This window comes from Bos indicus, chromosome 4 (assembly GCF_029378745.1).
Source record: "Bos indicus isolate NIAB-ARS_2022 breed Sahiwal x Tharparkar chromosome 4, NIAB-ARS_B.indTharparkar_mat_pri_1.0, whole genome shotgun sequence".
In the NCBI taxonomy this organism is placed as follows: Eukaryota; Metazoa; Chordata; class Mammalia; order Artiodactyla; family Bovidae; genus Bos; species Bos indicus.
This window is the reverse complement of record NC_091763.1, coordinates 107814969-107882115: the sequence shown is the minus strand read 5'-3', so window position 1 is coordinate 107882115 and position 67147 is coordinate 107814969. Positions and strand designations below refer to the sequence as shown.

The 67147-nt window shown below is 37.9% G+C and overlaps 3 protein-coding genes across 3 annotated transcripts; all 3 read right to left on the bottom strand.

Moving 5' to 3' along the window:
- Positions 1-8715: 8715 nt before the first annotated feature.
- On the bottom strand, positions 8716-9648 carry LOC109558156 (olfactory receptor 2A2-like). The gene has a single exon (XM_019959611.2). The coding sequence runs from the start codon at positions 9646-9648 to the stop codon at positions 8716-8718; it is 933 nt and encodes a 310-aa protein (XP_019815170.2).
- A 20509-nt stretch (positions 9649-30157) lies between these two features.
- Positions 30158-31090, bottom strand: LOC109558155 (olfactory receptor 2A2-like). Its single transcript, XM_019959610.2, has one exon. The coding sequence runs from the start codon at positions 31088-31090 to the stop codon at positions 30158-30160; it is 933 nt and encodes a 310-aa protein (XP_019815169.2).
- Positions 31091-60476: 29386 nt separating this feature from the next.
- Positions 60477-61409, bottom strand: LOC109558153 (olfactory receptor 2A2-like). The gene has a single exon (XM_019959609.2). It carries the CDS (start codon positions 61407-61409, stop codon positions 60477-60479), a length of 933 nt encoding a protein of 310 aa, XP_019815168.2.
- Between the last annotated feature and the right edge of the window lie 5738 nt (positions 61410-67147).

Genomic DNA, 67147 nt, shown 5'->3' with positions numbered 1-67147 from the left:
TCCCTGTGATGTGAAGTATCTTTTTATATGTCTGCTGGTCATCAGTATGTTTTCTTTGGGAAAAAACTAGAATTAAGGTTCTCTGCTCATATTTTAATCATATTGTTTATTTTTTATGTTGAGTTATATGAGTTCTTTATATGTTTTGGATATTAACCTTTTATCTGAAATATTGTTTGCCAAATATTTCCTCCCATTCAATAATTTGCTCTTCAGTTGGTGATGCTTTACTTTGTAAAAGTTCTTTATTGTGAATGGGTATTTATCTATTTTTACTTTTGCTTTACTTGCCTGAGGAGACAGATTCAAAAAATAATATTAAGACTTATTTCAAAATGCTTACTGCCTACAGTTTCTTCTATGACTTTGATGGTTTCTGGTTTCACATTTAAGTCTTTAAAACATGTTGAATTTATTTTTGCATATGGTATGAGGAAGTAGTCCAGCTTAATTCTTTTGCATGCAGTTGGACAGTTTCTCCAATACTGCTTATTGAAGAGATCGATATTCTTTATTTTATATTATTGCTTCCTTGGTCATAACTTGGCCATGTGTGTGCAGGTTTATATTTGGGTTCTCTATTCTGTTCCATTGATCTGTGTGCCTGTTTTTGTGCCAGTACCATAGTGCTTTGATTATCATAACTTTGTAGTATAATCTGAAGACAGAAATGTGATTATCTCCAGTTTAGCTTTTCTTTCTCAAGGCTGGCTTGACTCTTTGGGGATCTTTTGTGGTTCCATACTAATTTTGAATTATTTGTTCTAGTTCCATGAAAAATACCATGTTGTTTGAAGAATTGCATTGCATCTGTAGACCACTTTGGGTAATATGAACATTTTAATAGTATTAATTCTTCTAATCCATGAACATGGAATATCTTTCACTTTATTTCTATCATCTTGAGTTTCTTTCATTAATGTTCATAGTTTTTGGAGTACACATCTTTCCCCTTCTTGGTTAAATTTATTCCTAGGTATTTTATTCTTTTTGATGCAGTTATAAATGGGATTTTTTCTTGATTTCTATTTCTGATAGCTCATTATTAGTGTACAGAAATTTAACAGACTAGTGCATATTAATTTTTCATCCTGAAATTTTATTAAATTCATTTATTCGTTCTAATAGTTGTTTGCTGGAGTCTTTAGAGTTGTATATATTATCACATCATCTCAAACAGCAACAGTTTTACTTCTTTCCAATATAGATGCATTTTATAACTTTTTCGATTGTGGAGTGTAAGCCTTCCAGTACTATGTTAAACAGACATGGTGAGAGTCTTGTCTTCTTCCTGATCTTAGAGAAGATTTCAGCTTTTCACCATTGAGTGTGATGTTCACCAGGCATTTGTTATAAATGGCCTCTATTTTGTTGATGTATATTCCCTTTATATCAGTCTTGCTTAGAGTTTTTGTCATGAAAGGATGTTGAATTTTGTTATGTGCTTTGCTTGCATCTATTGAGATGACCATGTCATCTCATGTCATTAACAAAATGACATCTGATTTGTTAATGTGGTGTCTCATGTTGATATATTTGTAGATACTGTATCTTTCTTACATCCCTGAAATAAATCTTACTTGATAATGATGTATGATTTTTTATGTATTACTGAATTCATTAGTTGAGGATTTCTCATCTATATCAATCATGGATAATGGTTTGTAATTTTTATTTTATTTTGTTGAAGTATTTTTATATGGAGTTGGTATCAGGGTATTGCTGACCTGGTAGAATGAATTAGAAAGTGTTTCTTCCTTTTCAATTTTTGGGAATAGCTGGAGAAGGATGGGTATTAAGTGAAAGTGAAAGTCGCTCAGTCGTGTCTGACTTGTGACTCCATGGAATTCTCCAGGCCAGAATACTGGAGTGGGAAGCTTTTCCCTTCTCTGGGGGATCTTCCCAACCCAGGGATTAGACCCAGGCCTCCTGCATTGCAGGCGGATTCTTTACCAGCTGAGCCACAAGGGAAGCCCAAGAAACCTGGACTGGGTTGCCTATCCCCTCTCCAGGGGACCTTCCTGACCCAGGAATCAAACTCAGGTTTCCTGCACTGCAGGTGGATTCTTTACCAACTGAGCTATTGCGGAAACCCTTTTCAATTTTTTGAAATTTGAAAAGTTTCCTGCTTTTCAATTTTTTGGAATAGGTGGAGAAGTATCGATATTAACCCTTCTTTAAATATTTGGTAGAATTTGTGTGTAAAGCCCTTTGGTCCCAGACTTCTGTTTTGGGGGAGCTTTTATTACTCATAAAACATCATTAGTAGTAATTGACCTGTGAAACTGTCCTATTTCTTCCAGATTTAGGCTTGGAAAGCTATTTCTAGCAATTTTCAATTCTTCTAGGTTACCCACTTTGTTGGTGTATAACGGTTTGTAGTATCCCCTTATAGTTACTTGCTTTTCAGTGATATCAGTTGAAACTTCTCTTTAATTTCTGATTTTATTCATTTAAGCCCTCTTTCTTTTTTTCATGATGAATCTGGCTAAAGGTCTATTGAGTTTATGTTTTCAAAGAACCAGCTTTAGTTTCATTGATCTCTTTTATTTACTAATTTATTAGGTAACCATGTCATTAATTTCCACTCTGGTCTTTATTATTTCCTTCCACTAACTTTGAGGTTTTTTGCTGTTTAGTTGTGAAGTCGTATCCAACACCTTTGTGACTTCATGGACAGTCATGCTCCTCTGACCATGGAATTCTCCCGGCAAGAATACTGGAGTGGGTTGCCATTTCCTTCTCCAGGGGATCTTCTCAACCTAGGGATAGAATCAGCGACTCCTGCATTCAGTTCAGTTGTTCAGTCATGTCTGACTCTTTGCAACCCCATGGACTGCAGCTCTCCAGGCTTCCCTGTCAATCATGAACTCCTGGAGCTTACTCAAACTCATGTCCATCGAGTCAGCGATACCATCCAACCATCTCATCCTCTGTTGTCCTCCTCTCCTCCCACCTTCAATCTTTCTCAGCTTCAGGGTCTTTTCCAATGACTCAGTTCCTCGCATGAGGTGGCCAAAGTATTGGAGCTTCAGCTTCAACATCAGTCCTTCCAAAGAATATTCAGGACTGATTTCCTTTAGGATGAACTGGTCAGATCTCCTTGCAGTCCAAGGGACTCTCAAGAGTCTTCTCCAACACCACAGTTCAAAAGCATCAATTCTTTGGTGCTCAGCTTTCTTCACAGTCCAACTCTCGCATCCATACATGACCACTGGAAAAACCATAGCTTTGACTAGACGGACCTCTGTTGGCAAAGGAATGTCTCTGCTTTTTAATATGCTGTCTAGGTTGGTAATGGCTTTTCTTCCAAGGAGTAAGTGTCTTTTAATTTCATGGCTACAGTCACCATCTGCAGTGATTTTGAAGCCCCCAAAATTAAGTCTCTTACTGTTTCCATTGTTTCCTCATCTTTTTGTCATGAAGTGATGGGACCAGATACCATTATCTTAGTTTTCTGAATGTTGAGTTTTAAGCCAAGCTTTTCACTCTCCTCTTTCACTTTCATCCAGAGGCTCTTTAGTTCTTCTTCACTTTCTGTCATGCGGGTGGTGTCATCTGCATATCTGAGATTATGGATATTTCTCCCAGCAATCTTGATTCCAGCTTGTGCTGCATCCTTGCAGTTTATTGTGATCTACCCAGTCAAAGGCTTTGGTGTAGAAGCCAAAGCAGAAGCTCAAGGCTTCCCTTGTGGCTCAGCTGGTAAAGAATCCACCTGCAATGGGGGAGACCTGGGTTCAATCCCTGGTTTTTGAAGATCCCCTGGAGAAGGGAAAGACTACCCACTCCAGTATTCTGTCCTGGAGAATTCCATGGACTGTACAGTCCAGGGGTCGCAACAAGTCAGACACAATTGAGCAACTTTCACTTTCTTCACTGCTGCATTACAGGTGGATTCTTTACGACTGAGCCACCAGGGACATCTATCATTCTTTTTCTAAGTCCTTTAGCTGTAAAGTTAAGATTGCTTGAGATTTTTGTTTCTTGACATTGCCCTGTATTCTTTTTTTAACTGCTTTTGCTGTGTTCCATAGATTTTGAAAAGCCGTGTTTCTCTTTTCATTCATCTTTTCATATTTTATAAATTTCTTTTTTTTTTAAGTTGATCCTTTGGTAGCATCCTTTTTAGTATCATGTTGTCTAGTCTCCTTACATTTGTATTTTTTCCAGTGTTCTAGTTTAATTCTAGTTCTAGTTCTAATTTATTTCTAGTTTAATACTGTGTAGTCAGAAAACATGTTTGAAATGATTTCTGTCTTCTTAATTTAATGTCTTTTGTTATAGATTAGATGTTTTAAAAAGTCTATTTTGTTTGATATGAGTATTGCTACCCAGGTTTTCTTTTCATTTCCATTTGCATGGGATATCTCCTTGTTTTCATTCCTTGTGTGTGTTTAGTTCTGTTCCGGATGTCTTATAAGTAGCATATAGATTGGTGTGGTTTTTTTTGCTGTTTGTGGTTTTCTTTTCTCTCTCTCTCTTTTTTTTTTTTTTGCTTGTTTTCTGCTTTTCAATCCATTGAGCCATCCTATGTCCTTTCACTGGAGCATTTAGTCCATTTACAGTTAAAGTGATTATTGATAAGTACATGCTACTGAAAGCCACACAGTCGTGTCTGACTCTTGTGACCCCATAGACTATACAGTCCATGGAATTCTCCAGGCCAGGATACTGGAGTGGGTAACCATTCCCTTCTCTAGGGTATCTTCCCAACCCAGATATTGAACCCAGGTCTTCCACATTGCAGGCAGATTCTTTACCAGCTGAGCCCCCAGGGAAGCCCGTTGACGTATATAACTACTGCCATTTTGTTACTCATTTTCTGTTATTTTTTTAAAAGATATTTTCATTTCTCTATATATATGTGTAAAATTTTATATAATATAAATGTTTCAATATGTATATTTATAGCTGTTCAAGTTTAAACTTTTTAAAGGTTCTACATATTTACTCCATTTCTCACAAGTTTTGTCTTTTGGTATCATATTTTACATGTTTCTTTTTTCACATCCCTTAACTGATTATTTTAATTACAGTTGATTTTATAGCTTCTGTCTCTCGAGTTTAACACTACCTTGTTTGAGTGGTTGATACACTGTCTTTACTGTGTATTTACCTCCATCAGGGAGATTTTTCATACATGTATTTTCTTATTTCTTGTTATGGTCTTTAGTTTTCACTTGAGGGCCATTGAACATTTCTTATAAGGTTGGTTCAGTAGTGATGAACTCAGTTTTTGTGTGCCTAGGAAACTCTTTTCTTCAAATCAATGATAACCTTGCTGGGTAGAGTATCCTTGGTCATAGGGGTTTTTATTCAGCACATTATATAATGCCACTCCCTTCTGGCCTGCAAAGTCTCTGCTGAAAAATCATGTCTTGGTGTATATTGCTCTGTGTTACCTGGACCTGTATATATAGTTCCTTTAGGTTAGGGAATGTTTCAGCCATTATTTCATCAAGTACATTTTCTACCCCTTTCTCTCTTCACCTTCTGAGACTCCTATAATGCAAATGTTAGTATAGATATTGTTGTTTCACAGGTCCCTTAAACTATCCTGATTTAATTATCTTTGTTTTTGTTCTGCTGAGTGATTTCTCAATCAACCTTGCAGATCACTTATGCATCTATATTACCTAATCTATTTGCTAATGTGCTGATGATTCCTTCTAGTGTATTTTTGATTTCAGGCATTGTGTTCTCCAGCTCTGATTTGTATTTCTTATATTATTCTTTTTTTTTTTTTTAAAGTTTTCACAGTGTTCCTCTATTCTATTCCTGAGCTCAATGACCATTTTTATGATGAGTGTTTGAATTCTTTTTTGGGGTAAGTATTTATCTCCGTGTCTTTAATGTTTCCTTTGGTTTTTCATCTTGTTCTCTCATTTGGAACATATTTCTTTGTCTTCTCATTTTGTTTGACTTTGTCTTTCAAATTAGGCAGAATCATTTCCTATCTCAGTCTTAAAGGCCTGTCTTGTGTGGGAGACTCCTTACGTAGTCTGGGCTGAGGCTTTTTTCAGGGCCTGCTGGGGCCTCCACTTGTAGGGGTCAGAACTGGAGCCAGGGCTGGGTGGGGCTGGAGCTAGAGTCTGACATAGGCTGAGGCCCTTTTGAGGGACACTGGGAGCCCCTGGTTCAGTGAGGGGTGAGCTGCTAGGGGGACTAGACTTAGGATTCGTCGTGGGCTGAGGCTTCTCCTGGGTCACAGTGAAATAACCATTTTGGTGGCTGTAGAGCTGGAGCCAGAGAGATTGGAGCCTTTTTCTGATGAGAGCCACCAGTGTGTGCTCATCGCCACTACCTTGACTGGGAGTGTGACCAAAGATGGAGTGGCTGGGGCTGGAGCCTGAGGAGAGCTGCTGCTTCTCCTGGGGGCAGAGGTGTTGGTGGCCACTGCCTTAGTGGGATATATGGCCAGAGCCAGAGGGGCTAGAGCTACAGTCCATGTGGGCTGGGGGGTGGGGCCCACCGGGGTGGTCTTGGCCAGCTGGCCATAGCAGCAGGCACTTTTCATCTTGCTGTTTCTGCACAGGACCTGGGAGGAAGCAAGTCCATGCATACACCCTTTAACAGGGAAACTTAGATTTCCAACAGCCCTTGGGCTCTCTCAGTTATAAGCCTCACTGGTTTCAAAACAAGCAAAAGCATTTTGTCTTGCTAGTGCTGGGCCCCAGGGCTGGGGTACCCAACATGGTGCTTGAACTCCTTGGTCCTTGGGAAGGACGCCCGTCTTGGGATAACCTCCTCCCCTTCCAGGATGCTCAATGGGTGTGTGGGTCCCAACTAGACTGCTTCTCTTCCTCTCCTACATGTTTGATGTGGATTTTTTTTTTCTTTTGTATTCATGGTTGTACAAAAGTTGTTCTTTTACTTTAGTTTGTTCTCAAAGAGAGCTCTTTTATATGTAGTTTTAGCTTTGATAATGTTCATGGGAGATAAGCTCAGGGTCTTACCAGTCTTCCTTCTTGAACTTGTCTTCTAACAATTTAAAATATACACTTCAGTGATATTGTCAGTAACACTGCATGGAGCCATCATCAGTATCCATCTCCAGAACTTTCCCACCTCAAACTGTGACTCTGTACCAATTAAATAACTTCTCATTCTTGTCTCCTAGTCACTTGTAACCACAATTCTACTTCATGTTTCTAAGCATCTGAATATCCTACATATATCTCCTTTTCTTTCAGTTTAGATAAAATTAAATTAATTAATTGATTAATATTTTAATTTTAATTAATATTAAATTAATTAATACTTAATAAATTAATATTAATATTTTAATTTCTAATTAATTAATATTTTTAATTTCTCAGGATACCATTTCTTAGTTTCATTGACTTCTTTTTCTACCAGTTGGCTGTTTTCTATTCTCTACTTTGCTTATATATGCTCCAATATTTATTACTTTCTTATTTCTGCCATATTGGGGTTGATTTTTCTTCTGTTTCTAGTTCAGATGTAAAATAAGGATGTTGATTTTCAATCTTTTCTTTTTTCAAAGGCATGAGGATATGTTACTGAAAACTAACCTCTTAGTACCGCTTTTGCAGCCACACATTTTTGGCATGTTGTGTCTTGTTTTCATCAGTCTCCAACCAGTTCCTAATTTCTCTCTTGAACCCCTTTAATCAATTTTTCAACCCAGTCCCAGAATTTATGTTTTGTTCTTCTTACAGTTTTTAATCTCTCTGTGATATTTTCATTTCATTCATGTATCATTTTCTTCATTAGGTTGTCTATATGTTTTATAGATTATTCAATATTGTTAGGATGATGATTCTGGATTTTCGCCAGGTGACTCATATCTACATTTCGTTAGGGATAGTTTCTTGAGATTTAGTTTGCTCCTTTAATTGGTCCCTGTTTCCCCTGTTTCACTTTATATCTTGTGAAATTTAGCTGAGATGTGGGCGTTTGGAAACACAGCTACTTCTCCCAGTCTATTGACTAACTTTGAGAAGTGAAAGATCTTCAGCAATAAGCTCTCCTAGAGACTCTGGGGACCCCCTAGCCTTGTCTGTGGATGCAACTTCTCTGAATTGGTTTATGTATATTCTCAGTTAAAGAGGTTTGTCCAATTTTTTTTTTCTGAAGCCTGTACCGACTTGCTCTACCTGGTGTTTGCCTGACATGCTACAATCTCTTTATAGCTATAAAAAGTTGGAATGTTTGCGATGTTTCTCAGTGGCCCCTACAAGGAATCCAAATTGCCATTCCCATCAGTGCTCTGAAACAAGTGAGACAACAAACAAACCGAACTTCAGGCCACTCTCCGAAAAGCTACAAAATAGTCTCCATTGTCCATTTTTCTTTTTCTCTCTTGAAGAAGAGATGGGAGTTGGGAATTTTCTCCTGATCCGCACACATGGTGGTAGAAAGAGGAGGTAGCTATGGGAGGTAAAGTGTCATCCATTTGCGTAAACACTTCACTTACTGTATCTCTTCTTGGCGTTGTGCTTGTCTGGAGTGCTGACACCTATTATCTGACTTCTGTTATTTTCACAAAGGAAATTTGGCCTGTATATTCCCATCTCCATGGAGGAACAATGGCTTAGGGATTCGTATTTTGACATCATATCAATGTTCCTCTTGAGTAATTGTCATCATGAAATCATGCATCTTCTTGGGAAATTTTCTTGAGTTTTTTATACCAGCAATCACATCTCACTGGGGGAAAAATGCACTGAACCAAAACTATACTCTCCCTCACACTGTCCTCTTCTTCTGCAATACTCTGTGGAAGGCAGCCTTCACTTGAGCATTCCTTACACTGTAGACAAGAGGGTTCAGCAATGGGTTGAAAAGACTGTAAAACAGGAAAAGGATTTTCTTCTGTTCCTCTCGGTGGCTACTGTCAGGGGCCAAGTACACCATCATGGCTATGCCAAAGTAGAACCCAACCACACAGAGGTGGGAGGAGCAGGTGGAGAAGGCTTTCTTGCGGCCCTCCTTTGACTGGATCTTTAGGATTGCCCAGAGGATGTGCACATAGGAGACCAGCATCAGGGAAAGGGGCCCAACTAAAATAAACACACCTTCAGCAAAGAGGAACATTTCATTGATCCAGATGTCACCACAGGTCACTTTGAGAACAGATTGAATCTCACAGAAGAAGTGGTTCACCTTCTGGGGCCCACAGAAGGGCAGCCTTAGAAACAGACTTACTTGTACTATGGCCAGGCACAATCCACACGACCAACAAGCGATGGCCAGGAACATGCACACCCTCCAGTTCATGATGACCATGTACTGCAGGGGGTGGCAGATCGCCACAAACCTGTCATAGGACATCACCACCAAAATTAAACACTCCATAGAAGAAAAAATCAAATTAAAAATCATCTGCAAAGTACATAAGACAAAGGAGATGTCTTTTTTGTGTTTCACTAGATTTGCCAGCAGATTGGGCAAATTGCTAGAAGCATAGGATATGTCAATGATGGCCAGATGAGACAGGAAGTAGTACATGGGGGTGTGCAGTCTAGGATCGAGGCAGATGAGACCCAAGATCATGCCATTCGCCAGCAGGTTGAAGGTATATAACAGGGAGAAGATACCAAACAGGACCAATTCCATGTCTTCACTGAGCTGGAATCCTATCAGGATGAATTCTGCAATCCATGATTGATTGCCCTCCATTCCTAAAGATAGTCTGTCAAGGACAGTGCGATGGGAGTGTCACAGCTGGATAACAATGAAAATAGGAGTTATTTATCTGAAGGGAATGAAGAGGAAGCTGGTATGCTTGTCTATGCATAACTGATTTTTTTCCTTAAGTTTCTTCACCTTTTTGTTTTCTTTTTATTGTGAGGTAATCTCAAATTTCAGTAAGTATCATGGACTATAAACTATACTAGTATATAGATTTTACCAAGTTGCTTGTTCATGTTTGGCTTATCATTTATTTTCGCTGTGTGCACATAGTGCTAATTTTCTGGAGACCACATAAGACTAAAGTGAAACCATAGTCACATATTGGCAATTTACATCTAAACCCTTTGGAATTTTTTCTCTATAACATGGCTACTTGCTAATGTATTCTCAGTATAACTACCAAAAACAGGAGATGTAACATTAAGATAATTCACTACTCTAAATACAACATTTCCTGCCCTTGTAGCCTAAGGTTCAAATTCAACATCACATATACTAATCATTTCCTCTAATTTTAAATAGTTTGCACTTCTTGCCTTGATGGTGATATTTTTGAAGAGTATGAGTTCTTGTTTTGTGCTGTGTTTCTCAATGCATTTTCCCATTTATTGTCCATGTTCTAATTCAGATTAAACATTTTTTAGCACAAAAAAGTGTCCTTCTTAATGCCCTCCATTAATACACAGATAATGATAATTTGTCCCAGTAACGTTGATGTTGATGTGGATCATTGGCTAAGGTGGTGCCTCCACATTATTTCCATTATAAAGTTTTTAATCCATAAAATTTTAAGTACTTTCTTTCTTCTGGCTTAAGAAACTATCCTATACTCATCTTGTACATTTCCCACTTCAGCTTGGAATCCATTATTTCACTCAAAATATGTCTTCTTGTATTGAAGAATCATTAAAAAATATCTGCTTATATTGGGTGTTTAATAATAATTTTTTTATCATCACTTTTGCCACATTTATGATATCCCCATACAATAGGGATAAATACCATTTGGGACAGTATATAGATTGCTAAGTGGATAATGGATTCTTACCTTGACCTGTTTAATATTAATACGTTTACTGACTTCTTTTGGAGAACAAAATCTATTTTACTGAATGAACATTACATCATAAAGAATGATCTCAATCTTATACAGTAGTTTTTTGGGCAATGTAGATTTAGTATTTCAAATCATATTAATTATATTGCTAATCATTTTTGATTTTCTTTGTTTTCAGGGAATTATAGTCTTCTGGACGTTTTAGACTTATAAATTAATGTTTCAATGAACTGGTTTACTTTGTGGGTAAAAAGGCATCTATGTCATATGAGATTCTAACATCAAGTTTTCTAAGTATCTTAGAGAAACATAAAAATTGGTAAAACATTAAAGAGAAAATACATATGTGAAATATATGTCCAAAGCTGATGATTGTTAGTAATTTCTATAAACAGTTTTCCATTTTTCACTGTACCTATATTTTCACAAAATATATTTAAAATTCTATAAACAATACTGTGTATCTGCTTCTTTCATTTAGAATAACATGTACATTTTTTCATATCAATTATTTCTTTGCAATATACTTTAAACATCTGTACACTATTTTGTTGCATATAAACATTTTATTTAGTATATCATCTTCTAACTAGGTTGTTTGGATTATAATGTTACAGTGACTAAATTTTATATGAATTGTTTTATGTATATTTTCTTTTCTTATACTAATTTCCAGGACATGGAAATTCTTGGTCAAATCTATTCCTTCCTTCCTTCCCTTCCATGCTTCCTTTCATTCTTTCTTTCTTCCTACCTAGCTATTTATCTATCTTTCTGTTTACCTATCTAGTTTAAAATAGCCTAAATAAAATTTCTTCTTTCCAATAGAGTCATTAAAATAATAGCAACTCAGTAAATAAAGGATATGCTATTCTTTACTGGGGCAGCTCAGTAACTGAGCTAGGGAGCTTTAAAATATTCCTTTAGCCAGTGGATTGGCACTCATTCTATCCTATTTTGTGGTGGGACAAATTTTCTATCAGATCAGTAATCTTGAGTCTAATAATTATGCATATTAGATGATAGTATAGGAAACAGTAAGAAATAACTATATTGTAAAACACTTATACTGTTTCAGCAAAGAGTTTACTATAACAGTTAACAGAATTCTGTTTTCCAGTATCAGATGTTACTCTATCAATACATTTATCTATTAGGTTATAAGGTCCTTTTGCTTTTTTGGCCAAATCAGAGCCTTATTCAGAAGAAATGCCTACAGCCAGGTTATTCTCAAAACAATAGATTTGGTCTATCTGCTGAGAAGGACCATCACTCAACCACACTGGGAAGCGATGTCAAGAAAGCTGCTGAGCAAAAGAAGCCACCTGCCACAGCCCAGCAGGCAGAAGCTCTAGGAGCTAGGGTGGGGGTAGTCATTACTGTAATACATTTAGTAATACGATTACAATAATAAATAGTTATTAAATAAATATGTATATACACATATATATGTAATGTTTATATACACAGGAATTTGTAAAATATGCCCTATTAGATATTCTGAGAAATTATTTCTCAATTGTAAATTACAGATATGTACATAAACTGTAAGAGCAGGACTATTGTGCAACATTATTCATTTAAATAGAGAAGAAACAGTCAAAATTGTGAGCATGATGGTGGATAAACAGAACATAAATAACACAAATCCTGATGATTCAGACCGTAAAGAATCTGCCTGCGATGCAGGAGACCTGGGTTTGAACCCCGGATTGGAACGAACCCCTGGAGAAGGGAATGGTAACCCACTCCAGTGTTCTTTCCTGGAGAATCCCCATGTACAGAGGAGCCTGGTGGGCTACAGTCCATGGGGTCGCCAAGACTCAGACACAAGTGAGTGACTAGCACTTGCACTTTCTTTCACTTACAATGTAAAAATAGTATTACAAAAACTGAAAAAGTCATCTGTTAGCGGAGAAGTATGAAAAATCATAAAAAAGACACAAAATCTCCCCATTTTTGAAGTGAAAATTTAAAAACCAAAGGTACAAATTTGAAGGATACACACTCTGAGATTTAGACTTGAGTTTCTGGCAAGATGAGAGACTACATGCCCTACACCATACTCGTCTATTAAAAACAACTAACCCTACTCTTGAGCAGAGCCAGCCTGGATTCAACTCTTCTTACTGAAGGAAATTCTAATATTTCATTTTAAGCAAAAAAGAAGTAATCCCAGAAAGAAAGTTCACATTGTAAAAAGAAATAAAGAGCAAAAGAGGTAGTACATATATTTGCAAAATAAACAGATATTGATGGTAAGAATACTGGTGGTGATCTCTGGTACCTAGAATAAGACTGAACTAAACACATAACAATAGCACACATGTGGGGCATAGGCTGATAGAAGTTAAAGGTTCTAATTTCCACGTGTTTTGACAGAAAAGTGTAACTACTGACTTTCATTACCTTTTCTTTCTACTCAGCATTAATTACTTAATTGTACTGATAAATTTAGCCCATGAGCAATCCATATTTCCATTCAAAAATTTAAGGATTCTTCTTTTAAAAAATTGTATGGGATTAAAGCCTTTCACATGTCTTTATAAATCAACAAGTTAAATGTACACCTGAGTAAGAAGATCAAGAAAACATTAACTCTGTGGAGGGACACAGATAAAAGAAAAATGGAATAGAAGAATTAGAAGTAGTTCTCTATAGAAAAGCAACATATAAAATGGAAAAATCTGTCAAAATAATCCTCTTTGGATTTCTGGAATCTAATCAAAAGCTATAGCAACCACACACTTGCTTAATATGGAAAACAAACCTGAAGATCAACCGGAGAGATCTGTAGCATTTTAACTTGCCCTGATACCATCCCCTACTCCCTAGCTCAGGAGCAGATCTAAACAAGATAGTCTGCACTTCTGATGTACACTCACTACCAAAAGGAGCAGAATATACTTCATACTCGATAGGGTTCTGGATATCGGATTTGACCTGTCTGGTGACTCCTTGAAGGATGCAGTCAAAGAACTTCGTTTATTGTAATTAACTCAAAACTCTCCCACCGCTGAGGTGGCTACCCAGAGGCAATTGCTGAAAGCCTTTGAAGGCAAAACTATCAGCTGCTGCCACATGAGGCAAGTAATAAAAGGTGGGATAAACTATAGACTAACATAACACCCTGAGTGGAAGAACTGGAAATAAGATGATTTGGTAAATAGATGATTTGAATAGCTCCCAGATACTGCTGGGAAACTAGAAGGCCACACACACGACGACCAGGGCTTAGAAAATGCTCAGAGGGAATCTGAAAAGGTCCTGATCCCTTGCCTCTGTCTAAAGTCCAGACTCTGCACAGGCAGGAAGCTGTCAGAGTTGTAAGTGACCTGGATGAGGGGTGAAGGCAAGCTCAACACACAAAGAGATCCATTTATAAAAATATGAAGGGAGGTTGAAAATACCGGTAGAGTTGCCGGATTGTAGGCATATATATAGTTTTCAATAGCTTGCTTGCTCATTGGATTACCAGAGCCTGAAATGCCCTTATGAGATCTGACTCTCTATTAGGAGATTATGAAATAGAATGAAGAAAAACAAAAAGTCATCATCACAAACCAGAGAGAAGGTAGGATGAAAAATCAAATTAATTTTGAATAATTTTAATAAAACTCTCCAACTCAAAATGTGATTTAAAAAACAATATTCAAATACAAACCAGTTAGTGCTAAAGGTGTACGAGTTAAACAATGAAACCTTATGTTCACCCAAGTTGTAACTGAATGTGTTGAACAATCTTACAAAGAATCTAATGTAAGCATGATTAAATATTCAAATAGATCAATGAAAGTGTTGCATTTATTAAAATTTCAATAAATTATAAGCAGTAAAGGAAATAGGGGTGAAAAGATAGTCACTGCGCATGAAAAAAGAATCTATGAGGCATTCAGGAAATAAGCAGTGTCATTCATTTTTTTAAACTCAAAAAGAGGATAAAATACTGGACATTAAAAGGGAGAAATAATGCACTGAAAGATTGTATTTAATACCTGTGGCTGATCCATGTTAATGTTTGGGAGAAACCAACACAATACTCTAAAGCAATTATCCTACAATTAAAAATAAATAAATTTATATAAAAACGAATCTACCTAGATCTCAACATATATAGACAAGGGGTAGCTTCTTCATTTGGACATTTCATTTTATTCATTTATTCCCTTCTAATTGTGTTGAATTACAATTGACATGCAACACGTTATAAGTTTAAGGTATACAGCATAACAATTTGACTTACATACCTTGTGATCTGATGACCATGATAAGCAGAGTAAACATCCATCATCTCATATAGACAGAAAGGTATTTTTCTCTTGTGAGAATTTTGGGATTAACTCTCTTATTCACGTTCACATATAGTATACAGCTGTGTTGATTATATTCATCATGTACATTACATTCCTAGAAGACTGACTTATTCTATAACTAAAAGTTTGTACCTTTGGATCACCTTCATTCAAGTCCCCCTCAACTATTCCTCACCTTCAGTCCTACAAATCTGATGTCTTTTTCTACGAGTTTGTTTTTTTGTTATTTGAAGTAAAATTGAACTGTAACACTGCATTAGTGCTGGATGGACAATAGAGGGATACATCCTTGGAAATTTAACTCACAGGCATGATAAAGCTTGGGAGGCGAAACACAAACAAGATAAAATTTCCAGAGAGATAATAAGGGATGTGATAAAAAAAAAAAAAAGCAATATTTGAAGAGATTTTACCAAAAATGTTCCAAATGGAACAAAGACTTAATTTCCAAACTGATAAAAATGCATTCTGAAATAATACAGTAAAGGTAAATGCAGCCATAAGGACTTGAAGACCTTCTAATTATTAAAGATAAAATAAATTTTTAGATCAAAAATTCTTGATTAAGATTGGTTAAAAATAAATTCTCAATAGATATCAATTAACAAATGCTTGCCTATCATTTTCCTCTTTACAAAAAATAGTTGCCTAGGGCTGCCATAACAAATTAAAATCTTAGTTTTCTTTCATATGTTTTGCAATTTTTAATAAAAGCGGGAGTTTCATTTGTCTCTTAAAATATTTTGTTGCACTATTGTCCCAAGATCAAAAGGAAATGTTTAAAACATTAAAGATAAAAGTGTCTATATAGTATCAACAATTTGACTAACAGTAAATTTCTTATCAGCAAGATCTGAAGACAATAAGGTATTATCTTTAATGTCTCAAGAAGCAGAGAAGCTATCAAGAACTTTATAACTGCAAGAACTCTCTTGAATGAATGAGAACAAAATGAAATTTTTTCACATGTAAACTATAAATGTTTAGGGCCTATAGCTATTTAGCATACCAATAAAGAAAATTCCCCATTAAGGTAGAAATTAATTCATAATGAAGCAATACATAGAAATAATATCGAACAAAGTAATAAAATATAATCTTATATTTAATAACTTATGAGCTATGAAATAATTATTTTGATATTTAAAAAGCATAAAAGTAAAATTTGAAAATCATAAATGAAGGATAAGAGACTATTTGAAAATAAAGAGTGCTAAATTCTTGAAGAGGCTCAAAATACTGTAATGATACTAAATTTATTACCATATATCATGCATTTTTATGTTACCACTTCAAGAAACCTTCAAGCACATCAATCAAAAAATGATTGAATCTATGATTTTAAAAATTATACTGCAAAAGCATTAAAGCATTATCAATCAAAAAAGAAGGCAGAATGCAAGAAAAAAACAGAAAAAGAGAAAAAACAGTTAATATTTAGGAAAAGCAAAATAAAGGTAAGTCTATCCATTAGTGCATTAAATGTAAATGAATTAAATTTCCATCAAGATAGAGATGGTCATATCAGATTAAAAACAGAAAATCCACATACAAACCTTTATGACAGTCACATTTAACATAAATGCACAGAGACATACACATACACTCAAAACTAAAAAAGATGATTGAGGGTAAAATGATGAGAAAACATGTTTCATGCCAACAGTGACTGGTAATAGCAATACTGATATCAGACCAAAGGATAGAAGGATATAAATAAGATACTGTGCTGTGCTTAGTCACTCAGTCGTGTCTAACTTTTCACAACCCCATGGACTGTAGCCCGCCAGGCTCCTCTATCCATGGGGATTCTCTAGGCAAGAATATGGGGGTGAATTGCCATACCCTCCTCCAGGGGATCTTCCCAACCCAAGGATCAAACCCAGGTCTCCTGTACTGCAGGAGGATTCTTTACTGTCTGAGCCACCAGGGAGGCCCATATAAGATACTATAAAGTTGTAATAAAATGAAAAATTTTCCAAAAGAAGAAAATTCACTATAAGTTCACTGTAAAATAATTCAGCAAATGTTATATAGAAGACAAGTTTTTTCATCTATTCAAAAACATTACTTTTTTCATTATTAACAGTAAAACTTTAAAATTTTTCCTTTAGAGTTAGGATATGATTTTAATATGCTTCCCTAAAACCACTTCTTTTAATGTTGACCTAAGAACTAGCTGTCAATAAGGCAACAGGAAGAAAAAGAAGGGCTAGATTTAAGATGGAAAATAAAATATAATTACTGATAAAACTTGTGTATGTTAAAAACAGAATCTCTATGGATAATCTATTATTAGAGGTGCATGCTGCTGCTGCTAAGTCACTTCAGTCGTGTCCAACGCTGTGCGACCCCATAGACAGCAGGGATTCTCCAGGCAAGAACACTGAAGTGGGTTGCCATTTCCTTCTCCAATGCATGAAAGTGAAAAGCGAAAGTGAAGTCGCTCAGTCAAGTCTGACTCTTAGCGACCCCATGGACTGCAGCCTACCAGGGTCCTCCATCCACGGGATTTTCCAGGCAAGAGTACTGAAGTGGGGTGCCATCGCCTTCTCTGAGAGGTGCATACACACACACACAAATCTGCATTCAAGGATGATGTACAAATGGGAGGACTTATATACCTTGTTTACAGAACGAGCATTTTGTAAAGATGGCAAAACTCTTCAAGCTGTTCTTCTGGTTCAATCAAGTCAAAATCAGAATCCAAGAAGATTTTTCATGTACAGAAACTGAGAGTCTCATTATAAATTTGATGTGAAATCACAAAAGTTCAAGAAGAGACAAAGCAATCTTGAAGAATGAAGTATCAATAAAATGACCCACTCTGTGGAATATTGAGACCTACAAGGTTACAGTGACTTTATGCAGTCATTCAGTGCTGTATCAGAACAAGAATAAATAAACCCAAGAAATAGTATGCTTAACTCAGAAATTCAGAAATGTGTATACACACAGGCGCACATGCATATATACTTGAACCAAGATAAAGGCACCAGTGTTTTTAATAAATAATCAGTTGGCTAGCTATGTGGATAAAAACAAACCATGACTTCTACCAACACACTAAAAAATTCAGATGGGTTTTAGATCTAGGCATAAAATATTTAAAAAGCTTTGTAGAACACTGGTGACATAGGGAAAACCTCAGAGGGAGAAAAAATTTCTGAAACAGAATTAAAACAGTATTAAAGAATAGATTGATAAAACTAAGAACCTAACTCGTGTTTATCAATAGCCATCATTAAGAGAGTAAAAATGAAATCCACAGAGTGGAAGGAAATATTTACAACATGTATAACCAATATGGGCTTTTCAGGTTGCACAGCAGCAGCACTGGTAAAAAACCTACCTGCCGAGAGACACAGGTTCAATCCTTGGTGTTAGGAAGATCCCCCGGAGATGGGAATGGCAACCCACTCCAATATTCTTGCCTCAAGAATTCCATAGACAGAGATGCCCAGCAGGCTACAGTTCAAGGGTTTGCAAGGAGTCGGACAAGCCTGAGCAACTAACACATAACCAGTACAGGGCTCATATTTAGAATACTTAAAGAATTTCTGTACATTTTTAATGAAAACATAGATTACCCAATTTAAACTGAGCAAAATACTTGAACAAACATTTCACATGAAAGAGTATCTGAATAACCCCTGAGCACATTAAAAGATTAAGAGGTACTAACCTTCCTAGCGGAGAAGGCAATGTCACCCCACTCCAGCACTCTTGCCTGGAAAATCCCATGGACAGAGGAGCCTGGTGGGCCGCAGTCCATGGGGTCGCTGAGAGTTGGACACGACTGAGCGACTTCACTTTCATTTTTCACTTTCATGCATTGGAGAAGGAAATGGCAATCCACTCCAGTGTTCTTGCCTGGAGAATCTCAGGGACGGGGGAGCCTGGTGGGCTGCTGTCTATGGGGTCGCACAGAGTTGGACACGACTGAAGTGACTTAGCAGCAGCAGCAACCTTCCTAGATCTCCAAAGAGAAAGAAATTAAAATGCAAAACACACTGATGGACAAAATTCAAAAGTTTGAAACTACAAGGACTTGCCAAGGATATGAAACAGGGATACATTACTACTGAGAACCTAATACAATGCCCCCGTTTTGGAAAAGTCAAGAACTGACTATATTTGAACATATACATAACAATGGCTCATGGATTCTATCTTCAGATATGCTCCCCCATCCACCCATAAGGGTGGTATCATCTGCATATCTGAGGTTATTGATATTTCTCCCAGCAATCTTGATTCCAGCTTGTGTTTCTTCCAGTCCAGCGTTTCTTATGATGTACTCTGCATATAAGTTAAATAAACAGGGTGACAATATACAGCCTTGACAAACTCCTTTTCCTATTTGGAACCAGTGTTATTCCATGTCCAGTTCTAACTGTTGCTTCCTGACCTGCATACAGATTTCTCAAGAGGCAGATCAGGTGGTCTGGTATTACCAATTCTTGAAGAATTTTCCACAGTTTATTGTGATCCACACAGTCAAAGGCTTTGGCATAGTCAATAAAGCAGAAATAGATGCTTTTCTGGAACTCTCTTGCTTTTTTCCATGATCCAATGGATGTTGGCAATTTGATCTCTGGTTCCTCTGCCTTTTCTAAAACCAGCACAGTCCCAATATTATATACTCAATAAGGATTTCTGTAAAGGTGCTCTGATTTAAAAATCTATGACCATCAATTAACACTGTTTAGTCTGTCCTTGTATATAAATGAAATGGTATAAATGAGGAATTTGAACTTGTAGTGCAATATGTTCTGACAACAAAGCATTTTGTTGCTAAATAATCAGTCTTCTATAAATATCTTTAATATTTGTAAACATGAAATTCACCATGTCAATTTTCTATCCATGTTCAAAATTACCAATGTTTGTGAATATCTTTTTCCATTATGAGTTAAATAAATATTAATATTGGTCCAGTTAAGAGAAACATTGTTTGGGATCCTCCAGAGGCCAACCCCTGAGACAGTTATCCAACTATAAGTAGTTCTTAGGAAGTAATCCCAGGAAACACAGAAGATTAGTAAAGGGGGACAATTGAGAAAGGGTGGTCACTGAAGGTTGGATGACCAGGCAAATAAAAATTGTTGTAAATGAAGCTAGATCCCATGGGAAAATCTTGGAGCCAGGGTAGAATATGTTTCTCAGTGTTAACCTACCTTTAGTTGGAAGGGAGCTGGGGTGTTTATACACCTACTAGTATCTGTTATTGGATAAGTGCCTTGAGGTGGGTGGACCAAGTATTGATATCAGGGCTCCTTTTCCCTGTTTAAGAAGGTAGTAAAGTGTCTCTGGTTTTCAGGAACCTGCCCAGGGAAACAAATAGAGGTGCTGGCCCTGGGAAATAGGCCAGTGTGCACCGAAGCGGGAGGGCATGGTGCTATGGACAGGGCACCCAGGAGTCAGCTATAAGGTCTCTCTTCATCATTCTGAAATCCAGAATTTGATGAGCATACTTAGGCAGATGAACAGGTGTGATTTTCCGGTTCTAAATGAAGCGGGCGATTGCCAAACTTTTTGAAAAAATATTTTCTAATGATTTTTAAATGTTAGAGCAACACAGATATTTATCCATAGGTAAGTAAAAAGAAAGTTTAATTTTTTAATTTCATAAGTTGACTTTACTTACACCAACCTACTAGCATACTTTATCTATCTTGCACCTGAAGGAATTTGATGAAACTTCTGTATTTGGATAAAATATAATCTAGGGGATATTATTGAATATTAGCTCTATTGCTCACCATAAATAAAAAGAGAAAGATATTTAAGTGCATCACTATGTATTGAGAATTATGTGGTAAATCTATGTAAATGAATTAAAGTTTCCGGCACATTTACCACATGAAAAGTGCTCAGCATATTTTTAACAACAGGAAGGCACACTGAGGATGGGATGTAGGCTATACAATCTGCACAAAGTCGTTTCAGGGACACTCACCAAGGAATACAGTCATCCTTCAAAGCCTGAAACTGCAGAAAAGTCTTATTTTTAATCATTGCTGTTGGAGTAAAACAAACAGATAATCAGACACTGATTTAAAAAACAAACCCTAAGTTAAAAATCAAATGGTCACCCGTGGCTGATTCATGTTGATGGATGGCAAAATCCACCACAATATCATAGTGTAATCATCCTTCAATTAACATAAATAAATTAATTAAAAGGAAACAAATGGGAAAATACAGCATATTTCAGGCATTGGTTTACTAACTTCTTAGAGTGACAAGTCTCTGTGTGTACCAGGCAGAATTAACCAGAGATTTCTCTACTGAGTGACTGTTGACAAGGCTCTCAAGCAGGTTGTCAGCCAGCTAGTAAAGATGACTTCAAGGCCTTCATCCATTTTCAGTGCACATCTCTAACACTCAAGTGTTAGGTCCTAATGTTAGAACTAACCTTAGCATAAACATCAAATGTTATAAATGTCAGCAAAAGCATTAAGAGCTTACATGGTGGCTGCTGGTTTAACTGCTAGTTCTGGTCTGCTCTCCTGTCCTGAGTTGTCCGCTGAGGGACTTAGTAACTGAGTTTATGAAGAATCTGCCTCCTAAACAAATTCATGCATTTGCAGATAAATCTAATCTCCATTAGCCAGTGTAATTTTGCAAGTAGTCATTCCCTGGTAACACTGCCTGAGTCTTTGGCTTCCAGACTTGTGCTCTGGAATGCCTGTCTTTTTTCATCATCTCTCCAAGAAGCCTAGTTATCTGCTATTACCTTCTAAGTCCAGCTTCCAAGAGATTTAATATATCTAAAATTAATTCTACAGTCCAGGCATGTTGTTATTGTAAGTTAAAAGAAAATATTTGTTGCATTCTACATCATAAGTAATATGCCGTAGCTATAACTGAGGAAAGTCAGTTAATACATTTAAATTTCTATACAATTATATATATGCTTAGAAAGGTTTATTTAGTAAGAAAATAATAAACAATATTAATAAACATATTGCAAGATGATTATCAGAGGGCTATATCCTTATCTTCATTAGTCTTAGAACATCTCCCACCTTCCCTGGTGTCTACAGAGAGAGATCACTGCTTTCTCTGACCTGCTGCAGAAGTGATACCCTTTGCTCCAATACCTCACACCTCAGTGGACTCTGACCACTTACAAACTCAAGTCAGGGATACTTAGAATGCCCTTCCAGTAACTTCCTGTTAGAAAACCATCAGTTCTCCACTTTTACACAGCACAAGCCAGATTAGCATGAATATGAAGACTCTGTTAGCCTCAGTAATATTAACTTGAATCCTAAGATTAGAATGCTGAAATATGGATGAAAATACACAAATTACTGCAGCTTAGAGAAAGTCTGTGGGAGTCCTCTGTTTTATGTAACATTATAAACACTGACAGGATTCTCCTGACTTTCTTTTTGCATTCAGTAAAATTTAAAAATGATATATTTTAATTTTTTCATTATTTTAAAAAATTGACTTAAATGTGAAGAGAATAAAAGCAAAAACATTCACTGAAAATCTGCCAGGTACAAACACATTTCAAACTAAGAAATTGGTTTTATAGTAGGGGTATCTTGCCATACTTTCAACACCTAGAACTGTCCCCCCACATTTGATAAGTGACAATGGTAGTCATGTTAACCTCCTCCAGGAGATGCTGCAGGCTTTTCCTCAGATGAGGACAACCGTCCCTGGAGAGAAATTCTGGAAAAGGATTCAGGGTAAGCTAAACGGGTTCCTGTACCCGCTTTCCTGCTACAAAGGAAATAATGATGAGATCTTTATCAAGTAGCTATAGGATTTTCCTGCCACTTCCTAACATCTCCCTCGTGGGCAGAAGAAGGGGATGCTAGCTTTCCTCACTTCCCTGGCAGAGGATGTTTCCAAGTGTAGTGTGAGAAGCTGGTCAGCAGAGGAAGAAATGAAAAGTAGTAAATGGCACACCCCCAGCTTCAGGAGGCAACAGGATCAGAGGTCTCTTACATGCCTTTCAGCTTGATACCCCGACTCAGGGACACTGAATTTCACCAGCCTCTTCCCATACATGTGACCAGGGAAGGGGTCTGATTAAGAAGAAAAAGAAGTCTATGTTTAGACAGCGTGGGTATCAGATGTGACTCTGAGACCTCAGCACAGTTCAAGAAAGGGGTCTTCACAAAGGTGGCTTTTCCTTCTTCATAAACCTGATGATTTCTGCCCGCCTTCTGCCCTGCTCCCCTGTCAGTCATTAACCAGTATATAAGTAATGATTTCTACTAACATAAAGAGAAGTCGTGGTACTACTTGTGGTATTTTCCCCAAACTGGGCTGGAAAACTCACAGAGATGAGGAGTGGCTGGAGTTAAGTCACCTGCTCCCAGAAGCAAGTGCAGTAGATGATGAGTCCCAGATCCCTTTTCTGCCCTGATGGGGGAGGGCAGGACTCAGGGGTGCCCAGGATCTTCTACATATGTGAGGGCTTTATAGTCTGATTAAATGAAAGCAACCCATCCCCCAGAGACATACCTGTGGCGTCCAGGGAACAAATTACAAACCATATTCTCACCATTCTGTGTCTTTCCTACTCCTCCTCTCTTGGGTCTCTTGCATTATTATCTGTGAGTGTGTGTGTGTGCACATATGTGAACCTGCTTTTGCAGAGAAGTAAGAACTGAAGAAGAATGGCAAAGATGTCTGTACTCAAGAGACACTTGAAATAAAAGTGATAAATTTAATTTCATTGATTATGTCCCACAGTAGAATTCCCAAGGATATACATGTATTATGTCTTTGATCTTGAAATTGATCCTGTCTCCTTATTCTACTTTTGGAAAGATTCATGATGCAATAAATGTGATCTCCCATGGAGATTATTAAGGTAGCGCCTCTAAGGACTGGATCTTTCTCAGAGAGTGAATTAATCCCATCTGCTGAAAAGTGTTAATATGTAATAATTATCAAAATTTTCCATTGCAAATATTGTCACTACTTGGAAAATCATGTAGACAGAATCATATTGCCTAAATGCTTTCCTGCTCTACCCTATTCCTTCAGTATTTGTCCCATTTTGAAAACATTTTCCCCTAAATATACACCCTACATTTAGAAAGGTAATTGTCCCCTCTCTGTTGTAAGTGCAGTGTTGTAAGCATTGAATTTAGATGATGCATGGCTTTGCCTGCATCCACAGATCACAGAAAAAAAACAAAAATACATGATGACTCAGATCCCTTTAATTCATGAAAATTCACATCGATTTGGCCTTTGATGTTCCCAGAAATCCTACTGTATTTCCTAGTCTCTTCTCCCAGGTTTTTTTTTTTTCTTTTTTCTCTTTCATTAAATCTCCCATAAATGTTTCCATGCATAGTCTTAGCTACTGAACAAGAGTAACTGAGAAAATGGATGCAATCAGATGACAGTTCATTCAATCCTAACATACACACTAAGTTAATGAATTTTTGTATTTATCTCATCTCCTCTTCCTATGGAGTTATTAGTTTTTTTCCAGCAAATACCAGTCTACCACTTAATACTATAAATGTCATCCCTCTTGCCAACTCAAGAACTTCTCTCCAGCAATTTCTGTCTCAAACTTCTTACCCTTATGTTTTCTTGAACACACCTGGTCAGAAAGTGAAACTCTTCAGGGAGAACAGGGCAGCCTACAGGAGCCGCAGATACTGCCTTCTCTGCAGCTCAGTAGCCAGGGGTGGAAAAGACAGCACAGCAGAAACCTTAAGTCAGCCCCTGCTTCCCTGTCCAATGTCTAATATCTTCCTGCGTGAGGCTGAGAAGCCCCCAGGCCTGCACTTATCAAGCTGGATATTCAAGAGAACCAGTGTTGTAATTCAGTCTGAATCCAAAGGTCTGGTTACCAGGATAGCTGATAGTGTAAGCTGCAGTCTGAGGGCAGCAGCAAAAGACCAGTGTCCTGGCTTAAAAAGTGGGAAGTTTGTGGACTATAAAGGCCCATAAACAACTATATGCCAATAAACCATATAACTTAGAAGAAATGGACAAATTCTTAGGAAGGTACAATCTCTCAAGACTTAACAGGAAGAATTGAAAAGAATATGAACAGACCAACTATAATACGAGCACTGATATGGAACCAGTGATTTAAAAATTCCCAGTAAACAAAAGTCCAGCATAAGTTGCCTTCACAGGTGAATTCCATCCAAAATGTAGAAAAGAATTAACACTTAATCCTCCAAAGTTATTCCAAAAAATTTCAGAGGAAGGAATACTTCCAAACTCTTTCTATGAGGCTGCAATCACCCCGATACCCGAACTGGACAAAGATACCATGAGAAAAGAAAAGTACAGCCAATATTATTGATGAATATAGACATAAAATCCTCAACAAAATACCAGGAAATGAATCTAACAGTAAATTAAAAGGATCATACATCATGATCAAGGGGGATTCATCCCAGGGATGCAAATATTTTTTCAATATCTGCAAATTTATCAGTGTGATACTCCACACTAACGAATTGAATAATAACAATCATACAATTATCTCAATAGATGAAGGAAAAGTTTCTGATAAAATTCAATATCCACTTACAATAAAAACTCTCCATAAAGTGTGCACAGAGGGAACACATTTCAACATAATACAGGTCATATATGACAAACTCTAATATCATACTCAACAGTGAAAAGCTAAAAGCTCTTTCTCTAAGATCAGGAACAAGACAAGGACTCCTCTCTTGCAACTTTTATTCAATATAACTTTAAAAGTCCTAGACATGGAAACCAGTGAAGAAAAAGAAATAAAGTGAGTTCAAGCTGAAAAAGAAGTAAAAATGTCACTTTTTGCAAATGACGTTACAGTATACATAGAAAATCTATGTTACCTGAAAACTACTCAGATTAGATCAGTCGCTCAGTCGTGTCCGACTCTTTGCTACCCCATGAATTGCAGCACGCCAGGCCTTCCTGTCCATCACCAACTCCCATAGTTCACTGAGACTCACGTCCATTGAGTCAGTGATGCCATCCAGCCATCTCATCCTCTGTCGTCCCCTTCTTAGAGCTCTTCAATGAATTTGGTTAAGTTGCAGAATACAAAGAAATCTGTTGCATTTGTTTGTATATACTAACAATATAAGATCAAAAATAGAAATTCAAAAAATAATTCTTTTTTTTTTTTTTTTTTTTAATAACACGCTCTCCAGCAGCAGCTGAAACGCCCTTTCCCGACCTGCAGGCGGAGGAAGCCCTGTGAGCGTGCCCAGCAGTCCTCCTGCCGCTCCCGCCGCCGCCGCCCCGAGACCCAGAAAATAATTCTAATGACCACTGCATTAACAAGAATAAAATACTGATGAATAAACCTACTTAAGGAGACAAAAGACTTGTATGCAGAAAACTCTAAGACACTGTTGAAAGAAATGAAGATGACACAAACAGATGGAGAGATATATCATGTTCTTGGATTGGAAGAATTAATACTGTCAAAATGACTATACGACACAAAATAATCTAGACATTCAGTGAAATCCCTGTCAAATTACCAGTGGCATTTTGCAAAGAACTGGAACAAAAAAATTTTATGATTTGTATGGAAACACAAAAGACTCTGAATAGCCAAAGCAATCTTGAGAAAGGAAAATGGAGTGGGAGGAATCAACTTTTCCTGATTTCAAACTATACTACAAAGCTACAGTAATCTAGACAGTATGATACTGGCACAAAATCAGAAATATAGACCAATGGAATAAGATAGAGAGCCCAGAAATAAACCCACACACCTCTGGGCACCTTACTTTGACAAAGGAGACAAGAATATACAATGGAAAAAAGACAGTCTCTTTAATAAGTCGTGTTGGGAAAACTGGACAGCTTCATGTAAAAGAATGAAATTAGAACACTCCCTAACACCAAACACAAAAATAAACTCATAATGGATTAAAGATCTAAATGAAAGGCCAGAAACAATAAAACTCTTAGAGGAAAACATAGGCAGAACATTCTTTGACATAAACTGCAGTAAGACGTTCTTTGACCCACCTCCTGGAGTATGGAAATAAAAGCAAAATAAATAAATGCAACATAATTAAACTTAAAAACTTTTGCATAGCAAAGGAAACTATACACTATAAGATGAAAAGATAACCCTCAGAATGGAAGAAATAATTGCAAATGAAGGATTCATCTTCAAAATATGCAAGCAGCTCATGCAAGCTCAATATCAGAAAAACAAACAACCGAGTCAAAAAATGAGCACAAGACCTAAACAAACATTTCTCTAAAGAAGACATACCAATGGCCATTAAACACATGAAAACATGCACAGCATCACTCATTATTAGAGAAATGCAAATCAAAACTACAATGAGGTGTCACCTCATACTGATCAGAATGGGTATCATCGAAATATCTACAAGCAAAAAATTCTGGAGAGGATGTGGAGAAAAGGGAATCCTCCTGCACTATTGGTTGGAATGTACATTGATACAGCCACTATGGAGAACAGTATGGAAATTCCTTTAAAAACTAGGAATAAAACTACTATGCTGCTGCTGCTGCTGCTGCTAAGTCACTTAAGTCGTGTCTGACTCTGTGCAACCCCATAGATGGCAGCCCACCAGGCTCTGCCGTCCCTGGGATTCTCCAGGCAAGAATACCATATGACCAAGCAATCCCACTACTGGGCATATACTCTAAGCAAAAAGATACTGGTACCCCAATGATCATTGCAGCCCTATTTACAAAAGCCAGGACACAGAAGAAATCTAGATGTCCACTGACAGATAAATAGATAAGGAAGATAGACTCCTTATATATAATGGAATATTATGCAGCCATATAAAAGAATGAATTTGAGTCAGCTAAACTGAGGTAGATAAACCTAGAATCTGTTATCCAGAGTGAAGTAAGTCCGAGAGAGGAAAAACAAATATTGTATATTAAAATATTTATATATATATGTGTGTGTAATTGTTAAAAAATGGTACAGATGAACCTATTTGCAGGGCAGGAACAGAGAAGCAGACATAGAGAAAAGAGTTGTGGACACAGTGGGGAAAGGAGAAGGTGGGATGAAATGAGGAAGTAACACTGAAACATACACGTGACCATGTTCACATAGATAGCGAGGATAAAGTTGCTATATAACACTTGGACTCAGCCTGCTCGGCAGCAACCTAGAGGGATGGAATGGGGCAGCAGAGGGGAATGGAGGTTCAATAAGGAGGGGGCTTATGTATACTTATGGCTGATTCATGTTGTACGGCAGCACGTTTACAATGTTTATTCAACACTGTAAAGCAATTTTCCTCCAACTCTAAAATTAAAAAAAGAAAAACAGTCTTTAATTTAAAAATAAATTTTAAAAATGAAAAAAAAAAGACAGATTGCAAATGAGCACATGGAAAGATGCTCCACATCTCTATCATGAGGGAAGTAAATGAAGACAGCAATGAATTATCACTATACACCTAGTGGGATGGCTAAACTCCAGAGCACCGACACCACCACTGATAATGACGTGGATCAATAAGAACTTTCACGTACTTCTGAAGTGGAATTCATTTTCATTCATGTAAAATGATACAGTCATATTGAAAGGCAATTTCATAGTTAAAAAAAAAACAAACTAAACCTACTCTTACTATACAATCTACCAAATGCAGTACTTGGTATGTATCCAAAGGATTTGAAAACATGCGTCTACACAAAAACCTGCACAGAGATGTTTAAAGCAACTTTATTCATAATTGCCTAAACTTGGAAGCCATCAAAGTGTGCTTCAGTTGGTAAATGGATAAACTGTGCTGCATCCAGACAACGGAAGCGAGTTCAGAAATAAACTATCAAGCAAAGAAAAAAAGAGGAAATGAAAGGCATTCGACTGAGTGAACAGAGCCAGTGTGGAAAACTACATTATACATACATACTCTATAATTCCTCCCCAAATATTTGGAAAAGCCAAAACTATGGAAGCAGTTAAGAGATCAGTGGTTGTCAGGGATTAGAACTGAAGGGAGGAAGGAAGAGGTGATTTTTAGCGCACTGAAAATATTGAGTATGATAATATAATGTGGATACACATAATTAAACACTTGTCCAATACACAGAATGTACAACATCATGAGTGAATTCAAGTGTACACTATAGACTTTGGGTGATGATGATCTGTTAATATAGGTGCATGAATACTAACAAACATGCCACTCTAGGGAGGGTCGTTGGTAATGGGGGAGCTTATACATGTGGGGAGGTAGGGGGTGTACAGGGCATTTCTGTCCCTTCCACTGAATTTTGCTGTGATCAAAAATTTCTTTAAAAATAAAATTCATTACATAAAAATGGGCAAAAGATGTAAAGAGTTGTTGCTTTGTTCATTTGCTATGTCATGTCCAAATCTGGGACTCCATGGACTGAGCATGCCAGATTCCTCTGACTTTCACTATGTCCAGGAATTTGCTCAAATTCACGTCCACTGAGTCAGTAATGCCATCTAACCATCGTCACATCCTCTGCTGCCCTAAACAGACAGCTCATCAAAGAAGACATGCAGATGGCCAGGAAGCAACTGCAAGGAAACTCAATATCACACATTAACAAGAAATTTTACGTTAAGACAAGAATGAGATACCAGTGCAGATCTCCGAGAATTTTGAAAATCCAAAGTATCTCTGTATCTTTAAAAAGTTTCGTTCCTTGCAGGTTTTCTCAGGGATCCTAACCAGGAGTCCAAACTGCCACTTCCATCAGTGCTTCAGAGGCAAGACAACTAACAAACTCTCATATCACTCCCTGAAAAGCTAAAAGTAGTCTGAAGGATCCATTCTTTTTCCCCCTTGAGGGAGATCTGGGAGGTGGAGGGAAGTAGGTATGGCAGACACAGTACCATAAATTTGCCTGAACACTTATTGTATTTCTTCTTGGCATTGTGCTTTTCTGGGGTGCAGCAATCAATTATCCAACTTCTGGTATTTTCACAAAGGAAATTAGGTCTGTATGGTCTTGTCTCCATGGAGGAATGGAGGCTTAGGGATTCCTATTCTTCCATCATGCTGATGCTACTCTGGACTAATGCTCTTCATTAAATCATGTCACTTTCTGGGGAATTTTGAGTTTTCTTGCACCAGCAATCACATCTCTGAAGGGAAAAGAATGCACTGAACCAAAACTGGACCCTCCTTCACGTTGTCTTCTTCTTCTGCAGTACTCTGTGGAAGGCAGCCTTCACTTGAGCATTCCTGACACTGTAGACAAGAGGGTTCAGCAATGGGTTGAAAAGAGTATAAAACAGGAAAAGGATCTTCAGGTGTTCTTCTTGTGGACTGTTGTCGGGAACCATGTAAACAATCATGGCTAAGCCAAAGTAGAACCCAACCACACAGAGGTGGGAGGAGCAGGTGGAGAAGGCTTTCTTGCGGCCCTCCTTTGACTGGATCTTCAGGATGGCCCAGAGAATACGCATATAGGAGACCAACACCAGGGCAAGAGGCCCGACTAAGATAAGAACGCCATCAGCAAAGAGGAACATTTCATTCATCCAGATGTCACCACAGGCTAATTTGAGGACAGAGCGAATGTCACAGAAGAAGTGGTTCACCTTCTGGGGGCCACAGAAGGGTAATCTTAACAAGAGAATTACTTGGACCAGGGCCAGGGCAAATCCACACGCCCAGCAAGCAATGGCCAGGATGGAGCACACTCTCCAGTTCATGATGACCGTGTACTGGAGGGGATGGCAGATCGCCACATACCTGTCATAGGACATCGCCAACAAAATGAGGCACTCTATAGATCCAAAAGTCAAACTGAAAAGCATCTGCACAGTGCAAGGGTCAAAGGAGATGTTTTTTGTGTGTTTCACTAGGTTTTCCAGCAAGGTGGGAAAATTGCTGGAAGGATAGGATATGTCGATGATGGCCAGGTGGGAAAGGAAGAAATACATGGGGGAGTGCAGTCTGGGGTCAAGACAAATGAGTCCCAAGATCATGCCATTTGCCAGCAGGTTGCAGACATATAACAGGGAGAAGATACCAAAGAGGAGCAATTCCACATTTTTGCTGAGTTGGAACCCCACCAGGATGAATTCTGTGATGTGTGATTGGTTGCCCTCCATTGCCAATGACAGTCTGCAAAGGACTGAAGTGTGATAGGAAAGTCAGGATTGGATAGCAATGAAAATAGGAGTTATTTATGAGAAGTGAATTCAGAGGAAGCTTGTGTTGTCCCTACTTCCCTGAAGTTTTTTTCTTCAAAATTCCTTTGCCTTTTTGTTTCTTAGTTTTTATTGTGAAAGTGAAGTCGCTCAGTCGTGTCTGACTCTTTGTGACCCCATGGACTATAGCCCCGCAGGCTCCTCGGTCCATGGGATTTTCCAGGCATGAATACTGGAGTGGGTTGCTATTACTGGTAAGTATTAGGGACTATAATCCATACTAGTATATAGTATATAGGTTTCACTAATTTTTATTCATTTTTGGCTTATCACTTATTTTCTCCAAATGGACAATGTATTAACTTTCTGTAGAACACTTAAGACTAAAGTAAAGCCATATTCACATATTGACAATTTATTCCTAGACTCTTGGAGGGGTCCTTCTTCCTGCAACATTATTGTATTACATAGATTATATGTTTAATATAATATATATAAACAAAGCTAGTGTGGTGATGGAAATATAGTTGAGCTATTAAAAATCCTAAAAGATGATGCTGTGAAAGTGCTACACTCCACATGCCAGCATATTTGGAAAACTCAGCAGTGACCACAGGACTAGAAAAACTCAGTTTTCATTCCAATCCCAAAGAAAGACAACACTGAAGAATATTCAAACTATCATACAGTGGCACGTATTTCAAATGCTAACAAAGTAATGCTCAAACTCTTTCAAACTAGGCGTCAAAAGTTATGTGCCACAATATTCCAGATCTGTAAGCTGGATTTCCAAAAGGCAGAGTAGCCAGAGATCAAATTAACAATATCCAATGGATCATAAAAAAGCAAGAGAATTTTAGAAAAAATCTACTCCTGCTTCATTGACTATGCTGAAGCCTTTGACTGTGTGGATCACAACAAACTGTGGACAAGTCTTCATGAGATGGGAATACCAGACCATCTTACCTGCCTCCTGAGGAGCCTGTTTTCAGGTCAAGAAGCAACAGTTAAAACTGGACATGGAACAACAGGTTGGTTCAAAATTGGGAAAGGAGTTTGTCAAGGCTGTATATTGTCACCCAGCTTATTTAACTTATACGCAGAGTACATCTGCGATATGCCAGGCTGGATGAATCATAAACTGGAATCAAGATTGCTGGGAGAAATATCAATAATCTCGAATATGCAGATGATACTACCCTAATGGCAGAAAGCGAAGAGGAATATAGAGCCTTTTGATGAACATGAAAGAGGAGAGTGAAAAAGCTTGCTTAAAATTCAGGATTCAAAAAACAAAGATCATGGCACCTGTCCCATCACTTGATGCTGATAGATGGGGGGAAAATGAAAACAGTGGCAGATTTTATTTTCTGGCACTCCAAAATCACTGTGCACAGGCTTCAAAAGTACATGAACCAAAATCTTCCAGATCTTGGTTGGACAGTGCCTGCAGCCATGAAATTAAAAGATAATTCCACATTGAGGGAAAACTATGACCAACCTAGACAGCATATTAAAAAGCAGAGACATCACTTTGCTGACAAATGTCTGTATTGTCAAAACTATGGTTTTTCCAGTAGTCATGTATGGATGTGAGAGTTGGATCATAAGGAAAGCTGAGCACTGAAAAACTGATGCTTTTGAACCATGGTGTTGGAGAAGACTCTTGAGAGTCCCTTGGATAGCAAGATCAAATTAGTCAATCCTAAAGGAAATCAACCCTGAATATTCCTTGGAAGGACTGATGCTGAAGCTGAAGCTCCAATATTTTGGCCACCTGATGTGAAGAGCTGACTCACTGGAAAAGACCCTGCTGGGAAAGATTGAAGACAGGAGGAGAAGGGGGTGGTAGAGGATGAGATGGTTGGATGGAATCATCACTCAATAGACATGCGTTTGAACAACCAGGAGACAGTGAAGGAGGGGAGACTGCCATGCTGTAGTCCCTGGGGTTGCACATTGTTGGATAGGACTATGTGACTGAACAACAACAACACATTTACATGTATCAGTGTGTGTGTGTGTGTGTGTGTGTGTTAAGTCGCTTCAGTCGTGTCTGACTCTTTGTGACCCTATGAACTGTAGCCCACCAGGCTCCCCTGTCCACGCGATTCTCCAGGCAAGAATACTAGGTTACCATGCCCTCCTCTGGGTGATCTGTCTTCCCAACTCAGGGATGAAACCTGCATTTTTTACATCTCCTGCATTCGCAGGTGGGTTCTTTACAACTAGCACCCCACTGGGAAGCCCCGTATATATTATGTATAATATATAAAATTACTATTAATATTATTATATTATTAATATAAATATATTATTACAGTAAAATAATGCACTTTACTGATGCTGGGAGGGATTGGAGGCAGGAAAAAAAGGGGACGACAGAGGATGAGATGGCTGGATGGCATCACCGACTCAATGGACGTGAGTTTGAGTGAACTCCAGGAGTTGGTGATGGACAGGGAGGCCTGGCGTGCTGCGATTCATGGGGTCCCAAAGAGCTGGACACGACTGAGCGACTGAACTGAACTGAACTGACAGTAAAATATGGTCACTATATATACATTCAGAGATACACATACATATATATAATTTTGATGCATGTATAAACTCATAAAATATGACCCTAACATATATCTTGGAAAAAAATCTTTGTCAGTCAATTGTATATTGCAGGTATATGCATGACTTGTGACTAGAGAACTTTCATGCAGCATTAAATTCATTTTAGTAGGGGAAGAATGGTCAAAATTGTGGTAAGGATAATGACTAACCAGAATGTGAACAGTACAGATCTTAACAATGTAAAATGAATATTACAAAAGCCAACAAAAATCAGCTGTTATGGGAGGTGAATTACAAGAAATCATAAGAAAACCATTTTCCCCAGTTGTGAAATGGGAAGTTAAAAGTCAAGTGTTCAAATGTGAAGGATATAGTTTACAAACATTGAGATTTAGACTTCAGTTTCTGGCAAGATGAGAGACTACATACCCTACACCACACTCTTCTTTAAAAACAGCTAAGAGGCAGAAACCACTGAAGTGACTTAGCATGCACACAAAACTCGTCTTGAGCTGAGATATTCTGGATTCAACTATTCTTACTTAAGGAAAGTCCAAGATTTCATTTCAAACAGGGAAGAAGTGATCCTAGAAAGAAAATTCACACTGTAAAAATACAGATCAAGGAAAGTAGCAATACATTTACAAAAATAAGCAGACACACTGTACAGAGAATTCTGGAAGTGTCCTCTGGGACCTAGAACAAGACTGAACTAAATACGTAACAGTGTATATATTGGGAAGAGGCTAATGGGAATTAAAAGTTCTAATTTCCATGCATTTTGACCGATAATATAGCTACTGATGGTCATTAGACTTTTTCCACACAACATTAATCACTCAACTGTACTGAAAAATTTGAGCCGTGAGGAGTATATATTCCTATATATAAATGTAAAAAATCTGCTCTAAGAAAAAGGGACTGACACCTGTCATTAAGTGAAAAATTGAATATCTTTATAGACCACTTGCTAAAATGTCTGAGTAAAATCAGGAAATTATTAACTCCCTGGAGGGACATGGGTTAAAAGATGGAATAGAAAAATTTAAAAAGTACTTCTCTCTAGAAAAGCAACATATAATATGGAATACCCTGTGAAAATAAGCGTCTTTGGACTTCTGGAATCTAATCAAAAGCTATAGCAGTAGCACTCATGCTTAATACGGAAAACAAACCATCAACCTGAAAATCAATGGGAGATATCTGTAGCATTTTAACTTGCCCTGATTCCATCCCCCACTCTGTAGCTCAGGAGCAGTTCTAAAAAAGATAGTCTGCACTTCTGATGTACACTCACTACCAAAAGGAGCAGAATATACTTTACACTCACAGAATTCTGGATGTTGGCTTTGACCTGTCTGGTGACTGGACAGGGAGGCCTGGCATGCTGCAGTCCATGGGGTTGCAAAGAGTGACACACGACTGAGTGACTGAACTGAACTGAAGAAGCGGTATTAGAAGAGGTTTACCAAAAATATTCTAGATTGTAGAAAGACCCTACATAATCTCCAACAGGATAAAAATGTATTCTGAAAGAGTAAAGGTAAATGTACCCATAATGACATCGAAGAACTTCTGATAATTGAAGATGAAATTAACCTTAATATCAATAATTTGAGATTAAGATAGATTAAATATGAATTATTAATAAATATAAACAAACACAAATATTTGACCATTGTTTACATGTTTTTTAAAAAAATAGTTTCCTAGGGCTACCTACAAATTACTGTTAGTTTTTTAAAAAAGTTTTAATATTTAATAAAATATTTTATTATTTTATTTGCCTCCTTAAAAGTTTTCTTACAGTATTTCAGTATTTAATTGTTCCGAGATCAAAAGGAAATATTAAAAAAAACAGTAAAGGTAAAAGAAAAGTATCTACACGGGAACAACAATTTCACTGACAGCAGATTTCTTATCAGCAGCACAAGATCTGAAGACAAAAGGTATTAAATATACACCAAGAGGCAGAAAAGCTCTCAGTCAAGAACGTGACAAGCACAGGAACTCTCTTGAAGGAATGAGAACAAAAGAAGAAATTTATCATATGTAAATTATAAACATTTGGGGCATATATCTCTTTGCTGCTAAGTCCCTTCAGTCATGTCTGACTCTGTGCAACCCTACAGACAGCAGCCCATCAGGCTCCGCCATCCCTGGGACTCTCCAGGCAAGAACACTGGAGTGGGTTGCCATTTCCTTCTATATCTCTTTAGTATTCTAATAAAAACTCTTCCTTAATAAGCACAGAAGTGAATTCAGAGTTAATCAAACACATATAAATAATATTGAACAAACATTATAATAAAATATGACCTTATATTTAATAACTTATGAGCTATAAAATGATTTTGGTGCTTAAAACTATAAAAGTAAAATTTTAAAAATAAATGAAGAGATGTATTTGAACATGAAGAATACTACCTTTTTCAAGAGGCTCATAATACTGAAAGATTTTAAATTCATTACAATAAATTATGAATGTTGATGTTAGCACTTATAGATTACCATCAATAGAAAGTGATGTAGACTCTATGATTTTCAAATTACAGTGCCAACAAATGAAACAGTAAAGCATTATCAATCAAAAGGAAGGTAAAAGGCAAGAAAATAGAAAAAGAGAAGCAAAAGAATTGTTGATATTCAGAAACACAAAATATGCTGATATAAATAAGTCTATGTATATCCATTAATGTATCAAATGTAAATGAATTGTATTCATCCAGCAAAAGACAAAGATGACCATATCAGATCAAAAACAGAAAATCTACTTATGAACTTCTTAGAACACTCACACCTACATATAAATGCACACAAGCATACATGAACACCCCAAACCAAAAAAGATTGATAATAAAATAATGGAAAAAAAGGGTTTATGCCTACAGTGACTGTAGTAGCAATACTGATATAAGACCTAAGCATAGGTAGGCATATAAAGGATACTACAAAGTCATGATAAAGTGAACAATCTGCTAAAAGATGAAAATGCATGGTGTGCTTATTCCCTACGAAATAAGTAAACTTTATACAGCAGGAAACTTGTTTATCCCAGAAAAACATACAAAAACATTATTAATGATAGTAAAACTTTAAAAGCTTTCCCTTTGAGTTAGGAAATGATTTTAACATGCTGTATTAAAACCACTTCTTTTTAATGTTGATTCAGGAACCATCTGACATTAAGACAAAAAGAAAAAGTAGAAGGGCTAGGATTTAAAATGGAAAATAAAATATAATTATTGAAAACACACTTGCATATATTAAAAATAAATATTTATAGATGGTATACTTTTACAAATAAGCAAATATCCAAAAATTTGGGCTCAAGGATGATGTACAAATGGGGAGACTTACATACTTTGTTTACGGAATGATGATTTTGTATAGATTGCAAATCTCTCCAAATTGTTCTATTGGTTCAATAAAATAAAAATCAGGGTCCAAGGTTAGTTCAGATATAGAAGTTGAGACCCTAACTATAAATTTCATATGAAATTATAAAAGATGAAGAAGAATAAGGCAATTTTAAAGAATGAAGTAAAGGTGGAATACTGAGACCTACAAGATTATGGTGCCTTTACACAGTCAGTCACTATTGTATTGGAGCAAAGACAAATAGACCCATCAAACAGCAAGGTTTACTCAGAAATTCAGAAATGTATGCACACAAGCACGCTGACACATACATACTTGAACCAAGACAAAGGCACTGGGGTTTTTAATAAATAATTCTGAACAAAACCTAAAACATGACTTCTACCAGTATACTACAAAAAATCAGGTAGGTTTTAGAATTAATCATAAAATTTAAAAAAAAGCTTTGTAAACATTAATTAATGATTTATAGTGAAAGCCTCAGAGAGAAGAAAAGTTTCTGCAACAAAATAAAAAACAGTATTAAAGAAAAGCCTGATAAAATTAAGAACCTAACTCCTGTCTACCTAGAGGCATCATTAAGAGAATAAAAATGAAATCTACAGAGTGGAAGGAAATATTTATAACATATGCAATCAGTAATGTTCATATTCAGAATATGTAAAGAATTTCTGTATATTGATACTGAAAGGATAGATAATCCAATTTAAATTGGGCAAAATATGTGAACATACATCATACATACATGAACTCATAGATACTCTCAAGCAGGTTGAGTCAGCAGGCTAATAAAAGTGACTCCAAAGCCTTCATCCTATATCAGTGCATGCCTGTAACATTCAAGTTTTAGGTACTAATGTTAAAATAAATGTTAGCATGAACATCACAGCATTCAAGTTCCCTACACTGACTGGTGGTTTAACTGCTGGTTCTGGTCTATCTTCCTGTCTTGAGTTGTGTGCTTAGGGACTTAGCAACTTAGTTTAATGTAGAATTTTCCTTCTGTACAAATTCATATATTTGCAGATAAATCTGATCTGCAGTAGCTTGAGTTATCTTACAAGTAGTAGCTCCCTGATAACTGCCTGATTCTTTGGCTCCCAGACTTGTGCTCTCAAACAACTGTCTTTCTTTGTCATTTCTATTGGGATCTCCCAGTGATTTGACATTAGTTTCTAAGTCCAGGTGCCAGTAATCAATATCTCTAAAAGTCGTTCTGTATTTCAGATATGTTATCATTACAGGTTAAAAGAATATACTTGTCACATATTAGAATATACCTTAGAGGAGATTCAGTTAATATATTTAAATTACTACCTTATATTATATATACCAAAAAAATTTATTTAGTAAGAAAATTATAAGCATCATTAATAAGCATTATATATAATTTTACATTGCAAGATGACTATCAGAGGGTTGTATCTTTATATATGCATTAGTCCTAGAACATCTCCTCAGTTCAGTTCAGTCCAGTCACTCAGTCATGTCCAACTATTTGTGACTCCATGGACTGCTGCACACTAGGCTTTCCTGCCCATCACCAGTTCCTGGAGCTTGCTCAAACTCATGTCCATCGAGTCGGTGATGCCATCCAACCATTTCATCCTCTATCCTCCCCTTCTCCTCCTGCCTTCAACCTTGCCCAGCAACAGGGTATTTTCCAATGATCTTACCTTACATCTACAGGAAATAATCACTGCTTTCCTTGACTTGCTGCAGAAGTGAAACCCTTTGGTCCAACACCTCAACTAGCTGAGGGGACTCGGATAGCTTAGAAGCTCAGGTCTATGGAGAATGCCTTTCGAGTAACTTCGTGTTAGCGGGCCATCAACTCTTATATTATACACAACAGAAGTCAGACAATATGAACACAAAAACTCTGTTAGCCTCCTAAATATTGACTAGAATTATACTATTAAAATGCTGAAATAGGGGTGAGAATAATGAAACTACTGTAGTGTAGAGGAAGTTAACCAGCAAATTTGGAAAACTCAGCAGTGGCCACAGGACTGGAAAAGGTCAGTTTTCATTCCAATCCCAAAGAAAGGCAATGCCAAAGAATGCTCAAACTACCACACAATTGCAATTATGTCACACACTAGTAAAGTAATGCTCAAAATTCTCCAAGCCAGGCTTCAGCAATATGTGAACTTCCAGATATTCAAGCTGGTTTTAGAAAGGCAGAGGAACCAGAGATCAAATTGCCAACATCTGCTAGATCATCGAAAAAGCAAGAGAGTTCCAGAAAAACATCTATTTCTGCTTTATTGACTATGCCAAAGCCTTTGACTGTGTGGATCACAATAAGCTGTGGAAAATTCTGAAAGAGATGGGAATACCAGACCACCTGACCTGCCTCTTGAGAAACCTATATGCAGGTCAGGAAGCAACAGTTAGAACTGGACATGGAACAACAGACTGGTTCCAAATAGGAAAAGGAGGACGTCAAGGCTGTATATTGTCACCCTGCTTATTTAACTTGTATGCAGAATACATCATGAGAAATGCTGGGCTGGAAGAAACACAAGCTGGAATCAAGATTGCCGGGAGAAATATCAATAACCTCAGATATGCAAGTGACACCACCCTTATAGCAGAAAGTGAAGAGGAACTCAAAAGCTTCTTGATGAAAGTGAAAGAGGAGAGTGAAAATGTTGGCTTAAAGCTCAACATTCAGAAAACGAAGATCATGGCATCTGGTCCCATCACTTCATGGGAAAAACAGTGGAAACAGTGGCTGACTTTATTTTTTGGGCTCCAAAATGACTGCACATGGTGATTGCAGCCATGAAATTAAAAGATGCTTACTCCTTGGAAGGAAAGTTATGACCAATCTAGATAGCATATTGAAAAGCAGAGACATTACTTTGCCAACAAAGGTCCATCTAGTCAAGGCTATGGTTTTTCCAGTGGTCATTTATGAATGTGAGAATTGGACTGTGAAGGAAGTGGAGTGCCAAAGAATTGATGCTTTTGAACTGTGGTGTTGGAGAAGACTCTTGAGAGTCCCTTGGACTGCAAGGAGATCCAACCAGTCCATCCTAAAGGAGATCAGTCCTGGGTGTTCATTGGAAGGACTGATGTTGAAGCTGAAACTCCAATACTTTGGCCACCTCATGTGAAGAGTTGACTTATTGGAAATGACCCTGATGCTGGGAGGGATTGGGGGCAGGAGGAGAAGGGTACGACAGAGAATGAGATGGCTGGATGGCATCATCAACTCGATGGACATGAGTCTGAGTAGACTCTGAGAGTTGGTGATGGACTGGGAGGCCTGGCGTGCTGTGATTCATGGGGTCGCAAAGAGTCGGACACGACTGAGCAACTGAACTGAACTGAGAGGAAGTTGTTAGAAAAACTATGCCTTACTGTAACATTATAAAGATAGGATTACCCTGATTTTCCTTATGCATTTGGTAATAACAATGATTTATTTTAATTTCAACCATTACAAAACAGAGAAATATCTTTTGAAGTAGGGACATTTTACCATATTTTTACCAGCTAGAACTTTCCCCCCAAATTGATAAGTGGCAATGGCAGTCACATTTGTGTGAGGATGACAAAGGGTTATCCTCAGAGGAGGACAACCATCCCTGGACAGTAACACTGGACAACAAATCACGATAAGCTAAACTGGTACTTATACCAGCTTCTCTTCTACAAAAGAAATACTAATGGGATCTTTATCATGTAGCCGAGGATTTCTCCCTGTTCTTTACTAACGCCTCCCCACTGGGCAGCAAAGAAAGGAGCCCCAGTGTTCTCACTTCCTGGCAGGAGGACATTTCCAGGAGCAGATGGTCCTTAGCAGAGGAAGAAATGAAAGACAGTGGAAGACAAGTCACAACACTTCCGGCTTCATCATTTGGTAGGAGAGGCATCAGCTCTAGATGGCTCTTCTGCCCCTTTTTGTTTGATACCAAGACTCAGGGACATTGAGTTTCAGCAGCCCCTTCCTATAAGCAGGACCAGGGAGGGACTCTGATTAGGAGGAGTAAGAAACCTACATTAGACAGCATGAGAATCAGAGGTTATTCTGAGACCCCAGGCACAGTGCAAGAGTCTTCATGAAGGTGGCTTTTACTTCTTTCTAACCCTGATAATTGCTTCCAGTCTTTTGTCCTGCTCTTCTGTACCTGGTAACCATTGTAAAAATAATAATTTGTACAAAGGGGTTGTGGTACAATTGCTGGAATTAATTAAATTGGGATTGAATGTACTGGAAACTCACAGAGGTGGAAATGGTTGGAGCTGAGTTGCCTGCTCCCTGAAGCGAGTACAAGGATGATAAGTCCCAAACACCTTTTCTGTACTGACGGAGGAAACACAATTCAGGAGTCTCTAGGTCTGAGTGCTTTAGAGTCTGATCACCTAAAACCAACCCATTCCCCAGACAGAGTCCTGTGGAGCTCAGGGAACAATTACTATGTCTCTTTTTACCTTTCTCCATTTTTCCCACAAAGTAGTACAAACACTCCCTTCCCTCTGGGTCTCCTGATTTGTTATCTAAAAGAGTTTGTGTCTCTGTGTGTTTTTGCCCCTGCTTATGCAGGAGAAAATCTCAAGAAAAATGGCAGAGATCTCCATATTCAAGAGAATCTTGCTATAAAAATTTTTAACAGATAAGTCATACTCTATTGATTATGTTCCATAGTAGTCCCCAAGGATGGGAATGCAGTATGTACTTGACATTGATTCTGCTTCTATATCCTAATTTTAGAAAGATTCATAATGTAATAAATATGACTCCCATGGATCTTATTAAAGTAGCCCCTCAGAGAACTCTCTCTCTCTCTCTCAGGGAGTGAACAATCTCTGTCTGCTGAAAAGTGTTAATGTATAATAATTATAGAAATTTTCCATTGCAAATAGTAATCATTACTTGGGAAGCTTTGGAGATGGAATCCTATGGCCTCAGTGCTTTCCTGCTTTAATCTACTTTTTAAGTATGTGTCCCATTTTCAAAACACGTTTTCCAGAAATATATGTTCTACATTTAGAGAGGCCACTGTCCCTTTCTGTTGTAAACACATTATTGTAAGCATTGACTTTAGATGAGGCATGGCTTTGCCTGCACCCATGGATCCAGAGACAACACAAAACATGGTGACTCAGATCCCTTAAATTCATGAGTGTTCACATTGATTTGGCCTTTGATGTTCCCAGAAAGTATACTGTTGTTCACTCATCTTTTCTCAGATGACTTTTTCTCTTATTTTCTTTAAGCTTCTACAAGTCCTTCCACCCATAGTCTCAGCTAGTAAGTGAGAGTAACTGAGAACACAGAAACAAGAAGATGAGTTTGTACACTACTAACACACTAATCTTTGCATTTATCCCAACTTGCCTTCTCTTACTAAGGAGTCACGAGTTTTCTCCCTAGTGAAGGCCAGTCTCCAACTTATGCTATGAATTCAAACCCTCTCTCAAGAACTTCTCTCCAGCAATAAAATCTCTGTCCTATCTGACTTGCACACAGTGGGTTAGAATGCGAAACTCTAAATTTTAAAGACACTAATTATGGGTTTACCCCAAATCCAAGATCAGGAGCAGTGGCTGTGCTTCGCTGGACTGGCCTTGAGGAGATACTCCACGTCCAAGGTCAGAGAAACCCCAGTAAGATGGTAGGTGCTGGAGTGACAGTGAAGAGATAGCCAGCAACCAAAGGCAAAGGAGAAGCCCCAGCAAGATGGTAGGAGGGGCGAATTCACGTTTAGAATCAAACCCCATTCCCGCCAGAGATGCTAAGAGGGCTCAAACAAACCTTGTGTGCGCCAGGGCCCAGGGATTCCACAGAAAATGAGACAGAACCTCGTTTGAGTGTCTCCTGTGGAGAAATGGATCAGCAGTGGACTGCCACAGGGACAGGGGCTCTAGGTGCAGCAGATTTGGGTATGGCATAAGCCCTCTTGAAGGAGGTCACCATTAAACCCAACATAAAGCTACCAGAACTTAAACACGACTGGGGAAAAGACTTTTGGAGGGCATAAACAGAACCTTGTGCACCAGGACCCAGAAGAAGGGAGCAGTCACCCCATGGGAGACTGACCCATACTTGCCTGTGAGTGTCCAGGAGTCTCCAGAGGAGATGTGGGTTCATGGTGGCCTGCTGCAGGATTGGGGGTACTGAGTGTAGCATGGGATCTTTTGAAGGAGGTCACCATTGTCTTCATTACTTCCAACATAGTTTGGCTCCAGGTAAATATCAGGGCTGTAGTCCATGTGATAAGATTGACTAGTTTTCTGTGATTATGGTTTCAGTGTGTCTGCCCTCTGATGCCTCTCAGACACACTGAAACCATAATCACAGAAAACTAGTCAAACTAATCACATGGACCACAGCCTTGTCTAACTCAATGAAACTAAGCCATGTCATGTGGGGCCACCGAAGACTGGCGTCTCATGGTGGAGAGGTCTGACAGAATGTGGTCCACTGGAGAAGGGAATGACAAACCACTTCAGTATTCTTGCCTTAAGAACCCCACGAAGAGTATGAAAGGCAAAATGATAGGATACTCAAAGAGGAACTCCCCAAGTCAGTAGGTGCCGAATATGCTACTAGAGATCAGTGGAGAAATAACTCCAGAAAAAATGAAGAGGTGGAGCCAAAGCAAAAACAATACCCAGTTGTGGATGAGACTGGTGATAGAAGCAAGATCCGATGCTGTAAAGAGCAATATTGCACAGGAATGTGGAATGTTAGGTCCATGAATCAAGGCAAATTGGAAATGGTCAAACAGGAGATGGCAAGAGTGAACATTGACATTCTAGGAATCAGCAAACTGAAGTGGACTGGAATGGGAGAATTTAACTCAGATGACCATTATATTAACTAGTGCGGGCAGGAATCCCTCAGAAGAATGGAGTAGCCATCATGATCAACAAAAGAGTCTGAAATGCAGTACTTGGATGCAATCTCAAAAACGACAGAATGATCTCTGTTCGTTTCCAAGGCAACCCATTCAATATCACAGTAATCCAAGTCTATGTCTCAACCAGTAACAGTGAAGAAGTGGAAATTGAACAGTTCTATGAAGACCTACAAGACCTTTTAGAACTAACACCCAAAAAAGATGTCCTTTTCATTATAGGGGACTGGAATGCAAAAGTAAGAAGTCAAGAAACACCTGGGGTAACAAGCAAATTAGGCCTTGGAATACAGAATGAAGCAGGGCAAAGGCTAATAGAGTTTTGCCAAGAGAATGCACTGGTCATAGCAAACACCCTCTTCCAACAACACAAGAGAAGACTATACACATAGACATCACCATGTGGTCAACACAGAAATCAAATTGATTATATTCTTTGCAGCCAAAGATGGAGAAGCTCTATACAGGCAGCAAAAACAAGACCAGGAGCTGATTGTGGATCAGATCATGAACTCCTTATTGCCAAGATAAGATCAGTCATTCAGTCGTGTCCGACTCTTTGCGACCCCATGAATCGCAGCACGCCGGGCCTCCCTGTCCATCACCACCTCCCGGAGTTCACTCAGACTCATGTTCATCGAGTGAGTGATGCCATCCAGCCATCTCATCCTCTGTCGTCCCCTTCTCCTCTTGCCCCCAATCCCTCCCAGCATCAGAGTCTTTTCCAATGAGTCAACTCTTCGCATGAGGTGGCCAAAGTACTGGAGTTTCAGCTTTAGCATCATTCCTTCCAAAGAAATCCCAGGGCTGATCTCCTTTAGAATGGACTGATTGGATCTCCGTGCAGTCGAAGGGACTCTCAAGAGTCTTCTCCAACACCACAGATCAAAAGCATCAATTCTTCAGCGGTCAGCCTTCTTCACAGTCCAACTCTCACATCCGTACATGACCACTGGAAAAACCATAGCCTTGACTAGACAAACCTTTGTTGGCAAAGTAATGTCTCTGCTTTTGAATATGCTATCTAGGTTGGTCATAACTTTCCTTCCAAGGAGTAAGCATCTTTTAATTTCATGGCTGCAGTCACCATCTGCAGTGATTTTGGAGCCCAGAAAAATAAAGTCTGACACAGTTTCCACTGTTTCCCCATCTATTTCCCATGAAGTGGTGGGACTGGATGCCATGATCTTCGTTTTCTGAATGTTGAGCTTTAAGCCAACTTTTTTCAATCTCCACTTTCACCTTCACCAAGAGGCTTTTGAGTTCCTCTTCACATTCTGCCATAAGGGTGGTGTCATCTGTATATCTGATTATTGATATTTCTCCCGGCAATCATGATTCCAGCTTGTATTTCTTCCAGTCCAGCGTTTCTCATGATGTACTCTGCATATAAGTTAAATAAACAGAGTGACAATATACAGCCTTGACATACTCCTTTTCCTATTAGGAACCAGTCTGTTGTTCCATGTCCACTTCTAACTGTTGCTTCCTGACCTGCATACAAATTTCTCAAGAGGCAGATCAGGTGGTCTGGTATTCCCATCTCTTTCAGAATTGTCCACAGTTTATTGTGATCCACACAGTCAAAGTTTGGCCTAGTCAATAAAGCAGAAATAGATGTTTTTCTGGAACTCTCTTGCTTTTTCCATGATCCAGTGGATGTTGGCAATTTGATCTCTGGTTCCTCTGCCTTTTCTAAAACCAACTTGAACATCAGGAAGTTCCCGGTTCACATATTGCTGAAGCCTGGCTTGGAGAATTTTAAGCATTACTTTACTAGCGTGTGAGATGAGTGCAATTGTGCGGTAGTTTGAGCGTTCTTTGGCATTGCCTTTCTCTGGGATTGGAATGAAACTGACTTTTTCCATTCCTGTGGCCACTGCTGAATTTTCCAAATTTGCTGGCATATTGAGTGCAGCACTTCCACAGCATCAACTTTCAGGATTTGGAATAGCTCAACTGGAATTGTATCACTCCACTAGCTTTGTTCATAGTGATGCTTTCTAAGGCCCACTTGACTTCACATTCCAGGATGTCTGGCTCTAGGTCAGTGATCACACCATTGTGATTATCTGGGTCATGAAGATCTTTTTTGTACGGTTCTTCTGTGTATTCTTGCCATCTCTTCTTAATATCTTCTGCTTCTGTTAGGTCCATACCATTTCTGTCCTTTATTGAGCCCATCTTTGCATGAAATGTGCCTTTGGTATCTCTGATTTTCTTGAAGAGATCTCTAGTCTTTCCTATTCTGTTGTTTTCCTCTATTTCTTTGCATTGATTGCTGAAGAAGGCTTTCTTATCTCTTCTTGCTATTCTTTGGAACTCTGCATTCAGATGTTTATATCTTTCCTTTTTCCTTTGTTTTTCGCTTCTCTTCTTTTCACAGCCACTTGTAAGGCCTCCCCAGACATCCATTTTGCTTTTTTGCATTTCTTTTCTATGGGAATGGTCTTAATACCTGTCTCCTGTACAACGTCACGAACCTCATTCCATAGTCCATCAGGCACTCTATCTATCAGATCTAGTCCGTTAAATCTATTTCTCACTTCCACTGTATAATCATAAGGGATTTGATTTAGGTCATACCTGAATGGTCTAGTGGTTTTCCCTACTTTCTTCAATTTAAGTCTGAATTTGGTAATAAGGAGTTCATGGTCTGAGCCACAATCAGCTCCTGGTGTTGTTTTTGCTGACTGTATTCATCTTCTCCATCTTTGGCTGCAAAGAATATAGTCAATCTGTTTCAGTGTTGACCATCTGGTGATGTCCATGTGTAGAGTCTTCTCTTGTGTTGTTGGAAGAGGGTGTTTGCTATTACCAGTGCATTTTCTTGGCAAAACTCTATTAGTCTTTGCCCTGCTTCATTCTGTATTCCAAGGCCAAATTTGACTGTTACTCCAGGTGTTCCTTGACTTCCTACTTTTGCATTCCAGTCCCCTATAATGAAAAGGACATCTTTTTTGTGTGTTAGTTCTAAAAGGTCATGTAGGTCTTCATAGAACCGTTCAACTTCAGCTTCTTCAGTGTTACTGGTTGGGGCATAGACTTGGATTACTGTGATATTGAATGGTTTGCCTTGGAAACAAACAGAGATCATTCTGTCGTTTTTGAGATTGCATCCAAGTACTGCATTTCGGACTCTTTTGTTGACCATGATGGCTACTCCATTTCTTCTGAGGGATTCCTGCCCACAGTAGTAGATATTATGGTCATCTGAGTTAAAATCACCCATTCCAGTCCATTTCAGTTTGCTGATTCCTAGAATGTCAACATTCACTCTTGCCATCTCTTGTTTGACCACTTCCAATTTGCCTTGATCATGGACCTGACATTCCACATTCCTATGCAATATAGCTCTTTAAAGCATCGGACCTTGCTTCTATCACCAGTCACATCCACAGTTGGGTGTTGTTTTTGCATTGGCTCCATCCCTTCATTCTTTCTGGAATTATTTCTCCACTGATCTCCAGTAGCATATTGGGCACCTACTGACCTGGGGAGTTTCTCTTTCAGCATCCTATCATTTTGCCTTTTCATACTGTTCATGGGGTTCTCAAGGCAAGAATACTGAAGTGATTTGCCATTCCCTTCTCCAGTGGACCACAGTCTGTCAAACTCAGACATAAATTGAAGAAATTAGGGAAAACCACTAGACCATTCAGGTATGACCTAAATCAAATCCCTTTTGATTATACAGTGGAAGTGAGAAATAGATTTAAGGGACTAGATCTGATAGATAGAGTGTCTAATGAACTGTGGATGGAGGTTTGTGACATTGTACAGGAGACAGGGGTCAAGACCATCCCCAAGGGAAAAAAAATGCAAAAAAGGAAAATGGCTGTCTGGGGAGGCCTTACAAATAGCTGTGAAAAGATGAAAAGCAAAAAGCTAGGAGAAAAGGAAAGATATAGGCATCTGAATGCAGAGTTCCAAAGAATAGCAAGAAGAGATAAGAAAGCCTTCCTGAGCAATCAATGCAAAGAAATGGAGGAAGACAACAGAATGGGAAAGACTAGAGATCTCTTCAAGAAAATTAGAGATACAAGGGAACATCTCATGCAAAGATGGACTCAGTAAAGGTTAAAAATGGTATGGACCTAACAGAAGCAGAAGATATTAAGAAGAGGTGGCAAGAGTGCCCACTTTCACCATTACTATTCAACATATTTTTGGAAGTTTTGGCCACAGCAATCAGAGCAGAAAAAGAAATAAAAGGAATCCAAATTGGAAAAGAAGAAGTAAAACTCTCACTATTTTCAGATGACATGATCCTCTACATAGAGAACCCTAAAGACTCCACCAGAAAATTACTAGAAGTAATCAGTGACTATAGTAAAGTTGCAGGATATAAAATCAACACACAGAAATACCTTGCATTCCTATACACTAATAATGAGAAAACAGAAAGAGAAATTAAGGAAACAATTCCATTCACCATTGCAACAGAAAGAATAAAATACTTAGGAATATATCTACCTAAAAAAACTAAAGACCTATATATAGAAAACTATAAAACACTGGTGAAAGCAATCAAAGAGGACACTAATAGACGGAGAAATATACCATGTTCATGGATTGGAAGAATCAATATAGTGAAAATGAGTATACTACCCAAAGCAATTTATAGATTCAATGCAATCCCTACCAAGCTACCAACAGTATTCTTCACAGAGCTAGAACAAATAATTTCACAATTTGTATGGAAATACAAAAAACCTCGAATAGCCAAAACGATCTTGAGAAAGAAGAATGGAACTGGAGGAATCAACCTACCAGACTTTAGGCTCTGCTACAAAGCCACAGTCATCAAGGCAGTATGGTACTGGCACAAAGACAGAAATATAGATCAATGGAACAAAATAGAAAGCCCAGAGGTAAATCCACGCACATATGGACACCTTATCTTTGACAAAGGAGGCAAGAAGATATAATGGATTAAAGACAATCTCTTTAACAAGTGGTGCTGGGAAATCTGGTCAACCACTTGTAAAAGAATGAAACTAGAACACTTTCTAACACCATACACAAAAATAAACTCAAAATGGATTAAAGATCTCAACGTAGGACCAGAAACTATAAAACTCCTAGAGGAGAACATAAGCAAAACACTCTCTGACATACATCACAGCAGGATCCTCTATGACCCACCTCCCAGAATATTGGAAATAAAAGCAAAAATAAACAAATGGGACCTAATTAACCTTCAAAGCTTCTGCACATCAAAAGAAACTATTAGCAAGGTGAAAAGACAGCCTTCAGAATGGGAGAGAATAATAGCATATGAAGCAACTGACAAACAACTAATATCAAAAATATACAAGCAACTCCTACAGCTCAACTCCAGAAAAATAAATGACCCAGTCAAAAAATGGGCCAAATAACTAAATAGACGTTTCTCCAAAGAAGACATACAGATGGCTAACAAACACATGAAAAGATGCTCAACATCACTCCTTATCAGAGAAATGCAAATCAAAACCATTATGAGGTACCATTTCACACCAGTCAGAATGGCTGCGATCCAAAAGTCTACAAATAATAAATGCTGGAGAGGGTGTGGAGAACAGGGAACCCTCTTACACTGTTGGTGGGAATGCAAACTAGTACAGTCACTATGGAGAAGAGTGTGGAGATTCCTTAAAAAACTGGAAATAGAACTGCCTTATGATCCAGCAATCCCACTGCTGGGCATACACACTGAGGAAACCAGAAGGGAAAGAGACACGTGTACCCCAATGTTCATCGCAGCACTCTTTATAATAGCCAGGACATGGAAGCAACCTAGATGTCCATCAGCAGATGAATGGATAAGAAAGCAGTGGTACATATACACAATGGAGTATTACTCAGCCATTAAAAAGAATACATTTGAATCAGTTCTAATGATGTGGATGAAACTGGAGCCTATTTTACAGAGTGAAGTAAGCCAGAAAGAAAAACACCAATACAGTATACTAACGCATATATATGGAATTTAGAAAGATGGTAACAATAACCCTGTGTACGAGACAGCAAAAGAGACACTGATGTATAGAATAGTCTTATGGACTCTGTGGGAGAGGGAGAGGGTTGGAAGATTTGGGAGAATGGCATTGAAACATGTAAAATATCATGTATGAAATGAGTTGCCAGTCCAGGTTCGATGCCCGATACTGGATGCTTGGGGCTAGTGCACTGGGACGACCCAGAGGGATGGTATGGGGAGGGAGGAGGGAGGAGGGTTCAGGATGGGGAACACATGTATACCTGTGGTGGATTCATTTTGATATTTGGCAAAACTAATACAATCTTGTAAAGTTTAAAAATAAAATTAAAAAAATAAAAAAAAATACTGCCTTGTTTACCATTAAAAAAAAAAAAAGAAATGGTATGGACCTAACAGAAGCAGAAGATATTAAGAAGAGGTGGCAAGAATACACAGAAGAACTATACAAAAAATCTTCATGACAAAGATAATCACGATGGTGTGATCATTCACCTAGAGCCTGACATCCTGGAATGTGAAGTCAAGTGGGCCTTAGAAAGCAACACTACAAACAAAGCTAGGGGAGGTGATGGAATTCCAGTTGAGCTATTTCAAATCCTGAAAGTTGATGCTGTGAAAGTGCTGCACTCAATATGCCAGCAAATTTGAAAAACTCAGCAGTGGCCACAGGACCTGGGAAGGTCAGTTTTCATTCCAATCCCAAAGAAAGGCAATGCTGAAGAATGCTCAAACTACCACACAATTGTACTCATCTCACACACTAGTAATGCTCAAAATTCTCCAAGCCAGGCTTCAGCAACACGTGAACCATGAACTTCAGATGTTCAAGTTGGATTTAGAAAAGGCTGTAGAAGCAGACATCAAATTGCCAATGTCCGCTGGATCATTGAAAAAGCAAGAGAGTTCCAAAAAAAGATCTATTTCTGCTTTATTGACTGCCAAATCCTTGGACTGCATGGATCACAATAAACTGTGGAAAATTGTGAAAGAGATGGGAATACCAGACCACCTGACCTGCCTCTTGAGAAACCTGTATGCAGGTGAGGAAGAAACAGTTAGACCTGGACATGGAACAACAGACTGGTTCCAAATTGGGAAAAGGAGTATGTCAAGGCTATATATTGTCCCTCTGCTCATTTAACTCATATGCAGAGTACATCATGAGAAATGCTGGGCTGGAAGAAGCACAAGCTGGAATCAAGATTGCCAGGAGAAATATGAATAACTTCAGATATGCAGATGACACCACCCTTATGGCAGAAAGTGAAGAAGAACTTAAGAGCCTCTTGAAAACTAAGATCATGGCATCCAGTCCCATCACTTCATGGCAAATAGATGGGAAACAGTGGCAGACTTTACTTTTCTAGGCTCCAAAATCACTGCAGATGGTGATTGCAGCCATGAAATTAATAGATGCTTACTCCTTGGCAGGAAGGTTATGACCAACCTAGACAACATATTAAAAAGCAGAGAGATTACTTTGCCAACAAAAGTCCATCTATTCAAAGCTATGGTTTTTCCAGTAGTCATATATGGATGCGAGAGTTGGATCATAAAGAAAACTGAGCACGGAAGAATTGATGCTTTTGAACTGTGGTGTTGGAGAAGACTCTTGAGAGTCCCTCGGACAGCAAGGAGATCCAACCAGTCCATTCTAAAGGAGATCAGTTCTGAGTGTTCATTGGGAGAACTGATGTTGAAGCTGAAACTCCAATACTTTGGCCACCTGATGCAAAGAGCTGACTCATTTGAAAACACCCTGATGCTGGGAAAGATTGAAGGCGGGAGGAGAAGGGGACGACTGAGGATGAGATGGTTGGATGGCATCACCTACTCAATGGACATGAGTTTGAGTAAACTCCAGGAGTTGGTGATAGACAGGGAGATCTGGTGTGCTGCCATCCATGGGGTTGCAAAGAGTTGGATATGAATGAGCTACTGAACTAGAGATGAATTATCTATTTGCTAGATCCAAGGATCAGTTCTTAGTTATCATCTGACTTGCCTGCCTGTGGCATTTACCTTATTCACTGGTGCGCTCTCTCTCTCTCTGTGAAACATTTCTTCACTTGATTTTATAAAATTACACCCCTCCAGTGGTCTTTATACCTTTCGTGTTGCTCCTTCTCAGATTCCTTTCCTGGATCTTTATGCCCCTCCTTGATCTAGGAACACTGGCATTGTTCAGGGTTTATGCTTTGTAGCTGTTTTCTACTCACTTTCTATAGCACCTCTTGAATTCCAGGCATTTCTACACATTCCATATGCTGATAACACATAAATTTATATCACAAGGTTTATTCTCAAATTCAGTTGTCCAAAATCAATGTTTATCTACTGTGCATCAGTGAATCAGCAGATCCTATGACCTCCCATTTCCTAGAGTAATTCCAATGCTCAAAAGTCACCTACAAGGAGCTGATTATAAGATTTTCTCTCATGTATTCCTCTCTCCTTTGTCAAGTGTCTGGTTTACAATGTACACCATTATTTACATATACATACATAGACAGCATATTAAAAAGCAGAGACATTACTTTGCCAACAAAGGTCCATCTAGTCAAGGCTATGGTTTTTCCAGTAGTCATGTATGGATGACAGAGTTGGACTGTGAAGAAAGTTGAGCGCCGAAGAATTGATGCTTTTGAACTGTGGTGTTGGAGAAGACTCTTGAGAGTGCCTTGGACTGCAAGGAGATCCAACCAGTCCATTCTGAAGGAGATTAGTCCTGGGTGTTCTTTGGAAGGAATGTTGCTAAAGCTGAAACTCCAGTACTTTGGCCACCTCATGTGAAGAGTTGACTCATTGGAAAAGACTCGGATGCTGGGAGGGATTGGGGGCACTAGGAAAAGGGGATGACAGAGGATGAGATGGCTGGATGGCAGCACTGACTCGATGGACGTGGGTTTGGGTGAACTCCGGGAGTTGGTGATGGACAGGGAGGCCTGGCGTGCTGCAAATCATGGGGTCGCAGAATCGAACACGACTGAGTAACTGAACTGAACTGAAAGGAACATATACGTATGTGTGTGTCTATATATATACACACACACATTTTAAAAACTTTTACAAGCTTAATGTTTCTTTTAATTTCTTACCTTCTTTATTTTGGTGATTGTACTTTACATACATTTTTTATTGCTAATAATAACTAAAAGAATTCATTTTCTTTTCCAATGTTGGTTGTAAAATTCAGACTACATTGCACAATTTGTATTAGAATTTATGAGTACAGGATCTATGTTCTCCTTTAGTTCTAATCAAAACATCCAAGTTTATACCGTAACTGTAACTTTCTTTCTATACGTCATAAGTATTTTGTTCCTGTAATCTTGTTTACTCCCCCCAGAGGCTTTAAGGATGCCCATTTTCACTGTGGCTGCAGGTTGTTATTTTCTATGTTACCACACATAGCTGGAATGATGATCAAGGGAGCAAGTTGAAACTCCACATGGCTCATATCTTATCAAGGGACAAGCTTTTTCTCGGATGAACACCCATCAGATTTTTGCAAGCCTTTACATTCTGGGTTTAGAAAAACATGACTTTAACAAATTTTTTCAGTGTTTCTTTTGCACTTCTGTAGCAGATAATTTTTGGAAATCTTTACTCTGATATTCCTATTGACTAACAGTGTTTTTTGAAATAAAAGTATATATTCTGTCTATTCAGAGACAGCATAAACTATCTTTACATTATATAAGCTTAGATAAATTTTAAGACTTTTTTAGACTTTCACCTGACAAACTCCTACCTTTTTAGGAGCCTGTAAAGTAGGTTCTGTGGTTCAGAAGACTTCTTACATTGCAGGTCAAATGTTCCCTTCTCGATGATTATATCACAAACGTTGGAAAGATTTAGCAAAGAGGAGTTGTCTTTTTGCTCTGTTGAATTCAATTTGCTCATCATTAGCTTGGTTTGTGGATTGAAGAACATACACACACACACACGCACAGTCTTGTCCACAAAATGGTATTTATTTCTCCATGGTTTTCATTAATTTTTAAGGTGAATTTTGATCATCTGCTCCTTTTAGAGTATCTCAGAGATATGTAGGCTTGGGGGACTGGACTTCTGATAAGGACTTATAATAAGGACTTCTGACGTGATTTATTGTGACATCTTAAAATACTAGTGGTACTGGAAATATAGTAAGATATTTTTGTGTAATTACAAAAATATGATCTTAGTTTCTGGAAGATCTCATTTTGAAGATTTACAATTATGAAAAAGAAATCTCTTCCCTAACTCGAAAAAAAAATGTACTATCTGTCATTTTTCATTTCATGGTGGAAATTTTCCAATACTATATTTGATAAGTGACTTCCATATGTCATTTCTTGGCAGACTTTAAACTGACAACTGTTTCTTAAAGCTCTTACCAAAAGTTTCAGTTTTCTAGTGATGCCATAGCAAAGTACTACCCTGGTGATCAGAGGCTAGTGTGTTGCTTGGACATAGAGAACACCTTCTAGAAAAGCCACGTGTCCAAGGTTGTGAAGCACTATCAACCTACCAAACACATGGTAATAAAAACAGCAAATTGTGGAGGCAAAATGTGGAGGTAGAAAATATGTTCCAAATGAAGGAACAAGATAAAGTTCCAGAACTAAGTGAAGTGGAAATGAGCAATCTACCCAAGAATCAATTCAAGGTGATGACTGTAAGATGTTCAAAGAATTTAGGAAATGATCGGATGAATAGAGTGAGAAGTTTAAAGTTCTTATCAAGGAGTTTAAGAAAATGTATAAAAAACCAATTAGAAGAAGAAAAAAAAAGAACTGAGATGTAAATGCCTTAGAAACAATCAAGATTAGATGACACAGGTAATCGATCAGCAAGATGAAAGACAGATTAGTGGCAATTGCTGAAGCTGTACAGAGAAAAGATGAACAAAAATAAATGGGAACAGAATAAGAGACCACTGGGACAGCATTAAGAGTACTAACATTTGCATTATAGAGGGTCCCAGAAACAGGAGAAAGGTGAAGAAAAAGTATTTGCAAATATGATAGCTGAAAACTTTATGAACCTGGGAAAGGAAATACAGATTCCGGTCCAGGAAGCACAGAGAGTGCCAAGGAGAATTAACCCAAAGTGGACTACAATCAAGACTTGTGAAATTGTAAGCTGCTGATGAGAAACTGAAGGTGACAAAAGCAGGTGGAAAGATATACTGTATCATGGATTGGAAGAAATATTGATTAAATGCCCATACTGGTTAAGACAACCCATAGATTCAATGTAATAACTATCAAAATACCAATGGAATTTTTCATGGAACTAGAAGAAATAACTCTAAAATTAGTATGGAAATACAAAAGATTCCAATAACTAAGACAATCTTAAGAAAGAAGAACAAAGCTGTAGGTATCACAGCCCCTGATTTCAAACTATATGACAAAGCTACAGTAATGAAAATAGCATAGCAGTGGCACAAAAAGAGACACACACATCCATGGAACAGAACAGAAAGTTCAGAAATAAACCCACAGTTATACGGGCCATTAATTATGTCAAAGAAGGCAAGATTATACAATGGGGAAAAGACAGTTTCATCTATAAATGGTGGTGGGAAAGCCAGAAAGCTACATGCAAAAGAATCATATCTGACTATTCTCTAGAACCATATAAAAAATTAATTAAAAATGACCTAGATAATTAAATAGGAGACCTAAAAATACAAAGCTCCTAGGAGAGAGTAGAGGCAGAATACACTCTGGCATAAATCATAGCAATAGTTTTCTTTAAGAACTGTCCCCTATTATAAATGAAATATAAGCAAAAATAAATGAGACCAAATTAAACTTAAAAGTTTTCACACAGAAAAGGAAATCATGGACAAAATAACAACAACAAAAAAACTATGGAATGGAATAAAAAGTTTGTAAATAACATGATTAGTAAGAAACTAATATCCAAACCTCTGTTCATGGGATTTTTCAAGAAAGAATACTGGAGTATTGGAGTCGTTTGCCATTTCCTCCTCAAGGGGATCTCCTCAACGTAGGGATTGAACCCACATCTCCTTTGTCTGTTGCAGGCAGATTCTTTACCTGCTGAGGCATCAGGGGAGCCCCAAATACCAGCTCACTCAACTCTATATGAAAAAAATGAACAATCAAATGAAAAAAAAAATGGTGAGAAGACCTGAACAGATATTTTAAAAATGAAAATATACAAATGGCTAATAGGCACCTGAAAAGAGGCTCATTATCACACTGATTATTGGAGAAATGCAAATAAAAATCACAAAGTGATATCACCTCACATCTGTTGACATCACATTACCAGACACAAGAAATAATAAATGTTGATGAGGACCTAGAGAAAAGGAAATGCGTGTTCACTATGGTGGGAATGTAAATTGTTACAGCCTAAATCCATCGACAGATAAATGGATAAAGAAGATGTGGCACATATATACAATGGTATCAGTTCAGTTCAGTCCCTCAGTCGTGTCCGATTCTTGGTGACCCCATGATTCGCAGCACACCATGCCTCCCTGTCCATCATGAACTCCTGGAGTTCACTCAAACTCACATTCATAGAGTCAGTGGTGCCATCCAGCCATCCCATCCTTTGTCATCCACTTCTCCTCCTGCCCCCAATCCCTCCCAGCATCAGAGCCTTTTCCAATGAGTCAACTCTTCGCATGAAGTGGCCAAAGTACTGGAGTTTCAGCTTTAACATCATTCCTTCCAAAGAACACCGAGGGCTAATGTCCTTTAAAATGGACAGGTTGGATCTCCTTGCAGTCCAAGGGACTCTCAAGCATCTTCTCCAACACCACAGTTCAAAAGCATCAGTTCTTCGGCACTCAGCTTTCTTCACAGTTCAACTCTCATATTCATACATGACCACAGGAAAAACTATAGCCTTGACTAGATGGACCTTTGTTGGCAAAGTAATATGGAGCAATAAATAGAATGAAATAATGCCTTTTACAGCAACATGGACGGACTTGGAGATTATAATACTAAGTGAAGTAAGTCAGAAAGAGAAAAACAAATACAATACAGTCTCACTTATATGTGGAATCTAAAATAGGGCACAAATGAAACAAACTACAAAACAGAAACAGGCTCTCAGATATAGAAAAAAGATTTATGGTTGCCGAGGGGAAGAAGGATGGGGGAAGGATGAGGTGGGATTTGGGGGTTAGCAGTTGAAAACTATTATATATGGAATGGATAAACAACAAGGTCTTACTGTATAGCACAGGGAACTATATTCAATATTGCATGGTAAACCATAATGGAAAAGATAGAAAAAAGAATGTACATATATATATATATATATATATATATGTGTGACTGAATCACCTTTCTGTACAGTAGAAACACATTGTAAATAAATTATACACCAAGGGAAAGTTGATAATAGAAACAAATAGTGATCAGAAGACAAATTCTTGCTCTGTGAAAGACACTGGTATGAATATAAAAACTGAAGCTGTAGAATGGAGGAAAATCTTTGTGCATATAGCAACAATAATTTGATTCTGAAATATACAAAGAACTCTTAAAACAAAATAGTAAGAAAACAAGCAACTCTATTTAAAAATGAACCAAAAATCCTAACAGGCATCTTTCAAAGACAGACAGACAGATGGTAAATAACAGATGAAAAGATACTCCATATCTCTGTCATCAGGAAAATACAAAGTGAAACAATGAAATATCATTATGCACTTACTAGAATGGCTAAAATCCAGAAAATTGACAGCACCAAATAATGACTAGTGTGTGAATCAATAGGAACTTTCATATATTGCTGAAGAAAATTCATTTTAATTCAAGAATATCATATAGTCACTTTGAAATTTTCACATTTTCTCAAAAAACTAAGCTTCCTCTTAACAACAGGATCTACCAGTTGCACTGCCTGGTATTTATCCAAAGGATTTGAAATTTATGTCAACACAAAAACCTGCACAGAGATGTTTAAAGTAACTTTAATCATAATGGCTTAAATCTGGAAGTAATCAAGATGTTGTTTTGGTAGGTAAATGGATAAATAAAACATGGTGCATTCAGACAAAGGAAATATATTCTTCATGAAAATGAAATGAACTATCAAGCAAAAATAAGACAGAGGAAACAGATATGTACAGTTGAGTGAAGGGAACCAATGTGAAAAAAAATTACATATTTTTCCTACCGTATGATATTTGGGAAAGCCAAAACTATGGAGGGAATTGGGCTTCTCTGATGTCTTAGATGGTAAAGAATCTGGTTGCAATGCAGGAGACCCGGGTTTGATACTTAGGCTGGGAAGATCCCCTAGAGAAGGGAATGGTTACCTACTCGAGCATTCTTGCCTGGAGAATTCCATGGACAGAGGAGCCTGGTGGGCTACAGTCCATGGAGTCATAAAGAGTAGAACATGATTCAGTGACTATCTTTTTTCTTTTTTTCTGGAGGGAATTAAGCGATGAGTAGTTGCCAGAGATTTGCAAGAAGGGAGGAAGGAAGAGGTAATCGTTTAGGGAAGTGAAAATACTGTGTATGATAATATAATGGTAGATGTACCTACTTATACACCCATGCAAACACACAGAATATACAACACCATGAGTGAGTTCAAATGTACATTACAGACTTTGGGTGATGATGATGTGCTAATATAGGTGTGTGAATAACAAATGTGCCACTCTGAAGGGGGATATTGACAACAGGGGAGGCGATAACAATAAACTGTGGAAAATTCTGAAAGAGATGGGAATACCAGACCACCTGATCTGCCTCTTGAGAAATTTGTATGCAGGTCAGGAAGCAACAGTTAGAACTGGACATGGAACAACAGACTGGTTCCAAATAGGAAAAGGAGTATATCAAGGCTGTATATTGTCACCCTGCTTATTTAACTTATATGCAGAATACATCATGAGAAATGCTGGGCTGGAAGAAACACAAGCTGGAATCAAGATTGCCGGTATAAATATCAATAACTTCAGATATGCAGATGACACCACCCTTATGGCAGAAAGTGAAGAGGAACTAAAAAGTCTCTTGATGAAAGTGAAAGTGGAGAGTGAAAAAGTTGGCTTAAAGCTCAACATTCAGAAAACGAAGATCATGGCATCCGGTCCCACTACTTCATGGGAAGTAGATGGGGAAACAGTGTCAGACTTTATTTTTCTGGGCTCCAAAATCACTGCAGATGGTGACTGCAGCCATGAAATTAAAAGACACTTACTCCTTGGAAGGAAAGTTATGACCAACCTAGATAGCATATTGAAAAGCAGAGACATTACTTTGCCAACAAAGGTTCATCTATTCAAGGCTATGGTTTTTCCTGTGGTCATGTATGGATGTGAGAGTTGGACTGTGAAGAAGGCTGAGCGCCGAAGAATTGATGCTTTTGAACTGTGGTGTTGGAGAAGACTCTTGAGAGTCCCTTGGACTGCAAGGAGATCCAACCAGTTAATTCTGAAGATCAGCCCTGGGATTTCTTTGGAAGGAATGATGCTAAAGCTGAAACTCCAGTACTTTGGCCACCTCATGCGAGGAGTTGACTCATTGGAAAAGACTCTGATGCTGGGAGGGATTGGGGGCAGGAGGAGAAGGGGACAACAGAGGATGAGATGGCTGGATGGCATCATCAACTCAATGGACGTGAGTCTGAGTGAACTCCGGGAGTTGGTTATGGACAGGGAGGCCAGGCGTGCTGTGATTCATGGGTCTCAAAGAGTCGGACACGACTGAACGACTGATCTGATCTGATCTGATACATGTTTGGAAGCAGAGTGCCATACAGGGAGTCTGCAACTTCCACTCAATTTTGCAGTGACTCTGAAATTGCTCTAAAAAGTAAAGTTTATTACACAACAATGGGGAAAAGATGTAAAGAGACATCTCACCAAGGAAGATATACAGATAGCAAGGAAACAACTGCTAAAAAACTCAACATTACATGTCATCAAGGAATTTCATTTGAAAACAAGAATGAGATACCAGCAGATTTATGAGAACTGTGAAAATCCAAAATATCCCTATACAGCTGTAGAAAGCTTGGTGCTTGCCATCTTTCTCAGAGATCCCAATCAGGAGTCCACACTGGCATTTCCACTGGTGCTCTGAGTCAGGCAAGACAACTAACGAATCTCAAACCATTCCCTGAAAACTCAAAAATAGTCTACATGATCCATTCTTCTTTTCCCCCTTGAGGGAGTGTTGGGAGTTGGAGATATTCTCCTGATATTGACACACTGCCAGGAAAGGGAAGTAGGTATGGAGGGTGAAACAGCATAAACTTGCCTGAATGCTTACTGTATTTCTTCTTGGTATTGTGCTTTTCTGGAATTCTGCCACTATTATCTAACTTCCTTTCCACAAAGGAAATTAGGTCTATATGTTCTTGTCTCCGTGGAGGAATGGAGGCTTAGGGATTCCTAGTCTTCCATCATGCTGATGTTACTCTGGAGTAATGCTGTTCATTAAACCATGTCACTTTCTGGGGAATTTTGAGTTTTCTTGCACCAGCAATCACATCTCTGAAGGGAAAAGAATGCACTGAACCAAAACTGGACCCTCCTTCACACTGTCCTCTTCTTCTGCAGTACTCTGTGGAAGGCAGCCTTCACTTGAGCATTCCTGACACTGTAGACAAGAGGGTTCAGCAATGGGTTGAAAAGAGTATAAAACAGGAAAAGGATCTTCAGGTGTTCTTCTCGTTGACTGTTGTCGGGAACCATGTAAACGATCATGACTAAGCCAAAGTAGAACCCAACCACACAGAGGTGGGAGGAGCAGGTGGAGAAGGCTTTCTTGCAGCCCTCCTTTGACTGGATCTTCAGGATGGCCCAGAGAATACGCATATAGGAGACCAAGATCAGGGAAAGGGGCCCAACTAAGATAAGAGCAGCATCAGCAAAGAGGAACATTTCATTCATCCAGATGTCACCACAGGCCAATTTGAGGACAGAGCGAATTTCACAGAAGAAGTGGTTCACCTTCTGGGGGCCACAGAAGGGTAATCTTAACAAAAGAATTACTTGGACCAGGGCCAGGGCAAATCCACACGCCCAGCAAGCAATGGCCAGGATGGAGCACACTCTCCAGTTCATGATGACCATGTACTGGAGGGGATGGCAGATCGCCACATACCTGTCATAGGACATCGCCAACAAAATCAGACACTCTACAGAACCAAAACTCAATATGAGAAGCATCTGCAAATTGCATGGGACAAAGGAGATGGTTTTCTTGTGTTTTGCTAGATTTGCCAGCAGATTGGGCAAATTACTGGAAGCATAGAATATGTCAATGAGGCCCAGGTGGGAAAGGAAGAAGTACATGGGGGAGTGCAGCCTGGGGTCAAACCAAATAAGTCCCAAGATCATGCCATTTGCCAACAGGTTGAATGTATATAACAAGGAGAAGATACCAAAGAGGAGCAACTTCAAGTCTTCACTGAGCTGGAATCCCACCAGGATGAATTCTGTGATCTGTGATTGGTTTCCCTCCATTGCCAGTGACAGTCTGTAAAGGACTGAAGTGTGATGGGAAGGTCAGGGCTGGATAGCAAAGAAGATAGGAATTATTTATGTGAAGTGAATTCAGAGGAAGCTCATGTTGTTACTACATCACTGAGTTTTTTTCTTCCAATGTTTCCTCGCTGTATTTATTTATTTTTTACTATTTAATGTGTAGTAATTCAAATTTTTAGACAAGTATCAGGGATCATAAACAATACTCATATATACATTTCACCAGTTCTTCATGTTTGCTTTATGATATCTTTTGTCTGTATAATATTAATTCTTTGTAGACCACATATGACTAAAATGCTACCATAATCACATATTGACAATTTTTTCCCAAACTTTTGAATTTTTTCTCCATAACATGCATAGTCACTAGTCTGTTTTCAATATGATTACCAAAAATCTGGAGACATGACTTTAACATGAATCACTATTCTAAGTACAGCACTTTCTGCCTCTTAGTCTAAAGTTCAAATCCAATATCACATATCATACTCATTTCCTGTAATCTTAAGTACTTAGTCTTTCTTGCCTTGACCCTCATACTTCTGAGCTCTTATTTTGTATAATGTTTCTCAATTGTTGTTTTCCACTGATTCTCCACATTTTGTTGAAATGAAAATTTTTGAAAGAAAAAAATGTTATTTTAATGCTTTTCATTAATACACTGCTGCTACTGCTGCTGCTAAGTAGCCTCAGTCGTGTCCGACTCTGTGGGACCCCATACACGGCAGCCCACCAGGCTCCCCCGTCCCTGGGATTCTCCAGGCAAGAACACTGGAGTGGGTTGCCATTTCCTTCTCCAATGCATGAAATATTAAAGTGAAAGTGAAGTCGCTCAGTCAAGTCTGACTCTTAGCGACCCCATGGATGCAGCCTGCCAGGCTCCTCCATCCATGGGATTTTCCAGGCAAGAGTACTGGAGTGGGGTGCCATTGCCTTCTCCACCATTAATACACAGATAATGTTAATTTGCACATTGGTGATCTTCATGTGGATTACTAGGTCAGGATGCTCTCTCCAAGTTATTTCCATTATAAGGTTATTAATCCATAATTTTGAAGTTCCTTCTTCCTTCAACCTTAACAAATTTTGACATCAAGTTTTCTTAAGTCTCATAGAAAAACATGAAATTGGATAAGATGCTAAGAAATAATACCTAAATGAAACACACAGATAAAAGTAATCATTGCTAATAATTTGTATATACTGTTTTCCATTATTAGCTATACATAAATTTTACATATGTAATTAAAATTATATGAGCAATATTCCTTATCTATTTCTTTCATTAAGAATAACATCATGTCTGTTTTCCATGACAAATATTTCTCTGCAACATACTCTAAACAGTCATACACTATTTTATTACACATTATTTTATCTAGTATATTACCTTCTGACTAGGTTGTATGCCACGTAATGCTACAGTGTCTAAATTTGATACATTCTTTGTGTAAACTTGTTTTCTTATACAAAATTCTAGGACATGGAAGTTCTTGGTCAAATCTACTCCTTCCTTTCTGCCTTCCCTTTCCTTCACCTCTTCCTTCCTCCCTCTCTTCCTTTTTCCTTCCATGCTTCCTTTCATTCTTCTTTCTACCCAGCTACCTACCTATTATTCTGTCTACCTATCTATTTTAAGATAGTCTAAATAAAATGTCTCCTTTCCAATTGTCATTAAAATAACAGCAGCTCAGGAAAATATGGTATGAATGACAAAGATATGCTATTCTCGGTTGGGCAGTCTAGTAACTGAGCTAGGGAGTTTTAAACTATTTCTCCAACCCTAGTCAGTGAAATTGGCACTCACCCTATCCTGTTTTTAGTAGGACAATTACTTCTATCAAAACGATAATCCTGAGTCTAATAATTATCCATACTGGATGACAGCATAGAAAAATTTTGGTAAGAAATAACTATATTGCAAAACTCTTATCTATTTCAAAGCAAAAAGTTTACTGTAATTATTACCAGAGTTCTGTTTTCTAGTATCTGAGGTTACTCTATGAATATATTTATCTGTTACATACTATAAGGTCATTTTGTTCTTTCACCATGTCAGTGCCTTATCCAGAAGAAAAGCCTACATAAGAAGACTATAACCAGATTACTCCCAAACAATACAGTTGGGCAAACATGAAGGACCACCACTCAATCACATTAGGAAATGATGTTGAAAAAGCTGCTGAGGAATAGAAGGCCTTGAAGGATCATCTCAAAGAACTTGCCCTTATTTTGACTAACTCAAAAATTCTCCCAGGGCTGATGCAGCTATGCGGAAGGCACTTGTTAAAAGCCTTTAAAGGCAAAAGTATCAGCTGCTGCCACTGGAAAAAGTGAAAGGGTTAGTGGCTAAGTCATGTTTGACTCTCGTGTGACCCCATGGACTGTAGCCCTTCAGGCTCCTCTGTCCATGGGATTCTCCAGGCAAGAATACTGGAGTGGGTTGCCATTCCCTTCTCCAGGGGGTCTTCCTGACCCAGGGATCCAACTCGAGTCTCCCGCATTGCTGGCCACATGAGACAAGGAATAAAAGTTGGAGAAAGTATAGACTAACTGTGAGTGGAAAAACAGGAAATAAGATGATTTGGAAATAAAAGTGATTTGAATAGCTCCAAGACATTGCTGGGAAACTAAAAGGCTGCACATTTGACCAGGATGGGGAAAATGCTTACAAGGAATCTAAAAAGGTCCTGATGTCTCATGTCTGTCTAAGCCTAGATCTCAACATATACAGACAAGGGATAAATTATTTTGGGGGAACGTTTTGTTATATTTATTCTACCCATTTTTTTCTAGTTGTAGTGAGTTATAACTGACATAACACTTCAAAGTTTAAGGCATACAGTATAATCATTTGACTTGCATACATCATGCAGTGATTACCGCAATAAGTTTATTGAGCATCCATAATTTCATACAGATGCAGAATAAAAGAAAAAAATTATTTTTCCTTGTGAGCACTTTTGATTTTCTCTGTTAGTTTTCAGAGATAACATACAGCAGTATTAATTACATTCATCATGTTGTATAACAAATTACATCCCTAGACCTACAACTGAAAATTTATACTTTTGGATCACCTTCATCTCATTTCTCCTTTCTCATTGCCACTTCTAGTCCTACAAATCTGATCTCCTTTCCTATGTTTTTAGTTTTTTGTTGTTTTTATATATATATATATATATTCTTATTTTTAATTTTGGTAAAATACACAAAGGGTAAAGTTTACCCTCTTATTAGTTTTAAGTTGTATTAAGTATATTCACACTGTGCTACAACCCATTTCCAAACTGTTTTCTTCTTGAACAACTGAAACACTGTTAGACAACTCACTTAAAAAACTCATTTAATCAATAACTCCCTATTCCTTGACAAGCACTAGTGTACATTCTGTTTCTACAAGTTTGACTGCGCTGGGTACTTCCTGCAGTGGAATTATATAGTCATCAAGGTTCATCTATGTTGTAGCATACGTGAGAATTTCCTTCCTTTTTAAGGCTAAATACTGTTCCACTGTACATGCATATTTGCTGCAGTTGTTCAGTCACTAAGTCCTGTCTGACTCTCTGCAACCCCATGGGCTGCAGTATGCCAGGCTCCTCTGTTCTCCACTATCTCCTGGAGTTTGTGCAAATGTACGTCCATTGAGTCAGTGATACTATCTAATCACCTCATCCTCTGCTGTTGGTTTGTTTTTAAGTTGACGTATAGTTGACCTTCAACACTATGTTAGTTCTAGGTGCTCAACAGATGGAGAAATCCTTTAAATCTTAGTTTACAGGCAAGAATGATAGATTGAGAAGCTAAATATAAACATGATAAAATTTCCAGAGAAAGATAAGGATGGTAAAGAGGTAATATTAGAAGAGACTTCATCAAAAATGTTCCAAATTGAAGAATTTGGTCTCCAAACTGATAAAAGTGTACTCTGAAATAGTACAATAAAGATAATGCATTCATAAGGACACTGAAGAACTTCTGATAACTGAAGATAAAATGAATATTTAGGTAAAAAATTTGAGATTATGATAAAAAATAAATTCTCAGTAAATATAAATTAACAACCACACATATTTGAACCAAGATAATGGTACTGGTGTTTTCAATAAATAATGCTGGATCAATTGGCCATCTATGTGGATAAAAGCTAAAACATGACTTCTACCAGAATACTACAAAAAATTAGGTAGGTTTTAGACTATAATGATTAAAAACAAGTTTTGTAGAACATTAGTTAGTAACTAATTAGTGAAAAATCTATGAGGGAGCAGAAAATTTTTGAAACAGAATTAAAACAGCATTAAACAAAAGACTGACAAAATTAAGAACTAACTCCTGTTTATCTAGAGGCAACATTAAGGGTAAAAATGAGATCCATAGAAAGGAAGGAACTATTTATAAAAGTATAACTAATTGAGGGCTTATATTCAGAATATTTAAAGGATTCCTGCAAATTGTTAATGAAAAGATAGACAATCCAATCTAAGTTGGGCAAAATACCTGAACAAACATTTCACGTGAAAGAACATCCAATGACCCACGAGCTCATTAAAAGATTCAGTTCAGTTCAGTCGCTCAGTCGTGTCCAACTCTTTGCGACCCCATGAATCGCAGCACACCAGGCCTCCCTGTCCATCACAAACTCCCGGAGTTCACTCAGACTCACGTCCATTGAGTCATTAAAAGATTAAGAGGTACTAAACTAAGTCACCAAGGAGATAGAAATTAAAATGCAAAACACAGTGATAGTAAAAACCCCAAAGTTTGAAAGTACAGGGACTTGACAAGACTGTGGAGCAAGGATGCATTACTACTGAGAATGTAATTTTATGCACCCATTTGGGAAACTCTGGAAGAACCGACTGTTTTTAACATATGCATACCAATAATTCATGGGTTCTACTTTCAGATATGCCCAAAATAAGTGCCTATATATATACATATATATATTATACACGTGTACAAATTTATATAAAGATTGTATATAGATTGTATATGAATAGTCATAAGATAATTATAACTTCTTTTTTAACTATCTTCAAAGAGAAAATCCTATCATAGCTTATTAAAGAAGACTGAAATAAGGACTTATCTCTTTACTTGACAATACAGTCCATGTGACCACACAAATATTTATTGCAGGGGCTCGTATAATTAATCTTAGAAATGTATGATTTAATTTATTCCTAGAAAAATTAACTCTCTTGATGAGAATAATCTGGTCTATTTCTTCATGCAAAATTTTTTCTCTAGAAATAAAAATAAAAGAATCGTAGGTGCATTCCCAAAACTATGTGATTGACACTGAAATCCATAAAAATTTCTTTGATTTCAAAATATTTGAATAGCAATTAACATTGTTTGTCCTTGTAATTTGAATGAAATGGTATAAATGAGAAATCTGATAATTTACAACAAAGTATTTTGGTAGTAGAACAACCAGTTTTCTATACATACCTTTAAAATCTTTAAATGAACAATCATGTCAAGATTCTGTTCACATAAAAAACTGTCTGTGTCTGTGAATATATTGAGTTAAATGAATATAAATATTGGTTCTAGTTAAAGATATATCTTGGTTTGGGTTCCCCCAGAAACCAACCCTGGGACAATTACTCAATTACAAGTATGTTTTAGGAAGTAATCACTAATGATACAACTAGAGGAGTGGAAAAGACGAACAACCAAGAAAAGATAGCCACTTAAGTTTGGAT

Bases quoted from the DNA above. Each gene is read 5' to 3' on its own strand.
- LOC109558156 (XM_019959611.2), bottom strand. From the start codon at position 9,648: ATGGAGGGCAATCAATCATGGATTGCAGAATTCATCCTGATAGGATTC.
- LOC109558155 (XM_019959610.2), bottom strand. From the start codon at position 31,090: ATGGAGGGCAACCAATCACACATCACAGAATTCATCCTGGTGGGGTTC.
- LOC109558153 (XM_019959609.2), bottom strand. From the start codon at position 61,409: ATGGAGGGAAACCAATCACAGATCACAGAATTCATCCTGGTGGGATTC.